This window comes from Anoplophora glabripennis, unplaced genomic scaffold (genome assembly GCF_000390285.2).
Source record: "Anoplophora glabripennis isolate ALB-LARVAE unplaced genomic scaffold, Agla_2.0 scaffold1205, whole genome shotgun sequence".
In the NCBI taxonomy this organism is placed as follows: Eukaryota; Metazoa; Arthropoda; class Insecta; order Coleoptera; family Cerambycidae; genus Anoplophora; species Anoplophora glabripennis.
In genome coordinates this window covers 1-69,730 of record NW_019417279.1, presented here as the reverse complement: position 1 = coordinate 69,730, position 69,730 = coordinate 1, and the positions used below count along the sequence as shown (strand labels likewise).

Genomic DNA, 69,730 nt, shown 5'->3' with positions numbered 1-69,730 from the left:
TATATTTAAATGCCTTTTGTAGTCAGAACAAGAAGGTAAAGTTTCCGTTTCATATTGATTGTTTTCATCTGATAATTTTTGAATGGTCTTGGCAATTTTAATTTTGTTTGTTAGTGAATTGTCTATATATCCTTCAGCGACATTGGTAGACTTCCAGCCACCGTGTCTCTTCAAATTTGTGATGTTTCCACCATTATCAGCAAATATCGTCGCTGAAGTTCGACGCATGCTATGGCCTGTGTAATTTTTAGGATTGGGTAAATTTAAAAATTCTGCAATTCTTAATCCGAGATTCCCAAAACTGTGGATACCAACGGGCTGAATCGAACATTTTCCTTTTTTGTAATTCACGAATAATCTGTTATGTGGAGTATGGGATGGCCGTAAAGATAAATATTGCCTATACAACAGCAGGTTTTCTTGCCCAATTACAACAAAATTTCTCTCAATATGTGTTTTAGAATCTGGTATTTTCACGAGCAACATATCTTCTTTGTCGTTTATTAGATCAATTGACATTTTTGTTAGTTCTTCCCGTCTACACGCACCGGCTAACCCAATAATTGTTGCTACCTGAAAATGAAGCAAATTAAGTTGATACTTTTATATCCTACAATCGTAATATTTTGTTAAAATTACCTTTAGCATTAGATATGTTTCATTATCTGCTTCTCTAATGAATTTGTTGATTTGCTCGCTGCTGAAGACTTCTGATTTCTTTGCTTTATAACCAACATTCTTCCTTTTAAGAAATGCGATTACCTTTGGGAAAGTGGCTATGTTTACATTTTTCTTCACTAAAATGGTACTTTTCAACATAGAGTACATGCTCCACAGGGTAGAGGATTTGACAGTTTCAGATTTTTGCGCCAAGTAAGCTAAAATTACATCCTCTGTAATAGTTTTGCATTTCTTCATATCCATCCATCTCGTGAACAAATCATAAACGTTTTCGTACCTGGACTTTGATTTTTCAGGCAATAATTGTGCTGTAGCAGCAGCTGCTGCATTGGAAATTTCGTAAGGCACATTTTCAAACTCACTATCGCTGTTGCTTTCCATAGTTTATTGCGACAATTGCGACCAAAAACCATGCAAACTTTCGAAAATTAAAATGTCAACTAATTTCACTTCAGATAGCTGTCAGTCGTTATTTCGTTGCTATGGTAATGTTCAACTGCATTTATCAAAATCATACCTTCCAAGATTTTCATATTCACAATGACAACAACGATGTGATTCTTCCCGGCCTAGTCCGGGAAGTGCGTACTTCTCGGACTAGGCCGAAAAAATGCTACTTTCTCAAAGAAAAAGCGTCCGGGAAGTAGCCACTTCCCGGACGGTTGCCGAAAAAGTAAATTGTAAAGTAGTAACGATTATTTTCAATTGGGGTGGTAATTAGGGGGTGATTTTTACGTTTTTTGTCGCCGAAAAAAATACCGACCAACTTTATTTTCGTCGTAACTCGCTTAGGTTTGATGCTAGGGACTTTTATAAAAAATAAAAATAAAGGTTTTTTTAAGCACTTTAAAAAAGGTCCCATGAGTATTCCCTGAAAAATGCATTGGTTTTTGGTTATTTCACGTTTAAACTTTCAATTTTGGCGTTTGACGAATAAGAACCAACCTTCAACAAGCTATCACTCCGCTTGTATTGGGTCTACAGACACCATAAACACACCATTCTTTTTGTTTTTTTATAAGCTACATTTTTTATAAGAATGATTTTTTTGATAAAACACTTACTTTTTGAGTTTTTCGCGAAAAACCATCTGAAAAAGTGTTTTTTTTTTGGTTAAAAAATTTACACTTTCACTCGTGAATAAGTCGAAAAGTATTGACTTTCAGAAAAAACTTTATAGAACAAAAGTTGCTTAGAATTAGTCATTCCTGGAGTTAATTTGAATTAAACAATTTTTACCCCCGAGAAAGGGTCTCGCTCAGGGTAATACAACCCCCGGTACAAGGTCAACTTTGAAGTAGAGGGTAAGTAGAACCTAAATCCAAATTTTTATGAAAATCGGTGATGTTTGGCAAAATTATACAGGAAAATTGTCATTGACTGGACTAAAACATTGGTATATTCCTTTCAGGCTTTAGATAAAGTGGAAAATGTCCTTTTAATAATTTATGTATTTACTCGACAAACAGTCGTCACTACACTGTAATTCCGAAAAATGTAATTAGCCATAACTATCTAAATTCTATTTATTGTGTTGTTTATTTTTGTTCACTCTGTTGGTCCTACTCCAAACCTACTATCTTTAGATTGGTCTAGATCTCATTGTCTTGTAATATCTCGTCGGAATAGCTTGCGTTGTACGCCAACCGTAATACGGTCTTGCTAATTAGTTTTTATTATTTACGTTCTGTATAATTTATTAAACCTTGGAGAAACTGGTCGTTGCTACTATATGCATTACGGCTAATAGTTTTATTTTCTAATTATTACCGCGAACGTTTAACCCGTTAATATCCAACCGAAGGCGAGTGCGTTTGTTTTGTTCCTGCAGTTTTATTAAATATATCATATTTGTAAACAAATCGTGAAAGTGTTGCAAACCAGATAACATGGGGCAAAGTGTATCGACGAACCATTCCAATATTCACTCCACAAGCTCAAATAAAAAGAAAGGTAACTTAAATTTTTAATGATATTGTATAGATGTAAATATTTAATATGTCTCGATATAAGTGCTTAAAAATATGGCCATCGCTGTTGGAAGAAGCACTAAATGTAGGTCATGCACGCAAATGTAACTGAGCGGAAATATACCACAACGCTTTATCTGTTCAACTTATTGCCAGGTAGTGTGTATCATTGTACTGATAGAATGATAGTAGCTGGATCTGCCAAGGATTATCCTGTTAAAAATAAAACTCAAACAAATGCGAATGCCGTTAACAAATGCATATTTGAAAAACATGACTCGAATAAACTTCCACTATTTTTCTGTTTATATTTTGCACATTGACTTAACGTACAGGCTACTTATTACAAAGGTGTTGTGTATTTAATTTCACGCTGGTATATACTTATCAATTTTATTATTGCGGTAAAATTCTAGGAAGGTCTGATATCGCACTTATTTGTTGTTTGCTTCTTGAGATAAACCTGGTGATCTGATAAGGCATCACGTGTCTTTTTTTGCTGCAAAGTACCAGACATAATACAAGTATTATGATAGAAAATATATTTCAATTTATTTTACTTGCTTTTGAAATATTAAAAAAATTCAATGGTTTTGAACACTTCCGTCGTGTTCGTTTTTCTTTTTATTTTACACCGGTTTGTTTACAACGGAAAAGGATAACTATGACAATTATTTGCGCTACAAATGTATAAGTAACACATAATGGGAATTTTTCAAGGAGTAGGAAAAGGTACTTTACTAATTAAAATATAAACAATCCATTTAGCACACCCTGTATTTAATTTTATGTACTAGTGTGTAAATTGAAATAAGGTAGCAATGTTATTTCTTAGTTATAAATTATCCAGATTAAAGTCATATACGCATTATTGAACAATTTAATTTTTATTGAATTATTATTAAGTACTGTCAGTCAGTCAGTCAATTTGTCAGTTTCACAATTTGAAAGGCCTTGGATCTTGGCGGTAAGAATCCACAAAGCATATAAAAATTTAATGACAGCAGCTGTCATCGCTGTCACAATTATTGTTCACAGAAGAGTAAATTATTTTCGTAATTCATTTTTTAATTTTCATTTATTTAATACACAGGGTGTTCCGGTACTTCATACAAAAAAGTCGAGTACAAATAGATGAGGTCAAAATAATATCAATTTTTCCTATAATTTTTTTCCATACGGGCCTTCGTTAACAAGTTACGGGCACTCAAAGTTATTTTTATTTACAGTCTCTAAACTATTAACTTCATCATGATTCATGATGCAAATTTGGTGATTAATAACACATGTGTACAGCTCGTTTTTGATGTTGTACGTGAAACTTCATTATACCCAGAACGCCAGGGACGGACTATGCCCAATGGTTAAGAACCCAAAATTTTTGCATAGAAGACGATCGCAATCTGCCTGTATCAAGAATTTGCCAACGATAATACCCCCTTGGTTCAACTCGGTAAAATTATCAGTTTAGGAAATATTTGTGATTTTATGTCACAGTGAACATCGAGTGGCGCCTCCACCATTTTTTGTTTTTAATTTTTAATTGGACATAATTACTATGTTAGAACCGTACATATTATTAAAATAAGAGCCTAGAAAATCTTACTGTCTGCTAATGTCATTTTCACTAACAAAATTTGATAAACACACACACATAACACAAAATAGGAAAACAAAACAAGAATAAGTTAAAGCTAAAAAAATAATTTAAAAGAAAAAAAAATATCAAAATACATTTTCAATATGGGCACCTTCCACCTCCATACACTTCTTAAATTTAGAAATGTTATTTGTTTCTACGCATTTCTGGGGTATGTCTAATATTATCACAATGGAAATTAATTCTATGTAGCAATTCATCCCTTGTCGGTACTACTACGTATACTAAACTTTTCAGGTATCCCACAGGAAGAAGTCCATCGGGTTAAAGTCTGGAGAACGTGGTGGCCATGAAATTTACCCTTCTCTCCCAATCCATTTATTATTAAACACAATGCATAAATAATTTCGTACATACATTATGGAAATGAGGAGGAGCCCCATCGTGCATGAACCAAACGTTTCTTCGGTGTCTAATGGAAAATGGTCTCATAGTGGCTACAATTTTTTTTGCAAAAACTTCAAATATCGATGTCCGTTCCTCAAAAATATATGGACCTATTACATTATTACCCACTATTGCTACCCATGCATACAAGAAATGCCATTCTTAATTCCCATAACTTACATTTATTGAATGAAGAGAATCCGCACGGTACTGTGCTATCAAAAGACCATTCATTGATAATGAATATATGGGCAGGATTAGTGGGTAATAATTTAATAGGTTTAAACATTTTTGAGAAAAGTCTAAATGGACATGTTGTTTGAAGTTGAATATTTAACTTACATTAACTTATTCTTGTTTTGTTTTTCTATTTTATGTGTAAAGTTTGTTTGTCAAATTTTGTTAGTGAAAATTACATTAGCAGATAGTAAGATTTTCTAGGATCTCATGTTAAAAATATATAGTTCTAACATAGTAATTATGTCCAATAAAAAATTCAAAACAAGAAATGGTGGAGGCGCTGCTCGATGTTCACCATGACATAAAATCACAAATATTTCTTATACTATTAATTTTACCGAGTTGAACCAAGAGGGTATTATGGTCGGTAAATTCTTTAGGAAAATTATTTTTGATACAGGCAGATTGCTATCATCATTTATGCAAGAATTTTGGGTTGTTAACCATTGGGCATAGTACGTCCCTGGCGTTCTGGGCGTAATCAAGTTTCACTTATAACATCAAAAAGAAGCTGTACGCATGTGTTATCGATCACCAAATTTGCATCATGCTGAAGTTAATAGTTTAGAGACTAAATAAAAATAACTATTTAACTTTCACTTTGAGGGCCCGTAACTTATTAACGAAGGCCCGTATGAAAAAAAAAATATATGAAGAACTGATATCATTTTGACCTTATCTATGTGTACTCGACTTTTTTGTATCAAGTACCGGGACACCCTGTGTATTGTCAATTAACTTCTATTCAATATTTTTTTAATAGGTACCAAGATTTGTATGCAATGTTTTGTGTAATAATTAGAGATCGGAAATGTTAGAGCGGCTCCAGTGTGGTACAGGGTTGGCTGTAGGCCGAGTTCTTTTATGTACATAACTAGCTTTTACCCGCGGCTTCGCTCTCATTGAAGCCATTAAATTGAATTAAATTGAAGCCATTATCAGAGATCAAGGGTAAAATCACGAATTAACCACAAAAATGACACCTAACCTGAAACAATAAATATAGAAAAACTTTCGTAAAAAATATTTTTTTTAATAAAAACTATCCTATGTTACTTCTAATACCTCCAAGAATATGTGTACAAAGTTTCATGATGATCGGTTAAGTGGTTAGTTTTCGCGTGAAAGCGTAACAAACAAACTTACATTCACATTTATAATATTAGTAGAGAAGTAGAGATGTTATTGAAACAAAAAGTGACACAACCGTTGCCTTCTTATAACCGCACTCATCATAAGAACGTTTACGTTAAGTATTTGTATATTAATTTGAAACAAAATGGGGCCGCGTCAATTTTTATACAATAAAAGCTTCACATGGAAGTTATTACCATAAAATATATAGGTATAGTGCCAGCAAAAGTTAACAAATTAATAATTTCATAAGGAAAGCGGTTGTAGAAAATATTTAACAGTTAAAGAGTTGGTTTTAGAGAGAATCAACTGACCCTCTTTTGTTTTGTATTAGGATTTTTAATAAGCATAATAAGTTTATAACAGTTATTTGAGGCCTCCGTATAGTAGAACGTCTGTAAGCTTTAGAAGCCTTCATTCACTGCAGCTCGTAGGCGGGCTAGTGTATGGCAGCTTTAGAGATGTTATCTTTGGCAACTTAAGAGCTTATTTAGGTAGGTAGAGCTGTGTGAGCTTTAAGCTCGTGTGGCTATTTTTTCTGAGAGAATATAACTCAGATCTGGAATGTTCATAATTTTATGCTTTATTGTTGACTTTTTGAGCATATTACAATATGTTTGACAGTAGATATAAGTTATGTACATTTGCATATAGAATAGATGGTAAACATTTTAATCGTGTGCCGCAAGCACTGGCCCGGCACCCGTCCAAGGTAGACGTTCGATCGCTAGTGGAGGCGTGTCTCCGCTGGTTTCCCTCTCATGTTCCGGTTTAATGCGGCTCCCTGTAGCCTAGCTGGTTTTCGCGTTGAACCATTTCAGCATGTGACATTCTTCTGGGTGGCCTATATTTCTTTAACGTATTTTTAGTCCGAATTTCGTAAAATTCGGAGAGTTTTTAGTCTCCGAAATTCGGATTTAAAACGGCTTGAACGAAAAGTGAGGTGAATTTCTCCATTTCTCGCGCCTAGGATCGTTTTGTGGCTGCTCGGAGAAGATTTGAGCGCGACGGCGGCGGCGGGATATTGGAAAGCGAGGTGAAAATTTCCTTCCCGTATTACGCTCCTTAAATCGCCGTACTGGGGCTCTGGGTCCGTTGGGCCATTCTGCTCGGTTTCAGCTACGGTCGATTTGGCATGTGGCGATTTTTTTCGACTTAGTGGTCCCGTATGGAAAGTGTGGTGAATTGTCTGAACTGATAATACGATATAACATTCAAAATGTTTTGACGTAGACAAAATTATTAGATGCATAATTATAACTTCCAAAAATAATATTTAAGATAAACAAATGGTGCAAGAATGGAATAAGTGACGTGTAACCTAGGCCGTTTTTATTTTGCACTAAAAGGTGATAAGTGACAGATCGATTGCTATTAAGCTCAAATATACCATTTTTACATCTGATTAAAAAAGTACATATTTTCCAGAGTATTCAATTCAATTATCTTATTACGGCAGGTTTCTATGCATGTCTTATTAGTCAATTAGGATAGAGTATTTTAATTTTTTGTATTTAGATGAATTTTGATTTCTTTGGCATAGGTGCATAGACATTTTCAATCTATTCAAACACCATTTGAATTCACATTACTCGAGAAATCTAAAATTTGTAAGTAGTGAATTGTATTGAAGTGATATGTGATTCTACTTTCTATAATTAGACCAATGAATTAGCATTTCGGTTTCTCCCATCGTATTTTGAACCAGCATCTCACAATCTGTGGAATATCTTAACATTTTAAATGACTCATGATTTACTTTACTTATCAACTTTAATTTTGTGGCTGTTTTATGGTAATGTACATCTGTAATTGTGGTAACAATGTATTTTTTTATTTATAGAACATCTAAATTTAGGAGGCACGTGGTAGTTAGTTGATCTTTACGAGTATTTTGTCTATAGAAACAATGAATAGCAAATTGTATTAAGTTATATTCATGAACAAACAACGAAAGAACCCTCCGATCGAATATTTTACTTTCTGCTTAGGAAAAAATAAAAAAAAAATGGTAAACCGTGTTCTGTGTGCCGAAGTCTTTGTAATGGTTAAATCGTTTCACTGTATCTATATAAAGGGTGACCTGAAAAAAGCTTGCAACATTTTACCAACGCATTTACATTTAAAAATAAGAGAAAAAAGTTGTATTCATCGGAAGCCCAGAAATGCCTTCTAGAGGGATACAGCCTCTTAAAGATGAGCCTCTGATTTTTTTTTAAACCTTATCAATTTTTCACATTTTGCGATTGTGAAACATTATTTGTGTAGGAATTTTTTTCTTATTTTCTAGCATACTATCGATGCTCGAAGTATATTGTACGATATTTGATATCCTTAAAGATAGATGAAATTTTTAACCATCTTTCGAATGAATTTGTATCTTTAAAAAAATACATTTTGCCTTTTGCAGCCTAAAATTTCTTTACAACTATGAATAACGAATGATTACCGGTTACTAAAATAGTATCAATTTATCAAAAACGTTGTATTTACATGTGTGGGATTTTGCAACACACTGTCGGAATTACCCTGAAATCAAAGATAAAATGTAATTCTCTGTTTATATTTAAAAATTGTATCACACCTGCAAAGTTGCATTTGCCTTATCTTATATCTATGAAATATAACAAAAACAGAAAAATAAAGTTAAGAAATATCTGTTTTATTAAAGATGCTACTTAAGATCAATTCATTTTTATACACGTGTATCAGTTCGAATTTTTCTTATATTTTTTTTTTTAGAAAAGTTTGTTCAATTTTCAATCACGTTTGAAATGGAAACGTGAATACATATTTTAGTTGCATTTGCATTTGAATATTTTTTCACAATATTTAAAAACTTAAACTAAACTTAAAGAATAATGAATTAATTTATCTTATCTTATAGGAATGCTTGTTCAACATATTTTGTTATTGTAGTCATTATAATTATTAATTGTTATTACATAGCTTATTTAGAAGTTTTTTTGTTCCTAATACATACCTAACACTTGGAAAAATCTATTTGATTGATTTCTTTTTGAAATGTATGTTTTTATACAGTGTGTTTCCAAAATACGCTTTCCCTTTGTATCATTTTAATCTTAAAAACTAATAAAACTAGAATCTAAAACTACCGGTTTTCGAATTATAGAACAAAAGTTTTTCTAATACGGTATAACTTTCATATTTCCAAAGATATTTCATGTCATCAGGGGTGTTAAGTCATTATTATTGTTCATACTACAGGTCCGCTTATTTAAAATTAATCGAAAAAGAAAGAAGACAAAACAATTATGTACTACTAAGGACATCTCAATGAATCAAGTAAAGTCGAGTGTAAAGTATCTTCAAATTCCAGAATTCTTATCAGTTCATAATATTTCCGGTAGATAGTATTTTCACAGTAATTATTTGTTAATTAATCAGAATAATAAATGTTTGCTCATTAGGTACATATTTCTATTTCCCATAACTTTATTAATACTTCTGACGCGACTTTTGAACAAAAATCTTTGGATATATTTTTGTTTAATTAAGTATATTAGCGTAGGAAACAGTTATAAATACATACACAGTGTTTGAGAACAACGTGTCATAATTTTATAGGCAATAAAAATGACAAAAAAAATAATTATAAGGCTGTAAACTATGGATCTATTGTCTTTTGTTCGCGACATACAAATACTTATATTATTATATTATATTTAATTAATTATGTCGATGTCTTTAAAATAAAATGGAAATATCTAATTGAAATTCAGTACGCATACGATTTGAGTTATATTAAATAGTATGGTTAGTTTTAAATAAATTATATAGGGCCTTAGGGCACAATTTGTTTGTGGTTACGATTTTTGTAGTCGTTCCTTGTAAATTTCGTTCTGTAGTTGACTTATAACACCACACATTTTAAGTTTCAGGTAGACCCCTTTCAGTAAGAAATATTAGAGGATTTCAGATGAGGCGCGTAAATACTCTTATTGGCTCAAACCGTATTTTTGTGGAAAATTATTTTTAATTATGACTTTAATTTGTACTTCTTAAATAATGTAAATATTTCAGCAACAGTTCTCGTGTTTGTAAAAATGCGATTTTTGTCTAAGAATTTACTTTAAGCTAATATTGATGATAGTATCAAGTAATATCTATATTTTCAAATTTTTTATCTTCTATCTCGGCGGATTTCGATCTGCCGAGGCAAGCATCACGGACGCAGGCTGGAATTTGGATGGGTGACCTAAGTCAGGCTCGGGGACGTGGCTGTGGCAGCCTACCAGAGACCTAGGTCGCCCAACATTTCCGCACGCGTGTGGTCCCCGATAAATGGTAATGAGAACAGGGCAAAGAAAATCTCTGTAACTCGAGACCATGCTATCATATATAAACTGTACGAGACTTTGTCACCAAGCCACCCGTGTAGTAAATAGGATGGTTTGAAGAAATGTACTCGAGTAATGAAGGAGGGTGTACAAGGGGCCTAATAAGGCCTAAGTGCCGCAGTGGAAAAACAATTCCACCACCCTCCGACATACATACATACATACATACATACATACATACATACATACATACATACATACATACATACATACATACATACATACATACATACATACATACATACATACATACATACATAACAGGCTGTATTGGGGACAAGTTGCAGCTATTGCACAATTTAAGTCAAACTCGAAGGAATTTCAGGGTCTCGATATTATATAAGTATCTCTCATATTCTAATTTCGTATTTAAAATAGAATTAATATTTTGTATTTGAATCTCGTTTTGTGCAATTAATTATATTTTTGTATAGAATTCAACACATTAGAGTCTTTAAAATATAATAAAAAAAAGATATGTCGACAACGTATTCAAAAAAGAAAAAGATATTAATTATTTCAAATTCACACTAATGTTGCAACTGCGAATATTTGTTTTGAAAGGTATGAGTCAAGTTTAAATTAGGTAAAAACTGACAACGTATTATTTAATTTATGATCTCATGAGGATAACAATAAGTTTAAGGCATAGAAGTATCACGTTCTTTAGGTAAATTTATCTTTTATTTTGGGAAGATTTATGAAACGTGCTATTGATTGACGTTATTCTAAACAATCAAATTTATCTGATTGTTTAGAATAACAGAATATATTATTCTACAACTACTTACTGTTTTATCCCATTTTTGTATACAGGGTCGGAAAGTCCCCATGGTTCATCGGCCTTTACGTGAGAGCGATAAAGTAAGTCATAGAAATCCGTGCGATAGAGAAAGATGGCTATAATGAAGGCGTCTAATAGTCACCGCCCATTTCGCCCTTTCACAAATAAGAAGTGGATCTTATTTGTGGAAGGTCGAAATGGGCGGTGACATTAGACGCCTTCATTATAGCCATCTTTCTCTATCGCACGGATTTCTATGACTTTCTTTATCGCTCTCACGTAACGGCCGATGAACCATGGGGACTTTCCGACCCTGTATGTATAACCTGCTACAAATGTGGCAAAAAACAGAAATCGCATTGTAAATTAGCATTTTTATTCTCAATGGTTAAATCTACAAATAAATAAAATGACACGTAGAGTGACTGAAAATATAATTTCTATGTATCTCCCTTTTGAAGATTTACATTTGTAGTAATTTTTTATTCATTCATAAATTGTCATTTGAAAACAGCCTATTCATAACTATTCGCTTCACAACATGATAAACAACTGTTATAATAAGACTTGGCATAGTAGCAAGATATTATGAATTAAGCTGACATTTTTAAGGTTACTATGTTATTTATAACTTAGTCGTTTCACTATAAATTTAAAAAATAAATGTATAAATGAATTTCAATAAAGCAGTAAATAACTAAAGAATTTAGTTGGATAAATATACAATTTTTTAATGTTATTTGTTTAATTAACCCTTAGTATATTTTTTTCAATACAAATATATCTTGATAAAAAAATATTTTTTACTTACTTCCTCTAATGCAAGTACAAATAAAATATAGTTCTAAACCATTTCAAGTAAGTTGGTTAGAATCTTTTATGGTCACGTATATTTGGAGGCTATTTGAGAAAAAAATATGAAATACTATTTTTTTTAACTAAAACTTTTCTCATTTTTGAAACAATAACGTTTGCTGTTGGGTGCCGTTAGTTTAACAGAAATAAACGGCAACAGTTTTTAAAAATAAGCTTTCTTTCCCTTAATTTTGAAAAATAGTAAAAATTTCAAATTTAATGTTTATTCGACTGTTGTATAAAAGGATACCGAGATATTTTAGTATTTTTGTAAATTGAAAATATTAAAATTGAAGCACCTGATGCAATAAGGGGATAGGCACCTAAGTCCATATTTTCGAAAACGACATCTGCAGATTTAGGTTTAAAAATAACATAGTTTTTTTAAAACATATATTTTGTTATTAGCTCTGGTATTTTTACTTTATTTTTAATCCTATTGAGTCAAGTCAAACAAAGTTCTTCGATACCAAAATTGTAGGTATGCAAAAGATACCTAACCTCATATATCGAATATCCCAAAATTCACGCAACACTAAAGAACAACGGATTTTCATTGTTGAGAAATATTTTAAAAATAATGAAGGCTTAGCAGTTATAGTTCGCAAAAGTTCTTACAAATAGTGATTTAACTTCATCGACTGTGAAGAGATTAATTAAAAAATTCAGGAAGACGGGATCCATTAGTGATCTTTAATACTCTGATCGTCCTTCCGTAAGTCGTTCAACACAAAACGTCGAAGCAGTTCGTGAGAGTGTTGCTGAGATTTGCATCTTCATGCTTACAAAGTTCATTTGACTCAAGAACTAAAGCGCATAGCGAAGAGAGTTCTTTGAATGGATTATGGAACAAGCGGATGCTGATTTTTCAAACAAAATGGTCTTCAGCGATGATGCTTATTTAATAATCCACGAGTGATTGTTGAGAAACAAATGTATCCACAACGTGCCACTGTCTGGTGCAGATTTTGAACTGGAGGCATCATCAGATCATTATTCTTCAAAAAATGCGGCTGGTCAGGGAATAACAGCTAAAGGTGCTCACTATCGCGACGTGATAATCCAGTTTTGTACATAAATTGCAAGATATGGATGTAGACGACATGTGATGTCGACAAGACAGTACCATAAGTGTTATAGCCCGAGAAACAATTCAATTACTGCATGAGGCATTTGCTGGTAGTGTAATTTCCCGTTTTGGTGGTCTGAATTGGCCGGCCAGGTCGTGCGATTTAATGCCGTTGGAGTTTATTCTTTGGGTTTTTTTTTTTGAAGTCTAAGGTTTGTATCAACGAAATTTTCAGCTGCATTTATGCAAACCGGCAATGGAAAATTTCGACCATTGAGTGCGCATGTGCTAGCAAAGCCGTGGAGACCATTTATCCGATATCCGATATTCCATACACAACCTTATATTGTATACCTTATGAATCAATAAAAATTTACAATTTTAAATTAAAAACTTCTTGCGTGAATTTTGGGACAGCTTTTTCTGATTAATGATTATATTGCCTGGAATAACTGCTCTCTTGTCTACATATCACAACTAGCCTTGATTTATATCAGCGACATCTAGTAGACAGATAGTAATTAATAAATTATTTAAATATAAAATAAAGATATGTCTCAATAAGGACGCTACTTGAAAAACCTGTCGTAAAGTAAAAAACAGGAAAGTAAGATCTTATCTATCGTAGCTATTTTTGCGTGGTGGTTTTTGTCAAGGGTAATGTTAGTGCAAGAGCAATAGAATATATTTAACATTTAATAATTTCAATATGCCAGGTATGTGTTTTTAGATATAGATAAAAATAGAAAAAGCAAAATAATTCATTGTGGACTTCAGATTTTGTAAATTGTTACTATTAAGTTTGATTTGAAGGGCAATAGATTACTACTATTTAATTTTAACAATTTGCAGAGTAATAATTAATAATTTACAGAACGAGGAAACTATTCAAAAAATGTGATATATTCCAGAATTGTATCAAAAAATATGTTGGTGATGAATAAAAAATAACTTTATTACGTTAAAATCATTAGAAATACAATGTTTAAGTACATATGTATAAAATAAGGCTGAAGTCACATGAAAAAAAATGTATACATATAAGTATATGAGACTTTTATTTAGGGGTTGTGATATTTTTTCGATTTCTGTAAATGCAACGACTTGGGTTGTTGTACTGTGTCAAAAAATAATATCTATGCCCCAGCACCAGGGCATCAAATTTCATTTAAATCGGACAAGCGTTTCAGAGTTGTGTGCCAATTTTAACGTCCTCTACGGCTAAACGAGGTAACTTTGACTAGAGATAAATTTAGTTAAACCGTGTTATTTTGACCGCAAGAACCTGTAGTAGTTTTATCTTTATATGTGGAATATCAGGATACCCTCTATTTATAATTAAATAATTAAAAGGAGCACTTAACGTATTCCTGAAATAAATATGATGAAGATCTAATTTAGAATGTTTCATAAAATGTAAACAATACATTAGCTAACACACAAATAATAATTAGCCACTAGATTGTGGATATTTGATATAACTAACCTTGTTCTATTCTCAATTGTTACGAAATTTTAAAGATTATTGTAAAGATCGAGTTTTGCAATGTACAAATATTCAATTTTCTCCCTCTTCCATTGTAAATTGTAAGAATTGGAAATGTATCAATCAATCGTGGCATTGACATAATTTCATTGTTTGTGTTGGACTGTCCAGTAACCAACTCAATGTCCCTAGTATGGAAATAATGGGAGTATGTATTAATAATTCACTCAAATTATCTACTGTCATGCGGCACATACGTATATCATACGTTTTTATATATATGTATTGTAATTGGAAAAAAACATGGAAATGTAAAGAATGAAAAAAATTACTTTGCTTAAATTATCCTTAAACTCCCAACTGGTGAAGACAAATTTGGTTTTTGGCAAAACAAACTTCAAAGACAAGCTATTAATTAATTAATAACCAATGATATTGTAGAAGACAATTACTCTGCGGACTACAACCCGTCCAGTATTGTTTTTGACATTGTCCTTCGAAAATTTCACATTTTATGAAAGTTTTGTATTTTTATCTTTCTTAGAAACACAGAAGGGTATAATTTCTTTTAAAAATTTACGTTATTTAATTATTGCAATATGTCAGGTATGTGTTTTCTTCATTAACAATATTTTAATTCAATACCTTAATTTTTTTAGGTAATTAATTACTTTACAAGTGAGATAATATGTTTGTATACAGTACAAAACCAATTACAGGGTGTGGTTTTAAAAAAGAAAACATAAAAAGAGTATTCAAAAAGACAAAACAGTTACTACATGTAACAATTAAAATCGTACTTACTTTTCAAATTTTTTAGAGTAGATATTTTAGCGAAAACTTCAAAGTATTTGTTCGTAGAGAAGGAAGATAAAATGTCTTTAAGTTTCGTGTTCCGATACATACAGGGTGTTAAAAAAAGAGTGTAAAATATTTAAGAAGGTAATAGTATGAACCAAAATAAGCAGAAAAATCTCAATAAACATGGGTCCGCAAAGTAACGGTTGCGGAGATATGGAATGTTTTATGTTTTTTAGCCCCTTTTTTTATTTTGCAAAAACGTTGTGTATTTTCTTATAATAGTTGGTTGATGTTTAGTGAAATAAACAGTACGTATTTGACAGTTGTTCTCAGTGCACAAGTTTTCTTTCACTATGGCTGGTTACTCTAACGCAGAATTAACACACATGCATTTCATGTATGGTCATGCTAATGGGAACGCCACCAAAGCGCGACGTCTTTATGTTGACGCTTATCCAAATCGCCAGATTCCTTCACAACGCATGTTTGGAAGAATTCACCAAAGATTGCGTGATACCGGTTCCTTGAGCAAACAGTGCCATTTATCCGGAAGACCAAGGTCGGTATCCACTCCTAGAGCAGAAGAAGAAATTCTAGTACTGGTAGAGCAGAATCCAGGTACGAGTGTGGGGAGAATATCAGCCGAGGTAGGAATTAGTGGTCCTCTTGTTTGGAGAATCCTTCTCGAGCAACTGCTTTATCCATACCATGTGCAACGAGTACAGGCCTTAAATCCAATAAATGATCATCAAGCACGTTTGGTTTTTTGCCGCTGGTTTCTACGTCATGATGCTGCAGACCCTCGTTTTCTTGCAAACATTCTTTTTACTGATGAGGCCGGGTTCACAAGAAATGAAGTGTTTAATTTTCACAATACGCATATTTGGGCCGACGAAAATCCTCATGCTCTAATAGAATCTGGACATCAGGCACGTTTTTCATTAAACATTTGGATGGGTATTGTAGGTGACAGGTTTCTAGGTCCTGTTGTTTTACCAAACCAATTAACAGGCGCTGCTTACCTCAACTTTCTGCAGAACACACTGTATGAGTTTTTGGAAGACATTCCTTTGAATCAGAGGCAACAAATGTGGTTCCAGCATGATGGTGCTCCAGCTCATTTTTCCATGGCCGTTAGAGAGCATTTACATCAAACTTTTCCACATAGATGGGTAGGAAGGGCCGGACCTGTTTTATGGCCTCTAAGATCGCCTGATCTGAACCCTCTAGATTTCTTTGTTTGGGGATATTTGAAGACATTAGTCTATGGTACTCCTGTAAATAACCTGGAAGAGCTGCAGCTACGGATATTAATCCTTTTGATTACAAAAGTGTCAAGAAATCTAAACCAAGGAGGGTGTTTTCGAAAGAGTTCGAATATCGTTGAGACGAAGATGTCGTGCCTGCTTGGAAATGGACGGAGGGCACTTTGAACATCTTCTGTAACTTTGTTTTTTGTTTGTTAAAAGCTTCCTTTGTCGGTTTATTCCTAATAAAATAAAATGTTTGAAAAACGAATAGTGGTCCATATCTCCGCAACCGTTACTTTGCGGACCCATGTTTATTAAGACTTTTCTGCTTATTTTGGTTCATACTATTACCTCCTGAAATATTTTACACCCTTTTTTTAACACCCTGTATACATGAATATTTAACATATGTAATATATTTGAACAATTGACGTTATTTATGTATTTATGTATTTATGTAGCAATAGGAACAAAGCTTCCGCGTCTTAGATATACTAAGAAATGAAAATCTACCCAACAGTTGTTCTTGCGGAATGAATGAATAGGTGGGTCGAGAGATATAATGGGTTTTATGAAATCCTTGGTTTATTATTTTCTTTTTAGTGCATTTGTTTTTAAAATATTTTTTTTACTTTTCATTTATTAGAATTGAATTATAGAGTAATTTATGTAGATTGATATCGTCCCTATTATCTCGTAGAGGCGTATGTGTATATCCATTTCTTGGATTAGACGCCTCTACGTGATAAGAGGGACGATATGGTCAAAACCTCTTGAAACTCTAATTGAAAACACTAAATTTTTATAAGTAGACAACGCAGTATTCTCAATATGAATACTGAAAGTTAATTCTATTCAAGACTTTTCCATTCAGATTATAATTGAAAAGCGTGACATTATTTTTCTTGGATAAGACAAATATTACATTTGGGAACATTCAACCGCAATATATTCAGATCATACCCGTCATTGACAGCATCTAAACTGTTTAATAACATTACACCCCGACATTCATCATCAGCAACAGAGAACGGGTTACATTAACGTTGGCAACAATGCCATTAATAGATAAATTAAAGAGCAAGAGACCCAAGACAGATCCTTGAGGAACATCAAATGTTGCTTCAAATTTAACAGACTTGAAATATTTATAACGAAGAAAAATTAAAAAAAAAACAGGCGATTTCATTCACCTATTAGTTTTCTAATTAAGGTAAAATAAATTTTTTAACATCAATTTATTTTTTGTATATAAAACACAAGACAAATTTTCAAAATATCGTTATATTATTTGAGTGCGTTCTGTCATTTTAATATATTGTTTTCACAATAAATACACCTAAAATTCTAAAAATAAGTTATCCACCTATAAAATAAATAAACGTTACGAGTTCTATTTCAACCGCGACCTTCAGTTGCGTAATAGCAAAAATATCAGATATTAATTATTACGAGTGCGTTTATTGTAGAACCGCTTGCGTTTGCGGTACTTTATCAGGACATTGTGGTTAAAGAAAAGCTTGTCCAAAAAGATTAAGTCTAGAGTTATTTTTATGGAATTATTTTTACCTAATCTCTTAAAAAAAACAATGAGAAACTCTTATGTTTGTTAATAATTGATTTAAATCAAATTTACCAAATAAATATTTAGCTAAGACTGGCCACATTGACCAAAATGAACACGTTTAGCCACATAACATATTTCTGCATTTTACGGATTGCTTGTTCAAGTTGGTTCTGTTACAAAAATGGAATTAATACATATTTAATTAGCAATACAATAAATATAAAATTGTAGGTATATAAAATAATAAAACATTAAAAATATCCGTTACTGGAATGAAATATAGCATATTCCATTTGATATTTATTAAATATATTTTGTATTTATCTGGTTTTTTAAAAAAGCTTTAGCTAGGCAAATAGCCCAGAGAAATTTGACCTCTACAAAATTCCTTTGAAGCAGAAGTTTTACACAGGCGTTCTTTGCGGTGACATTGACTGAACAGTAATAAACTTAAATAAAGTTAACATGAAGTGAATTTAATTATCTACAAAATTGGTCTCTTTTTTTTCCCAAAACCTCGCCCTTTTCGAGATATTCAACGTCAAAGTTTCAAAAGATTTTTGGCAAATGTCGCGCGCCCAATACATTGGACAGCGATAAACTTAACATAAAAGATCTAGATACTGCAATTATGTACAAAATTAAATAAAAGATTTAGAGAATTCAATTATCTACAAATTTGGTCACTTGCATTTTTTCCAAAACCTCGCCCTTTTCGAGATATTCAAGGTCCAAATTTCAAAAGGCGAATATCTCGCCCTAATGCATTGGGCAGCGATAAAGGTAACATGAAAGATAGAATTCAATTATGTACAAAATAGGTGTCTTGCATTTTTTCCCCAAAACCTCGCCTTTTTCGAGATATTCAACGTCAGTTTCAAAAGGTTTTTCGCGACTATCTCGCGCCCAAAGCATTGGATAGCATTAAAGTTAACATAAAAGATGTAGATAATTCAATTATGTGCAGGGCGATTCACTATATTTTGACCCCCCCCCCCTTAACTTTTTGTTTTAAGAGTTTTATGAATTTTTCGAAAATGATAGTAGAAAAACAAATGAAGTCCAAACAAAATGGCCGCGGATGTTAACTTTGTTAAGTTAAATGGAACACCCTGTATATTTTTACATATTTGGATAGAACGTCCCCTGTAGAGCATAGCCATATAGGGTTTGTTTGGTCCATCTCTAACAATAAGCAATATAGTTTTAAAAAACGAAAAGCGAGACGAAAAGGTTTCCTCCTTTTTCGTATAATTTAAAATTATTTTCATAAAAAATAACCCTCGATTTGATCTTTTCGGCTCAATAAGTCAATAAAGAAGAAAAAAAACATATTTTTTAGGTTTACTTTGTTTATTTTTTCTTGTGTACGAAACATATAAACTACTGGAATGTGAAAAATTCGATTCCAGCAAATAAATGCGCATAAATTACAGCTCAAACTTGGGGTCCCGTAAACCGATTAGAAATAGTAAAATAGTGAATAATTTTTACCTTAGTCGGTAGTGTGATACAAAATCGATCGGTTGAAAATTCGTGTGGGATTCACGAAGCCCGCCCACAATTAATAAAATGGTCCTGAATCGCATTCAATTAAATACACGGGCGGATGGATACATTATGTTGCCATCGACGGACACAAAAAGAAGTCAATTCCTACGCGCATGTTATTTGTTGCGTTCTTGCGGATAAAATTATGGGAACAGACGTTTCAATTTCGTAATGTCGTTGCCGGCAAACGGCTATTATCCCGGTTTTCTGCAGTCCGGGGCCCGGATTCTCCGGAACTCGATCAGACGGCGGGCGCTTGAACGAGGTTAGGTGTATTTAGGCGACGTTCACGTGCCTGGTACTATTTCCCCGAGCAACAAATGGAATGCTTTCGGCTATTTAATTAGTACCAATCGTGGCGTTAATTTATTTATCGGTACGGTCGTTCGGGATGCTGTGCCTTAAAAATGAACTTTGACATTTCGACGCCCTGTCCCAGCTATGGGTATTGTGATAGGGTCCTGTGTCCCCGACGAGGAGGCAGATAACAACAATCGATTTCATCATGTTGTATACGGTAAAGACACTGATTTTATTTTAGCTGCAGTACATTAACTTGTAACTACCATGTTATTTAAAGTACCTACAAACTAGGTTATATTTTTTAATAGTGAAAATGTGTGCATATTCTTATTATGTGCCTACTACAGAGCACACTGTGACTTTTGTAATTAGAGTTGAATTAAATTGCAATTTAAATGCCTTGTCAAAGGACAAATTTTGTTTGGATTTAATGATATACCAGTCATTTGCTACAAACAGATATTTAGGGTATTTTATGATGAACTCTACAGGATGGTCCAATTTGGACACTTGGGTGGTTTTCTCCTTTCTTAAGAGATAAAAAATGTGCCGGGCTCAATTTTCGAGAAAAATTTTGAACAATTTCTATACGTAACTTATCAGTGCAAATTGTATGTTATTTATGTTGCTTAAGTTGTTTGTTTTTCTATTAAATTATTCTCATTTCAACTTTTTTCCTGATCGTCAAGTTTTACGTTTAAATCCGTAGTCAACTTTTGAATTTACGATGATTTTAAATAACACAACTACAGTACGTATTATTAGTAGTTATTCGTGTTTTTGAGAACTTAATAAGAGTAAGATAACTTTTCGAATTAAATTCCCCATAAAATAATGTAATAATTTTTTAAGTCCGCCAAAAAATTCGGGACTAAAAATTCTGTCACATTTTAATGGTGTAATCCGTTATCAACCCTTTAAAATGCTTTAAAATAACTCACATGAAATCTGGAATCGGTAAGTCTTTCACAATTGCACTGATTTTTATCGTGGTAGATTTCATAATAATACATTGGAATCTTATCATTTTTTTTTTAATTTCAAATTTGCAACCTGGAATTTTTTTTAATTTTTTAACCTTAGTTGCAAAATGAAATATACGACGCACGAGCGTGATATAGTTATGTATTATTACATATTCCGAAAGCTTATGAAAAGAGCTTCAAGTTAAAAAAAAATCGTCAAGATTCGTTAAAAAACAACGGAGTTACAGACTGTTACATATATTATTTTCAAACGAATTTCCCTTATTTAACGGTTGGACTATGAATATTATCGTCATTTTCTTCGGACTCGCTGTCGTTCGCTTCCCCCAATCTTCCGCCACGCCACGGCTCGCCGAAAATCAAGCGACCTACTGACTTTTGACAATATTTCTTATGCGCTTAACATACTTCCACAAATAAAATATTTTTACCTGGGAAAGTACTCGGGTTGCCGGTTATGACAGTATTTTTTTTTGCCGCTACCTTGTTTAACAATCGGCAGTCAACTTTGACAGTCTGTTGTTTTTCAACGAATCTGGACGATTTTTTTTTTAACTTGAAGCTCCTCTCATAAGCTTTCCGAATATGTATATATGTATATAACTATATCACTTTCGTGCGTCATATATTTCATTTTGCAAATAAGGTTAAAAAATAAAAAAAATTCTAGGTTGCAAATTTGAAATTAAAAAAAAATGATAGATTCCAATTATTATGAAATCTATCATGAAAAAAATCAGTGCAATTGTGGAAGACTTACCGATTCCAGATTTCGTATGAGTTATTAGACCACAGTGATAAGGAATGAGAGGTTGCGATGCCAAAACGTTCTGGTAATAATAAAGTAGTTTATAAACGCCTCCCAATATGAGGCCTCGATTAAAGGAAAGTTACGAATTTTGAATCGCGAACGCTCATTATAATTGTCGAAATAGTTAATCTTAAATTTTTTTGTCAGGGTCGTCTAATTTGGGTGGGGGGGGGGGGGGGGTCGTCGGCTAAAATTTGTCCCAATTTTTTCGAAATTTTCAAATTCAGATGCCAACAGATGATAGACCCTCATTTTCTCGTCATTATATCATTATACATTGTAATAAACAATGTGAAATGTTCTTAGAAAAGTTTGTTATTGTTGGGATTTTTTTACATGTTGCCATTTTCAAATTTAAACAGTAAAAATTGATAGATCTGAGTTTTTTTTATTAAAAATAGTAATGTTGTTTTATATCGAAAAAGGAAATCGTTTTCGAGAAAAATCAGTTTAAATATGTCACACTTTCCAAGGTGTGCTTTCCTAAGCATTTAAATCCGTTTTTCTTGGAAATGGAGCATTTTATCGAAAAAAATAAAGAGTAAGTACCTTTTTTGTAGAGAAAATGAAGGTCTATCATATGTTGGCTTTTGAATTTGAAAGCAAAAAAATTGGGGCAAATATTAGTCGACGACCCCCCCAATTGAGATGCCTCTGATAAAAATTTTTGAAAAATTTTATGATTTTATTAAAAAAAATGATTTTTTGAGGCCCCGTTTAGGGGGGCGTAGCTCCCTTAGAAAGCATTTCTCGACCCATGTTTATGTGCTTATTTTTGGCAATAGAATCAAGTGGTAAATTATTGGACACTAATTATGAGACACCCTGTATAATTTTAATAAATAAATGTTAATATGTATTCTTGTTTTATATTCGCTGTCAGTCATTGTTTTCAAATTTATTGACGTGCATAGATCCTTTCTTATTGTCAGTAACTAGGCATTTTTGTTTATAAACATTTATTAACAAAGTTTGATTAAGGAAATAATTATATTTATCTTCCACTTTAATACTAATGATTATATGGTATTCTAAAATTTTAAATTTAAAAAATTATGCGTAAAATAAACAGTTACTTTACAATTGAATGTATATGAATCGCAATATTTTGTTGGAATCTTCCTATATCAATAATTAATTCGTGTTAATTATTGTTCTTTTTGCTGGACACAAATTACTGTTTATAATCGTTACGTAAATTTAATAATTATTATTACAATATTGTTTTACCTGGTCTTGCGTAAATTTTATCATGAATAAGTACGTATTTTTTTTTTTTTTTTGTAAAACGTAAATAGTTTAACCTGGTTGGTGAAGTGAAGAAGATATCGCAATATTTTGGTGATATTTTTAGAATCTATAATACGCTAAAGCTAAAAAAAAATGTATTTTAAAAATATGCTGTTAAAATAAATGTCAGCCTACGTGAAATACAAGAATATCACCTGATACCTATGTTTGGATACTTATGAAAAATTTTTATAATACTATCAACATTTTTAGTAACGATGAGTTATGCTAAATTACTTCGAGGAATTTTATTCCAAAGAGGTTTTCAGAAAAAAATCAAGTCATTTGCATTTATTTTTGTATTATTACATTTAAAATAAAATTGATTGCCGAATTAATCAGCCCTGATTAAAATTTAATGTTATTTTATCTCTTAAATTTAAATTCTCTAAATTACTCGCTTTTCTTCACATTTACCCTCTCTATCTCTGACATTTTCCGATTTAGCATTTTTAATTTATCTGATTTCAAACACTCTGTAGAGACAAAAGCTAATCACATATTTTTTAAAATAAAATAGTTCAGAAGGCTTTGAAAATATTTGTAAATAGTCTGATTGTTACAATATCTTAAAAATTGTGAGATATACAGGCTTGGGAGTTTCAAGTGATAGGCGTAGTAACAGGTTAAGAATATATACCGGGTGTCCGGCCTCACGGTGGGCGTCTATGTTATTTTAACATTCAAGAGTCAAACCGAAAAATGCAAATTTTTGTTTTTATTTATTATATTTTTTATTGAAAATCACAAGAGGCGGGCGTTTTAAACTTAATTCAACGTTTGTTTTTGTTTTAATCGCCGTATTGGATTTTCGTATATTTCGAAATGTTTTGATTTACTTTTTCGTTTTTATTGGAATACTAAATTATCCATATCCATAAAGAAAAATATCCAACTACTATTCCAATTGAAATTTTGATTTATTTCAATTATAATTAACACTTTTAAAAGTTAAAGAACTAAAATTATAATTTTCACATGAAGAAACTTATTGATTAATAATTTTGGGGCGTATTTGGCGTTTTTTCGTGTAAAAATTGCGATTTTGATTTTCATAACTTCGATATTGTCAGTGAAAATTTAACTGCACTCTCACAATTTTAGTTGGAGCAACAGTTGGATATTTTGTGTCCAAAGCAATATTTGTAAATGTGAATAATTTGGTATTTCGGCAAAAACAAAAAAGCAAATTATATCATATACCTCGACACTGTTTTCAAAAAGACGAGTTGAATGCAAAAATGGGCAAAGGGCAGTATATCGCTCATACGGAAACCGAAAATATAGGGTTAATACCATTTTGAATTCTTCACAAAAAAACTTGTTAATTTAATAACTTAACTGCAAACCGTTTTAAATTTTCTTGCTAATAACATGTTTTATGTTTTTAATAAACGAACATGCACACTCAACATTAGTTTAAAATAATATCCAGATCATTGTAACTTTACTGGGGTTATACCACAAATTTAGTCAGTAACTACTATACCTCAATAACTTCAGTTGTGTTTCGTTTATTACAAAGAATAATAATAATTCATGTACTCGTTGAACTTTTTTTTCTGCCGTTCAGTAAGATTAAAATTGATTTTGAGCTTTATTTTTTAACTTTTTATTTCAGGCTCATTTGATTGAACAGTTTCATATCGAAAAACAAATTTAAAGTCAAGGGAAAACCTTGACATCTGTTTTCCTTCTGCTTTTGCCAAAATAACTTTTCTTTCGTGTTTATGTATTTGAGGGGACGCGAAGTTAAATTTAAAATCACGATTCTTTGAAAAATGTGACGTATACGAGTATTTAAAAATAATTTCTGATGACGCTCGATTGAAATTCCATTGTCAAGTAGGATTTTGAATTAATTCATGACATCTCTTCATGACTCATGAAGTTAAAAAGTGTAATGAATTAAATTTGTTGTCTAATAAATTCATAAAATTATTCACGAAGTGGTTCCAACTTCGTCAATTTTTGTGAGAATCTCGGAAGTGTCAACAAATAGATATCGTGATCACTTCCAAAAAGTGAAACTGAAAATAAAACAGTTGGATTATAGTTTCGAGAGTTGTGAGGTTAATACACTTGACAAAAATTCATTTTTTCCCAAAATTTGCTGACGTTTCGACTATATATTTAGTCATTCTCAAGGTTATGCTACTATGGAAACAATCTGGTGTTAGTAAAAATAAAGTAATACGTTTTCATCACATAATTCATCACTTCGTATATACAGGATGGGCCATTAGTGTGAGAAAGTAAAATAACTCGCTTGCTATTCATAAAACAGAAAAAAAAGTTGTACAGAAACAAAAAACCTAAAGGACAAAATTAATTTGAAACGCACAGGGCGATGAGTAAAAACAAGACACGCCAAATATTACATTTTTTAAATGGAACACCCTGTATATTTTTAAACATATGGATTTCGGAGAAAGTTCTGTATAAAGCAATATAAACAGTTTAACATTTTAGTGCGTGGTTGCCAATTTATGTAGAATTTTGAATTCGAATTTTGGAAAAAAACATGACCTCGAAGAAGTTGTATTAACTTTCAACTACTAACACTTGGAGCAAAAATATTTGACAGACTTACAGGCACATGTTAGGCAAATACTCCTATTTTAGCTAATATGGATATTTTATACTGGACATTTTTTATAATACGATCATTTTAAGAAAGTTCAAACTTGATTTTTAAAAATTTTTCAATTGGAACACCTTGTATTTTATTGTTCTATTTTATTCACATATCAGTCCACTTCAACTTTTATTGAGTATGATCTACACCTAAAGTTGTTAGTTTTTTAAGATATAGCAACATTTCTGGAAAAACTTATTATTTTCGGTCGCACGAAATGGTTTTGGAAGAAACTGTCACATTGTGTCAACTTATCAGTTCATAATTTATCATTCCATTTTGAGTTAACTTTATTAGTTAATATTTATTTGTGGTATTCTAGAAAATAATAAAAATTAAGTTTTTTCGAAAATGTTGCTATATCTTAAAAACTAACAACTATAAGTTGTACTAAATTTAATAACCTAAACTTTGTTACTTTTATCTCCAGCACTTTTTATTGTTTTTACGAATTATTTCAATAAAATTAGGCACGTTGTAAATAACTTAATTCATCGTATGTGTATATCCATATCGAAAAATGAAGTAACATGTGGTATATCTTATCATAGTAAACAGTCATTAAGAATTGGCAGGTACAATGACTTAAAGATCAAACTGAAATTACAGTCAACCTACAAAATCAGTGACTACTAGCACTTTGTTAAGTATTGTAATATGGGTCGCAAGATAACGTAGACATTTAAAAAATATTTTTTTATACCCAAACCGCTCATTAAATCAAAATTCTATAAGAGGTCCAAAAACTTCCAAATGGTATCACCTATCAAATAAAAAATAGTTGTCGTTATTGTCCGAAAAAGGAAAAAGTTATGAATGATTATTATCACCGTACACCAATTTTTTTTTTTTTTCAAAAACACTAACACCAACATTTTTAGATTGAAAGCAAAAGTCCACACCCCAAAAATAATTAAAATCGATTAATACATATTCGAGTTATATACAAAATTCAAAAAAATTTCACGAATTTGAGGCCTAAATCTGACGTTATTCTGAGACACCCTGTATTTGTTTCTTACTTTTCTTTTTGTATGTATAAATAGACCACCCTGACTGATCAGGTAGATTTTTAGGAATGACATATTGAACTTTCAAAAATATTGATCTGGAAAATATATAAAGCGATTCATTTTAATAATGTGAAAAAATCTTCGAGTGAAATACTGGTCACTAAGCCTTTGTTTAATTTTGACAAATTGAAATTTCAGATTTATATACGAGGTTCTTTAGTTGTATCACTTTTGAAAATTTTTAAATTTGATTTTGGTGTAGAATAAATGCACAAAATTTTAATTTAATTTAATATTGTGTAATTTTTTCAGCGATAACGTAACTAAGTACATATTTATTTTATGAAAATTGTTTGGAATGTGTGACAGTTCAAAGCACACGTGTTAAATTTCTCAAAAACTGCTGTATTTATCAAAATTAAACAAGAACAAAAAATGTAGATGAAATAGTGATAGTCACCACACAAAACTTCTCCTTAAGCAACATTAAATATAAATGTAAATAAAACTGTAAATTAGTGTCCTGTTGTCCTAATTTAAATATGAATAAGATATCTTTAAAACACTTTTACAGTCCGGTCAAAATAGACATTTCAAATAACGAAAATTCCGACAGAGCTAAATTTTGGTGAAGACCTTGGGTACACCATTAGAAATAAAGTGTCAAAAGTCCCCATCGATCCCATGTTTGCTAAAAAAGTTATTCGGGGTCAAAGGTCAAAATGTGAGGTTTTTTCGAATTTTTTCGAAAGCGGTAAGTTTTATCAAAAAAGTAGCCCAGACAAAAATTATAGATCTTAAAATTATCTACAAAAATGGTCCTTATACTTTTATATCTAAGAATCACCATTCCTGAGATATCGCGATTCCAGTACTTGAAGGAGTCACGTTCTACATGGTATGCAGACATTTCCACACCACCTGTGAGATAGTGTTCTTTGGCGCGTTTTTTTTTAACGTGGTTTTCTCGGTAGGCCTACTCCACGAACTGTTATGACGGAATTTTCAGGGACACTACTCTTTTAACTGTATGATGATTATTGATATTGATATTGGTTATTGACTTTAACTGTAGTTCTGATTTCTTTTGATATTTTAATCTGATTCATACTCTTCAAAGTCGACTTCAACAGCCATGTCCTCTTTGATTTCTCCTTCTTCCTCTTCTTCTTGCTGGATGTTCATAAATTGTTCAAATGAAGATGAATCAGCTGTCTCTTCATCAAAATCACATGAATCTTCGCCTGTGGTATTCAATTGGACATTTGAGCAAGACTGGCTTTGGCAATTAGTACACGCTGGAGGACACAGTAGCCCTACTCTTCTACAGCCACATTTAGCACTACAACCTTTTTTGCAATTGCAAAAAATAGTGTTTAGGAATTTTTTTGGAGCAGGTGGGAGTAAAGTTTGAATCGGTTCCAAAGTATTATCGGTTAATTTCTAACCCCAGTCTTCTGGGTTCAGATGATGCCTAGCCATGTCTGAACTTGATATTATACTCGATACAAGTGTTGATTAGCAGAAGCCGATGTTGGAGGAAGACAAGATAGTTGTACTTGTTTCTTGTTTCGTGTATTTTTTACAATAAATTTTTTTGGAGCTCCATAAACAGCAAGGAGAAAGCGAATTTCTTTTGTGATTATTGTTTGAGGTGAAGAATCAATGTCTGTAAATACTTTAGCGCAGTCAATCAAATCTTTTTTTTTTCAAATAGTTTTAATACCGATGTTTTACCCCTTCTGAACATTGCTGATGAAGTATCGCAGCCGGTTATCACATGTAAAAATAAGATACGGTTTTGGCATTTTGGATAAGCAGATAAACTTTTTGAAGAATATATTTCTGTTCGCTGTTGAGCCTTTCCAGGTTTTAAAAAGTATATAATTTTATCAATTGGAGTGCTTGCAGTGAGTAGTATTAATAAGTCAACATCTTCACCAACTACAATAGTTGTATTTGTTGCATTAAATTGTTCTATTGCTGTTTCAATTATAAGGACATCTGCGTCATTTTGGCTCAGGGACTGAGTTTCTTTTGAGTGTATATTCTCAGAATAGTATAGTTTATACATACAAGAGACACATATAGGCATTTTTACTTGTATTAAGTGCCTGACTATGTATATACATGGCATATATGTGCATATCATGTAGAACGTGACTCCTTCAACTTTTATAATCGCGATATCTCAGGAATGTTGATTCTTAGAAAAAAGTATAAGAACCATTTTTGTAGATAATTTTAAGATTTACTTTTTTGATAAAACTTACCGTTTTCGAAAAATATCCAAAATACCTCAAATTTTAACCTTTGACCCCGAATAACTTTTTTAGCACACATGGGATCGATGGGGACTTTTGACACTTTATTTCTAATGGTGTACCCAAGGTCTCCACCAAAATTTAGCACTGTCGGAATTTCCGTTACTTGACCACTATTTTTATAACTAATTTGACCGAACTATTATATCACAAAAATTTGTCTACTAAGGGTGTGCCTCCCTTAGTGCGTTAGTAAAGGGATATTCCTTAGATAAAGTATACTACGAGTACTTACACATCATATTTAAAAACAGTGAATTGAAGTTTTACTTCTAATCGTTAAGCTGACCAATTTACATGGGCAATGTCATTACAGTATAGATTATTTTATGTTCAGGGTTGAATGCCAAGGACTAGAGAAAACACTTCACATCGTAATATGTAATATATTCAATATTTTTTATCCGCCACGACCGTAATTTAGTAACTATTAAATCTAATTTGTAATGTGTGAAATTAAAAATTCTAATAATATATGTAATATATGTTTAGAAACATACAATTTTACTATGTCTTTATATGTATTAGAAAATTTTTATAATGACGTAGATTCATTTTTCTTTAATTAACAAATGCGCAATAGATTTATATTGTTAAATTAAATCTAAAATTAGCATAAACAATGTTTTACGGAATATAGTTTTAAATATTTAAATTTGTTTTTTTTTTAAACTATAATGCGTTCATTAATTTCATAGCTAATGATTTTGTTTTTTCTTTATTCGTCAATTACAGATTTCCTAACTTAACTACATAGAATGAATATAAGACAGGGGTGTGAAAATTGTTTAAATAATTCTTTATACACTGTTAAGTATGTTTATTATTATTGTATTTGTAAACATAACAACATGTATAGTTTGTGTTATGACAAATTTAAATAAGTACTTTAAAACTAACAAAGCTATTATTGATCAATAACAGTAATTGCGTGAAATGAAATAATTTATCCATACAAATATGAGATTAAAGTGAATTAATATGAAGAGAACTAATTCATTTCATGGTCATGTTATTGATGTGGATTACCAAAAAAATTCAATTACATTAGATTAATAATTGTAGTGTAATATGTGTTGAATGTGCTGTTAGCATTTAATTAATTCACATGAATTTTAGTTTCAAATAAAATTAGAAACTGACATATATTTTGTAGTAATCGTAATAATAATAATATAAGTATAAGTATTTTATTAGATAAACCAAATGACCATCAACTGAAGTGCTTCATCCAGTATTACAATACTGTAAATAAGAGAGTACAATAAAGATACTTAAAAAAATACATATGTTGTTATTAACAAAAGAAACATAGTGTAACTGTCTAAATGTTAACAATTTTTGGTCACTTAGTTCATTCATTATTCCCCAAATGTTGGACCACTAGTAGGTATATATACACTACAAGAAGTAGATAATTTTATAGATATATGTAACTGTTTTCATGGAAATTCCTTCATTTTTATAAGTTAGACTATGAAAATGTTTTTCCCCGGCAGTGCTTGTTCTTTTTAATTAAATTTGCGTGCTTGTTGAAGTTGAGTTTTTGGTCAAAAATACCTAACTGAGTGGTTATCGAGTAGGACAGTTTGGACTGATATTGTCATGAAAAATGAAGTGCGATTTGGTTGGATTGATTTTAATATACCATTTTTTGCACCAGTTTTGTATCAAGTTGAGGGGCAGCTGAAGCTTTTGCGTAGTTAGATTTAGGGTAAAATTATGACTTATCAAAGTGATATCAGCCTATTCAAGAGTGTATAGATTAGCATTCAGTTGAATGTTGTTTAATTCGGACATATGTCGTAACAGTAAATATTATTTAAAAATGGGCAAAGTAGATAGCCTTGTGGTAGATCCTGCTGTGGAGAGAATTTTCGAGAGGATTTTTGATTAATTTTAATTTGAAATTTCTTTATGTCAGTATTCTTTGAGTAAATCAACTTAGGACATGTAAAACGGATAAGCTTATAATGTAGACCTGCCTGCCAGACTGTATCAAAACTTTATATCTAGAAATGCAGCAGCACTGTGAAGTTTAATTATTCTAGAAGTTATTGTTATTGTATGTAGATAAATAGTTGATATTCTTGTTCACTGAAACCAAACTCATAATTAGTCGATTGTCGAATGGCATCTTGTAAACATTTAAGAATAATTTTTAGAATTTACTGATGTAATTATATGATTTTGTAACATAATATTTTGTTTCAGGAATTAAATGTCCAGTATGCAGTAAATTTGTAATTCCTGATGACATAGAATGTCACTTGGTAATGTGCCTCACGAAACCTCGGCTTTCCTACAACGGTGAGTATATCGATGTAGTAAGAAAAGTGAGTACCTACTTACATTCAAATTAGTATTACAGAAACACTTTTGGATGAATCAAACCATAGGTAGTACATAAAAAAATGTTAGTTTTTCTTAATGAACGTCAATTTCTTCATGCACTATTTTTCCTTGTAATTTTCTAATGTCTGATTAAAATCAAACTTAATATGATGTTGTTACATAAGCAACTGCATAATTTGGTGTTGTTTCAGTAAATTTTTATATGTCCCATATAGGTATGGAGAAGTAACTTATTTATGCACTGGTACTGGTAAAATGATATTAGAAAAATCATAGTTTTGAAAACTAACCAATAAAGCTCTATATACGGAAAAGGGTTCGAGATTGGACTGTGGTTTAATGGAAAAATTTGAGTATTTTTTAAAGTATTCCCTGCAGTTAGAGTTTGATTTATTCAAAACAGAACATATTTATCTTTTTTAGTTTCGTAGTTAGAAAAAAATAATGTTATGGACCAAAGTGATAGGAAAATTTGATGTGATTTTAGAACTATACTTGGAAAAACAATTGAATCTTACAAGCAACACTTTTTTTGAGAGAATATCATGCACAATATATTTTAACATATTCGAATAGAATGTTTCCTTATCATTATAACGGAAGTCACCAATATTAATGATTCGTTTACAATGAACAATGACAAGATATTACATCTATGCTCTAGGTCTAGAATTAATGCCATCTTTGGTTAGTTGAATAAAATATTTCGAAAAATTACACCAATCACCATTGTTATAATTTTACCGAAATTTAATTGCTAACTTGAAGGAACCAAAATTACTTTTCCAAATAAAATTACTGGTTTGTAATCATTTATGGTTTTGTATAAATATTTTAATATGAATAGGCAACATTAATTTTTTGATGTGACAAAGGTGTTAATTCTTCGAAACTGTGAAAATTATTACTTAAATGGCAGTTTATGAATGAATTATGATTATGAATTCAAATTCTTTGTTCAAATACAAGAGACAAGCTTTCAGCTAAATATAATTTTTCTTTGATAGCCATGTTTTCAAGATTTTAAGACTGGCATATCTTAAACATATTATTAGTCCAGTTGGGTAATTTATTATTGATCTGAATTGATTATAGACTACCTAACTGGACTGATATATTTGGGCGCATTATGCAGACAATATAAAGATTTACATTCTTCTGGATACACGAGTGTTGCAGATTTTAATCTAGAAATTGCATCTATCCCATTGATGTAAGAAGAGGGAGATAAGACATGTACTACTGCATCTCGTAATAATTTCCCACTCCCCTCACCCACCACCACACTATATTTTGTTGGATCTTGGATCGCTTTGCCGCCCAAGTTATGCTACAAGTTTGCTTTAAAATAATAATTCCCTTTGTTCTGCCTATATCTTCCAATCTCTGGTCTGTGTGTACGTTCTATCAGAAACAGTATCCCTATGATAGTGACAGACTACAGTCAGTTAGTTTATTGATTTATCAAACATATCGGGAATTTTTAGCTAGACATCATTTATATAATTTTAAGGTACATTTTTCCATATACGTATAAAACTTCAATTTAAAATTGTTCTCTTGGAGATATAACATTCTACATGTTGTGTTTGTTTATTGGTAAATAGGGATACTTTTTCAAATAATATTATAAATTCATATTTTAATTTGTGAAGGAAGTTTTTGCCTAGTTCTGCATCTTCGATTTTAAGTTCCACAATAAATTGATTATATATAATTTATCCGTACATTATATTTGTAGAGTATGTAAGTCATGAATTCTTGTCTTAATTTTCATAGGTCTTCCTCAGCATCAATCATTTCCTGGTATATTTCTCAATCTCATCCCATACCTGTGGAATTGTAATAGGTGTTCCATCGGTACTTTCAATCACTTAACCCGATCCGTCCTGTTCTTCAACTATTTATAAATTTTAGAACATCAGTACCTAATCATCAAATTGAAATAAAATCATTATAGTTATTATTTTATATTCTCAAAGTATTATATTTAGTATCTTTATCCTTCATACTTACTAGTAATTTATTCAATTCTATTTTCTTTTACAGAAGACGTATTGACTGATGATAAAGGGGAAGAATGTGTAATATGCTTAGAAGAATTAAGTCAGGGGGATGTCATAGCTCGCCTTCCTTGCCTCTGTATATACCACAAGACGTAAGTTTTTCTATTTTTGAAACATCTATAGTTACCTATATGTTTTATAATAACTGAAATTCTTTTGATCACCTTATTGAAATTCTTTTCCTTTTTTGACATCTTATATTTGTTTTTAATTTACTTGGATATTTTGCCAATCGAAAAGAAAAAGTTAAAAAATAAACTAAAAGGAACTGCTTCAAAACGGCATGTCAACAAGCTTAACATGAAATTTCACATTGAGAAAGTAGATTTTTAATTCATTTATAACATTCTGTTACTCTCCCTTTTCTCTCCTCACAGCCGGCCTATTCTTTGAAAATACTTTTGAATTTTTTACTTTTCATTTTACAAATGTAGAAAAGCATAGAATAATTCTGTTTTATAAAAAAATGTACTTTACATAAATGTTATGCGTTTTAAGAAGCTTCAGCTATTCATTTTCACTGCAGATTACCAACTGTTTTTTAAATATTAATTTTGAAAACAGAAAATAGCCAGAAAAGTGAAAAGTTGGAAAATACTTATAAAAAACAGGCCCCAGGTGTTTTGACCCTTGATTCCGAATCTAGAATCAAAATTTAACCCCATAACCTGTTATTTGAGTGATTTTGATTGTAGTCTTAGAATTTCTGTTATCCTCTCTTGTAAAATTTTTGTATATGTAAGTAATTGATTTGGCTTATTTAAATTTTTTTTATTAGATGCATTTTCAATTCAAACTTGAAATAATTACATAGTATTAGTGTATCAAATTTAAATAAAATCTTACAGGGCGTTTCACAAGGAGAAGGTAAGGTAGTCGGATTTTTGTAATTTTTGATATTTATGGTACGTGTAGTTTGGACCTTGAATAAGGATTTTTTGAAGTAGTTCGACGCAACGTTCATAAATTACCGAGATAATCGATTTTGAAGTTTTACCTGACAGCTAAATCCACTAGATGTGACACATTCTCCAACTGGGAGCGTGGTCTAATTGGTAGCGATCGGGACTGACAGTCACGAGATCGCTGGTTCGAGTCCATCGCGTGACATATTTTTTTTTCTCAAAAGCACCATAGGTTTTTTATTATTTTTTTCATCTCGAAAATTATGAACAAACGAAATATTATAATAAATACTTATGTATATGTAGGAATATTCTTCAAATATTTCATTAAAATGCACGATTGGTTGATAAACAATATTTATTATGAATTAACAATAAAGTTTCTTAAAAAAAACAAACGAGGTCAGTAGGTTTTTTATTTTATTTTTAGTATTTGATATTTTACGCAGTGTGGCATAAGTCAGAATGATAGTTATCATAGAAACATGGGAAGCGGAAATTTTTTAAGCATCTAGTATGTCGTGTAAATGTTATGTTTTTACAGGCGCATTTTGTTTTCAAAATATCGACGTCGAAGTAAATTTCGTTAACATTTTGAAAGATTGTTCTTTCATCACACAGTTTCGATGCTTCTCTATCCTTTGTGGAATTTACCGAAACTTTTTACGCCCGAGTAGGTGTGTTTTGTAAGCGGTTTTTTTAAACATAGTGGACGACCCACACAACCTAGCTCAAAATGTTAATTAAACACTTGAAGAATAATCCTACATACAGTTCTCATAATATTTCGTTTGTTCATAATTTTCGAGACCAGAAAAATAAAAAGAAAGGAAGCTAGATGATTTCTGCATCCCATTTTTTCATGATAGCTATCATAAATATAAAATAAAAGAATATCCTACCTGACCTCGTTTGTTTTTTTTTTTAATGAAATCTTATTGTTAATTCATAATAAATATTGTTTATCAACCAATTGTGCATTTTAATGAAATATTTGAAGAATATTCCTACATATACATAAGTATTTATTATAATATTTCGTTTGTTCATAATTTTCGAGATGAAAAAAATAATAAAAACCATATGGTGCGTTTTGAAAAAAAATGTCACGTGACGGACTCGAACCAGTGATCTCATGACAGTCAGTCCCTAACGCTACCAATTGGACTAAGCTTCCAGTTGAAGAATGTGTCACATTTAGTGGATTTAGCTGTCAGGTAAAATTTCAAAATCGATTATCTCGGTAATTTATGAACGTTGCGTCGAACTACTTCTGAAAATTCTTATTCAAGGTCCAAACTACACGTACCCTAAATATCAAAAATTACAAAAATCCGACTACCTTACCTTCTCCTTGTCAGTTAAAAAAGCATATTTTTTTGTTAATTTTGATGCCCTCTGATGAAGCAACTTAGAATAGGAGTAAGTCGCAGGAAACTGATAGTTCCATATACTCCGAATATTGGAACACCCTGTATATGCTTCCAGTTATTTGATATTATTTATTTAAATAATATATCATACTATAATGTTACAACCTTATAGCCTAATAATGTGTCTTATTTTCATGAAATGGGTAGCTTATGTGCACAAAAAACTCAATAAATTTACAGCTTGGTGTTTCTTTGAGATCAAATGCTGTGTTCTATTAAAATTTCCAGTATGAGATCTCTGGCTAGCCAGTAGAGGTTTTTCACTAACAGTTTTATATACTTAATTACAATTTTTTTATGTAAGCTTTAATTCAGTATTGTATTTTTCAGATGTATAGATCAATGGTTTGAAGTAAATCGATCTTGTCCAGAGCATCCTGGTGATTAGCATAATTCCTAGGAGTATTGTGTATATATGTAAATATTTTATTGAAACGAACTCTAAAACAATTTTAATACTGGAGTTGTGTATATTCTAGGGATTTAAAGTGAAATAGTTACCTAATATTAATACCGTTTATAAGAAGTTTTACATACACTAGTTTTTATTTGATTTTCTGCAAGATTTTAAAGAAATACATACATAACGCATAAGTATTTATAAAGATCAGCGCTGTAACTAAGTTGACATATCAATTTGGTTAGAGTTCAACATAATTAGCTTTTCTAGAAGTTTGTACAAGATAACTTATTTGATACTGAGAACCGTTGAATGGATATTCCCTTAAAATGCTTTCGTTATTCCAAATTTTATTTTCATAGCTGAAATTTCGTTTCATTCTAGGTTTTGATCTGAATATATTTTATAATGGAAAGAAATCGTTTTTAAAAATATATATTTTTGATACTTTCATACGGCAACTACAATTCCTGATTTGTTGTTGAATCATTTTCTGTCTGACGGGAAATTGTGTTAAAACTGATATTGTTAAAACCAAGTCGACGTTAAAGGTCTTCGTATTGGTGCGGGGCAGGGAAAATGGAGTTCTTACTGCCGTACGGGGCAATCGATACTAAATACTTCGTGTTTTATATGTGGTTTAATTCAAAGTCATTTGATATACAAAAACTAGTTTTTAGGCAGCATTTTCTTAGAAGTAGCAATATTTTTTAACATCACATGTGTATTTATTTACGTTTTTCTATTCGGTTGTGTTTATTATTTAGTTGTTTACGCAGATATAACGAACGACTTTGATTTAAAATAGAATACATCTGTCGGTTTAAAATGTAACTGCTATTAAATCGGGGTGGAGTTAACTCGATATAGCTAACATATGCCTAATTAATGATTGCTTTAAAGCATCAGATTACTTTCAGACACAAAATGTAAACATACATACTAATTTGTCCGTTTATATAGGGGTGTTGAATAAGTTCTCGCTGTTTTCTCGTGAAAATGCATAAAAAGATAATTAGTAAAAAACATGTCACTGAAAAGTATTGTTCATCGATAGCCACTACTTTTTCCCATTTTTCTGGCAGCATTTTAATTCCATGTCCGAAAAACGACACGTCTTTTGAGGCTATCCAATAGTCGACCAATTTTTTGGCATCTTCATAAAACTGCTACTTAGCTAGGCCATGTGCGATTGATCAGAACAAGTGATAATCGGAAAGGGCAATATCCGATGTAGGTTTTCACTGGTTCATGTGGCCAAGCCTTGTCCAAGCATAATCACTTTGTCGAGCCTCTGCTCGTATAGTGGCCATTTTTCTTTCAATGCTCGTCTCAAACGCATCAATTGTAATAAACTATACTCAGCAGATCTCGTCAAATGTAGAGCAGAAACGTGAGATCATCGATATTCGGTTTCGCCGATGATGTGGACGGATGGCCGGGCTAGCCCCACAATTTTCCATGCTTAAGATTATCATATCTGTTTTTCATCGCCAGTTATGATATGACGCAAAAAACCTTTGAATCATTCTTAACGCTTTCAAACGTTTTGAAACTGTTGTGTAATCACCTCCGAATGTTTCTGTAAGTTCAGCTAATGTCTGATATAAGTCTTCTTGAAGTAATGCCGCCAATTCTTCAAACTGTTTTGGTGCGCCAGAGAGATGGCCACTTTTTGGAAAAGTGTGGTACGGACATGTACGTTGGACATGTCGACGAAATGTCCGGACATGTCGGGAAAAGTACTTTTGACCTTGAATCTAATAAGGCACCTACGAGTGACGTCATGTTTTCACAGGTCACTGTTTGAGGGTACACTGTGTCTTATTAAATGTTATTTATTATATTTTTGATTAATTTTTCATTACAATATAAAACATAAAATTATGTAAAATTATTTGTCCACCCTACTGGAAATCTTAAAAATTGTTTACGAGCAGAAGTTACATTTATAATGATTTTTACTCAATTCAGAAAAATATAACCAAACTGTTGATTTTGGCGTCATACTTCATTTATAAACTATTTGTGTATTAAATATTAAATTAAGAATCAACTGATTATTATTTACTAATGGTTAACTTTGCCCAAAATAATAAAATATGGACAAATAAAAGACGTTATATTTTTAAAATGTCAGTTTCAGTTAAAGTTACCAACAAAGTTACCAAAAAATGGCTAAATATCTTTAATTTTACATGTACCAACTTCAAAAATTTTTTTAAGGGTATTATGAATGCAACAAATAATTACGCGCATGCGCATACAACTTTTCAATCTTGAAAAGTGTCCTCAGGACATGTCCACTTTTCACGACATCTCCGACATGTCCAGCTGACAAGTCCGTGCCACATCTAATTATTTTTAACATCGAAATCATTATTTTTTATTCTCTGCAAGTTTGCGACAGAGCATGGTTGCCGTAAGTCTCAACAAGAATTCTGCCTGCTTCTACTGAAGATTTCTTTTGAATAAAGAGTAGTGCAACAAAATTCCCTCTAAATTCTCTTTTTTTGCCACGAAATTCGACATGCCCAACACTATGAAAAAATGAGAAAAAAGAAAGTAGTTTTACTAGAACGCTAGCAGTTCTAGTAATGCCATCTGTTTGGAAAACAGCGAAACTTTACTCAACGTCCCGATATTTTGATACCCCTCCACTCGCAAGAGTTATATTTTTCATTTTTTATAACATAAAAATAAAATAATAACTATTACAGTTAATAAGAATTTACATTTAATAAAGCACATTGAGAAATAAAACATCGAACAAAGTCTATAATTAATGTCTTACACGTTTGCTACACCCGATTTATGTTTATTTTTTTGTAAATGTTATATTTTTCACTTCACCAGAATACCACTGATATTACAATATTTATTTTTATGTTTTTATAATTCTTCCTTTCTGCCTTGAACTTACACCACAGCAGACTGTATATAGGACACTTGCCGGATTTGTGAGACAAAACGATTGAATGCACACAATTTTAGGGACCAAATTTAATTAACTGCAGTAGAGCATTATTCTGTTTTTATGTTATACGAGGCAAATTATCTATGATTTAAAAAGACAAAATGTGTCGTACTGTTGAAAATTAAAACAACATTCGTATAATTCGCTAAGACCAAGTGTGTAAAAAAAGATAAAATCAACCAAAGACATTTTGTTGAAGTTTAAAGTGATTATATATAAGGTGCTAATTGTGAACTATTTTTAAATTTAAGTTCTATGTTACCTATATTTTATTGAATAACTATTGACTTTAAAATATTTTAGTGAATTCAGTTACGTTTTATATTTGTTGCAACGGAAAACTTCTGAATAGAAGTGCCATATTTTGAGTATAACTTAAATATCTAAGGTGTAGCCTGGTAGTTAAATAAAATAAACTTTCCATATTCGTTTTATTTCATTTCCTAACCAAATAACAGCAATAAAAAAATACTGTAATTTCAGCATATATAAAAATATTTTAAATTTATTCTTCAAAATTGAGAATAATAGAAAGGTCTTCAAAACTGAGAATAGAAAGGTGACCCAAAACCAACGGCTGGCTGCAATTGCAGGAAAAGGAAAAGAGCAAATATGAAACGGTAAGTAGGCACCTGTACGGCATGATTTTATAAGTATCCAGTGTTGTAAACTATACGATAATTATCGTTTTTGTACTAACATTTTGTCCACTGTATGGTATAGTCTTTCCGAAGTCAGTTGAACGTGTATCAAAACGCCTAGCAATAAAATTTAACAAGTTTCATAGGTGTCGCTAAAAAAAAGTTTTCTGCTAAAGGTAAAAAATTATAATTTGTACATAATGTGTAGAAAATTTCTATTATATGTTCATTTGGCCAACAACATATTTTAATTATTTATGTCCTCAAACATTATTATATTGATGGTAAATTTTGGTTATGGCATATCAAAAAACATTTACATTTCCATTAAAATATATTACTGCTGGGCAAGAAACAACGGGAAGATATGAACATATCCTTGCCAGGGAAGGTTGTTAGTTTAGGTTAGAAAAGTTATTAAATAAAAATAATCAACAATAAAATAATTCCCCATTGCTGAACTGCACTGCAAGACAACTTGTTAATAACTGAAATTTATGGCCGGTCGCCCAGTGCGGCTGTGTTTGTGCGCCGTTTGCTCGCACGCGCATTCAACTGGGTGAATACATTTCTACCACCATGTTTAGTTCAACCAGACTTGTATGTGGGTATGGCTAAATAAATATGGGAACAAGTGTTCAAATATTTCAATCCGAATTACTGCCTAGCAACCGAACCTTATCCTAGCTCTTTGGTCTTCAATTGAGATCGGGAAGATTATACATACCAATTTGTACGATAATTTAAAACAGCCTGCAACGCACCAGTTGACAAAATAGTTCTAATTTATTACTATTAGGCTATTACAAAATCATGACACATTGCCAGAATATATCACCGCAGAATTAGATGTGTTTTATCATGAAATTACCGGTTTTCTAAAGTAAGTTTGATAAAGACTAAAACTAGAAATTGTTTGATGATATACAATAAATCGATTTTTACTGTCTTCGCAAATTATAAATTTAGTTGAAAGCAGTTCACAACACAGTAATTATTTAACTTAAAATTCCGTCTTGGTAGGTTTACCACCATAGGAGCTATGATTTTTCTCAATTTCAAAAATACTTTTTTTACATACGAGTGTTTTCTGAACAACCTTACCACTAAAAAAGTTTAATGGTATCTTTTACCTTTCAGAAGATAAGTATAGAAAAAATACAGATTCGATCAAGTCTGTTACTTACTTTGTCAGGTTACCATTGAATTGAAGACACTTTCAATGTTTATATTCATGACACTCTTATATCACTGTAGTTATCAGAATGCGTTCTGGTATTTTTAAAGTACAATGGTTTTTTGAGTTATATCTGATTGCCGCCTGTTAAAGACATACATTGCATCTTTGAACTGTCGTTGTTCTCGGGCTAAGCTCTGTGAGGGCGAATCCGCTATCAGAACCCCTAGACCCGCCCTGATCATTTTGGTTCTTAGTCAGTTCTCAAAACTGTTACAGACAGAACTGCACCTTGGACAATGATGTTCCTTCAAGTCGTTCTGTAGTGGCTTTTGTAATCGGTCGTATCCAATGCCTCCAGGTGTTTGGCCATTATTCACTGTGAGCATTGCTAGTTGTGACTGCAAAAGCTTAGCTATGAAAACTCAGTCTGAAAGGTTGTAACTGGTGGCAACCATGTATACAGGGGGTGCCATTTAACACTCCTGCTGCCAATATCTCCGAAATGAAGAAATTTATTTTAGTTCCGGAAACTGGGGTTGTTAGATCCCTGTTATAGCTTCAAATTGCAGTTAGAACTGTTATTTCAAATCTTTCTGTATAGAAGGCGTGGCGATACCCCAGTTTCCGGAACTAAAATAAATTCTTCATTTCGGAGATATTGGCAGTGGGAGTGTTAAATGGCACACCCTGTATAGGCCATAGCACAATAAACAAAAAAAACATACTTTAAATACCAGCATGGGTTCTGAACGCATTAAATCCACAGTTCCTTAGTTTGCTGTCTTTTTCTGTCACAATATTGCATTTATGAAGATGACTGTCGGCTACTTTAAAGTGACCACTACCACGACATTTTAATTTCTTGTTTCCAACCAAAAATTAATATGTTATGATGACAGTAACCCAAGTCATCTTCATAAGTGAATTATTTGGATAAAGTAACAAAATATTTGCATCAAAACGTTACCTTAGAAAAAATTAATAAATAAATCATTGATAAATCGTTTTATTGTTTAAAGTTACGAGGAGAAATATTTTGAAAGCTGTTTTCTTAATAATTCAATTAATTTGATCCTAAAGATTTCAAATTCCACAACCTCTTTGTAATTTAATCTCCTGTGATGGTTTTCAAAATCCTCTACGACATTAATTTCTTTCTCCATCCTGTATAATTATGTGAAATAAAAGACATCGTTTACTGTTTTTCATAATATTATATATTTGGTATCAAAATAAACATAAAAAATTGAGAAAATGCACTAGACCAGTCAATATTAAATAAAATACTGACAAAAATTTAAGATAAATACTTGAAAAGTTATGCACCACTATAAATAAATTATAACTTATTTATATGCGTAGGTATAATGTGTGAAATAATATACATTTCTTCTGATACAAGTACTTAAAACAGGATTCATAAGTCGGCAAGTTTTTGTGTTAAACTTGATAGGTAACATAATATCGAACAAAATAGAGTCGATAGCACTAAAACAGATATTGATATTTGAAATTTGCAGATCAATTACATCAAATTAAACATGTTTCATCAAATATTTGTGTGTGAAAAAGAAATTTAGGACTTCAATTGTCTTTAAAACATTTTTTAATAAGAGAAAATACACACGTAAGAGTAGAACCGACTAGATTTTGTTCTACATTATGTTTCGTCTAAGACTGACTATTGGTTTACATTGCAATTATTATGTACGCGTATATAAGGAAATTCAAGATTTCTTATTTTCACATGATCTGGTACAGAATAAAATTATCTTAGATTAATTATACATAATAGAGTGTAGGATTTTTGCGGCACCACCAAGGTATAGAAGAAGGGTATCATTAAAACACCAAAAAAAAAAGGTTGCTAAGCGAAAATTGAAACGAAGACTACACCTATGCTCAAAAATCCTACACTCTATTGTAATCTTCAAAATGTAGAATATATTTTAACAAGACGGCTTTCCAAATTTTAAACATATTTAAAATAAGGAAGTTTGAATAAAAAGGAAAAAATTCCAAATAAATATAGACATTTCTAAATTTCACCTTTTCTCGTGTTATATCAGAGATTCTTTGCACTTATTTATTAACTAAAAATTTTTGTTCTTGTTTTATTTCACCACTCAACAAACTGGTTCTTTTTGCATTAAAAAGTAGTGAATTACGATATAGCTACACGGAGCGTTGCGTTTTGATTGGGCTTGGCCACACAGCATGTGTACGATATTTATGTTCTTGGTGGTAGATACATGAAATAAAATTTTATTGGCTATTTTTTATACAGGGTGTCCCGGAATTAATGCAACAAAATTTTGTCACAGATTCTTAAAACAAATTTAGGGTACCAGTATTTTTTATTTTTGCCAAGTGGCCCCCTCTTTCAGAGTTAGAGCCCCCTGAAATCCGCCCCTAAGAATAATCTTTTTTTATATCTCAGAATCCTGTTGTACGAGAATTACTAAATTTGGTACCTCGGGGTTTTATGACATGTGGAATCTGATGGTGCTAAGCTTTTTGGAGGAGAACCCCTTTAAGACAATTTTACTTGGACCCCCTTGTCTTTAGAGCCATAAAAATTTGATCGCATTTCTTAAAAATTATCAGTCCATTAGAAAGCCATTAAATTTAGAAGCTTTTATGTCCCTTGACACTTTTTTCGTAAAATGTGATCAAATGTATGTCGTGATTTGCCAGTTTCGTCAAAAACATTGTGTTTTACAAAAAAAATATCGAGACAAAAAAGTTTCTAAATTCAATGGCTTTCTAGCTAATTAATAATTTTTAAGAAATTCAAATTTTTTTGATTCCAAAGACAAAGTGACCCACAAAAAAGCATCTATGACCAAATTTTGTTGCATTAATTTCGGGACACCCTGTATTATCCATCAAAACGTTAGGGTCACATGGTAGGCTGTGCGTAGCTATGTTGGTTTCCTACATACAGAGTGTCCAAGAAATAAGTACTAAAATTTGAACCACATACTTATTTCACAACTCAACTTTTGTGCAATATATGTTATGTTACACATTGTATGCATTTTATGTGGTTCTGCTCTTTCAAAGCAACAGTAGCTATTTTCAATACAAAGCACTGCCATAGCGCTTTGTGTGGTCATAATATTGATTGCTTTAACATGTATAATGAATGTAGCAAACCTAGCAAAACAATTTCTTTATTTAGATAAAAGACCCCGCAACTATCCCGGTCAAATGGTACGAAACTTTGTCGAATGATAGTCCTCAATGTGTCGATCAGAAAAGTCCATAGGACCTAGGTCTGAAAAACTACTGTTTTGAAACTACAGCCTTCTGAAGTTATCGAATCCATCAAGTCAAGTTTTCTGAAGGTGCTTCAGTTATTTTCTAAAAACTAAGATGTCACTCAAACAGTATGTGTCGCTATCGCTGTTCTTCAGTAGGTGCTTCACCGATTTTCTGAAGACTGAAGGATGATACAGCTATTTTGACCATGGATTCGCATTCAGCACACGAAAATACATCAAGAAACAGCCAGCTTGGTCACTTTATAAATATTATTTGCTTTTACTCGCCCGTAAATCATTGGACTTGATGGTCATCGAGTACATGGATTCGATAACTTCAAAAGGCTGTAACTTCAGAACAGTAGTTTTTCTGACCTAGGTCCCATGGACTTTTTTAATCGACACATTGAGGACTATCATTCGGCAAAGTTTCGTACCATTCGATCGGGACCGGTTTTCCGTAAAGACAGTTGCGGGGTCCTTTGTATTAATTGGGAAAAGTAACAAATCCATCCATTTATTGGACTGAATATAGTCGGAGAGTTTTATAAATGATATATGCACTTTTTTTTACTTAAATACAACTCGTGTGCTTTTATGTTTGGTGCTGAATGATTGATCGCCTACTCAAAGAATATCAATGTTCCAATACAAAATGTATTGTATTTCCGTATTTTGCTTAAATCGATAAATAATAAACATTGCGATAAAAAATTTGCTCGTTAAAATTACGAATTTATTTTCACAAAACTCCGAACATTTCTTAATAAATGATCGGTATAGTAAAGTTGATAATGCCTTTCTCAATTTTAAATAAAAGCATTTCTACTGGGGGCAGTGATTCAACTAAAAACGTTTTACTAAGGCAGCATGAGTACTTGTTAAGTACTCATTAATCTGATTTTGAAAACCTGCAATTAAAAGTATTGTTGTACGTAAGTTTGAGAAAATCTGACGTATCACCAAATATTTTAGGAATGTTCCCAATTATATCTAATTCCATATTCTTGACACTTTAATATCATAAATATAGTCTTATTTAAAAACCAGGTATTTTTTTAAAAAGTTCGCTTTAAACCTAAGTATCAAAAAGCACATGAACTTGATATCACAATTTTGTAGTTGCTGGTAGGATTGCACCGATACATCGGTATTAATATACCAATTGACATGCTTCCATTTAGCAATCATTTTGTAAAGGAGGCGTTAACAAATTGATCTTTCTTGTTAATCGATCTATACTCGGATTAACGTCATTTGTAGAAAGTAGTTAATTCTTCCTCGGTAATTTTTATGGTGTGAAAAGTTCTATTACTGTCTCTATATGCATACACTTCATGTTTTTAAAATAGAAAAAAAACTTAACAGAATAGATTGCATGATCTTTCATTAACAAAAAAAAAAAATCTATTTTTAACACCAAAAGCTGTAAAGGTGTAGCCCAAAATTTTCTAAATACATTTTTCCAAGTGTTTTTGGAGTAGAGTGCTTTTTTCTTTTACTATTTTTACTGAAAGTATACAATACATATACAATATAAGTATACAAATTATAAGACTGATTGTACTAGTCCGTGAGCAAATCGTACTTTTCAAGTTTGTACTTTGTTTTACCACAATATGAAAAAAAACAGACGTGGGAAAAAACAAGCATTTCTTTAGCATTTATAATTAAAATACAGCAATGGAACTAGATCAGCGGTTCTTAACCATTTGTTTCCTTTCAATATTTATTTGTATAGTTGAGGTGAATTTGGAAAACTTTATTTAAAAATTGCATGAAATTTATAACAAATGTCTAAACATTGAGTTGTTAGGGCACACGTTGAAAGACCATTTTACTCTATTTCAGGTGTTAAAATATGAACTTCTATTAATTTCTTTCAGTGATTAGACGAACTGAATGAATCGTCAAAAGTTAATATCGTCGTTAACAATGCCGCCCAAGTGACATTTTTCCTAAATTCAGGTTTCCCAGAAAACACCTAGATAGCGCGCATCTCCATTGTCTAATACCGTTCAATTAGACTTTTAATCAGCAGTGTTGGGTTTCCACCCATTTTAAAAATACCGCCTATTTAAAATTCGTTGACAATACTGCTGATGTTGACTTTGATTTATCTAGTTTGAGCATTTATTGTTTAAGTGTGTACGTTGTTAATTGCACCTACCCCTTAATTGTTCTTATTTCAAATAAACATAAAAACCGCCTATAACACAGTTGCATTCATTTTTAATCAACTAATACCGCCTAAGTAACAGAAAACAATAAAAACCCGTATTTTTGAAGAGTTTGCAATTGAAGTAATAATTTGTTGGTTATTTTGATACAAAAAATCCAAAATTAGATCAGGTTTTCATTAATCACAGTTACGAAGCAGTTTTTGGTCTCCTGAAAAGTTGATATTATTGTACTTAGGCGGTACTGTTTCTTCAACAACGATATACTATTCCTCATTGCCCATTATTCTGACTCAGCTCCCGATTTTTGCCATCATGTACAATTTACTCACGGACTTTAAACTCATCCACAAGTTGACTGATTAATCACATAATCACATCTCAGAAATGTTTTACTAAATATATTTCAATATCTCTTTTTAGCACTTGAGTATTTATGAGTAAATTCCAATCAAATTTGCCATATTTAATACCAAATGAGACACTAGACAGAGTGTTTAGAAATTTGGATAGGATCTTTGAATGGTAAGTATAATGTATTAAGAATAAGCATTTTCAACAATTTGACAAGTCAAAATCGTTAAAATTTATTTAGAACCGCTGAAATCGTTCCCAACTTACATACTACATAAAAAGAGGCAAATTTTTTTCTAACTGTTTCTTAGGTTTTAGTTTTTGTGAAAAGACAGTTGTGCGTGTTAGTAAGTGCGAATTAATATATTAAAATGTCCCATCATTAACTAAACATGGTTGTAATATATGGAGTTGCTGATGAAAATGTACAGCAATTTCCAAATCGGCATGCACCGGTACCAGCTATGTTTTTAATTGTAGTGCAACAAGTACCTGTAATGAAGCTTATTTCACTAGCAATGGGACATTTTATTTCCTCGATAGCCAAAGCTGGACTATAGAACATTTATTGCAAATACTGCCGGAATTATTCCTGGAATCAGTGGTTCCAAAAATGTTTCTCCATATTATCGTGGCAAGTAAATATTTAAAATATAAGTACATAATTGCAAAAAATATTTCTACCTATCGAATTTTTGCGACCTAATTTTAATTTATGTACTCTTCAAATATCCTTTCCAAGTTTGTAAACATCCCGTAAGGGGCGAGCAATTAGAAATTTCTCATTTGGGAATGTTCACTAATGAAATAAAGGTAGATAACAAAGGACATGTCTCTAATTTTTAAATTCACACAGATTTATCAAAGTCAGATGTAAGTAATAGCAGGCGCTTTTAAAAGATTATAGATTCTAATAGATACCCACAAATGGAGAGATATGATCGGCCAACACACAAATTAATCAATAGTCAAATCTTTTGAATTTGGATACACCTCGCTGTAGGAGTATTTTAAGTTAAAACGGTTCCTAAAGTGTGAGGTTGCTAAAGGTTTTACAATATATATTATCATAAATTTATTACATATATTTAAAAAAATGATAAATAAAAAAAGAGAAATAAGCACTAAAATTTTAATTGTTCATAAGTACTGTAGGACAGAGAATGGGTTGCAACTTCAAAAAGTTCGGGAACCACTGGTCTAAAATATTCCGTGAAAATCGACAAAGACTTTATATATCAGTAAATAAGAAAGAGATCTTGTTCCTTAAGAGGTTATATCGCTGAAAAATTTTTTTTTTTTTCATTTTTTTATTGGCTTAAAATACGCTAAAACATTCCTAGATTCATAATCAAAAACTTTTTTGCATGAACAAGACTCAGAAGTATCCGTAAAATTAATTTTTCAGAAGCAATTCCGAAGCGTAAAAGTAGCAGATTTCACTTCTATCGTCGATGCAGCATTTTTGAATTTCATGTTTAAAAACACCTATACCGATCATCGAGAAAATATTTCAAAGGTGAACTATAGACGTCATCACAAGCAAAAAAAAAGGTTATTATACACGGCTGGAAAATCTACATGGTCCATATTATTATGATTTCCAAAAGTTTTCCCGAAACCATGTTTTTGAAATCGGAGAGCAGCAGAACTCAGAGTTTTCATCCGATCCACTTGAAAATTGAACTGTAACTTCATCGTGTGATTATCTAGTGAAGTACACACGATTTTTACAATTTATCATTTGAATTCAGAGTTGTGTATGCTCACGATCAGTTATCCTGAGATGCTTACGTACCTCACCAAATTGGATTTTTTTTATAAACAATCGGTCGAATTTTTGGCGAAAATTCGATTTTTTTGCTTAATCGATTGGTGTATGGTTGTTCATGATTGTTATAAAAGAATTATGGAAAAAAATTCTTGAAAAAAACTTTTTTTTCGGGCTCCAGTGATATAACCCCTTAACGAACCAGGTATATCACAGACCGGGTCTGTAGTATGCCTGTAACAGATGTGACCAACGCTGTACCATTTCATTGGAAATATCGCTTCGTCTGTGGGTACCTATTATTTTAACATTAATACATGTCCCAAGATGTACTATTATTTAATCTGTACTACCTATTAAAAACGGTAAAAACAAAAGCAAATGCCTTAAAATATTTGATTTATTTGGGAAGGTTTTGATATGAAGAGTTTATTAAGGCGTTAGTCTGGGATCTTTTTTTAAAAAATAGATTTTCTAAAAGTTTAGGTTGGAAAAATGTGACAAGAGTAGTGGTGCAAAGGAGGGATTCAGTGTTTGCTCGCCTATCGTGTCAAGGTCATTTCAGTTTAAGTTTTGGAATAGTTTAGTGTGAAATTTCGTGTAGAAAAGTCGCAAGATAACGCTCCATAAACAGTTCTACTGTTGTGAAAGTGCGCACACTCCACGTGGTAGTGGGGGAAGCAACCAGCGGAGGACTCTGGTTGCAGCTTACTTTCGATCGTTTCGGGCGACTTTCAAGGGAATTTTTAGCATATTTCCTATCACCCAGGCAAAAATCCGAGATATACAAATTGGAGATTTTGCCGTCTACTTTCAGATGCCGTTTTCAGAATTCAAATCAGACCATTTTTGATAAATCGCCACGCTGTGCAAAAAAGACCTTAATTTGTTTATAATGCAATTGTGCAAAAACTATGCATCGGACAGATACCATCTTGCGCACAATTAAACTACATATTATCTGCCATTTTCCGCAAGATTGTTTTTCCAGCTTTAAAGGACCCCGCACAAAATATATGGAAAATGGTCTTTCAGTAAATCTTGCTGAACAAAAGTCTCAATGACACCAGGATCAAAAAAACCTCACTCAAGGCTTGAAATATAGGAAAAAAGGTATTTCGTTGAATCTTGCTAAACACAGGTCAACATTTGATCCACAATGAAACACCCAAAGCGGTCTGGTTCTTATAGGGTTTTTGGGGTCGCTGATTACGATGAGTAGGTCAGTTAACCCTTTGAGTCATACATGATTCTACAGCACATTTTTGTCTGAATTTTTTTACTCGGGGGTTTTCAAGGTCTCTGATCGCGAATATGAAGTTAGATTTTCATAGTTTCGAAATCCAAGATGGCGGATCCAATATGGTGACCTCGGAAACATATTTGTGAATTTTTCCAGATTTTTTTGATGATCAGTTCACTACTTGGCCTACAAAATGACCTTGGCATGACCTTAAATGACCCTTGGGAGTCGTTGAGGGGTAAAACGAACTACGGTTTCGTGATTAGGAACCTCGGAAACATGTTATGAATTTTTCCAGATTTTTTCGACGTTTATTTCTCTACTTGACCTTCAAATGACCTTGAAATGACCTTGAACTACATTTTTTTATATATTTCAAGCCGCACAGTGGCCATAGGTGAGGTTTTTTGATTTTGGTGTCATTGAAACTTTTGTCCAGCAAACTGAAACCTACCTCTGCAAAATTTCAGCAAGATCTACCGAAAGACCATTTTCCATATATTTTGTGCGGACCCCGCATTTGATGGAGTTGTGAATTTTTGAAAAAAGGTTTTTCCGGAACTTCTCTGTAAAAAATGAACCGAACGGGTCGCACAAAAACCCATTTTATAGGATTTTTTATTCTTTACAAAAGTCCTATTGAGAGTAAGACGATTCCATAATTATTTTTCGAGATATTATAAAAAAAAACAAAAAATGTCATTTTTTGTAGTTTATATTGTTTAAAAAAAAATTGTTCACAACTTTGGTGGGGAAACCACTTGGGTTTTCATTTACTAAGTATTTTTCAAAAGGAAATACATGAAAATTGCTGAATTATATAAGTGTAAAAACAGCGTCTTTTTCACTCTATTGGTTGGCCTAACAGGGCTGCGTCTAGGCGGACGTACCAAAGAGATTTACCATGAAAAAAAAAGACAAAAAAAATTGAAAAGAAAAGAAAAAGAAACGAAAAAACGAAAGAAAAGAAACAAAAAAAGAAAGAAAAGAAACAAAAAAAACGATAGAAATGAAAAGACAAAAAACAAGAACAAATTTGTAATTTATGTGTAAAAAGACTGATTTAAAAATAAATTTTACTGAAAAAAAAAATTCCTGAAAAAAGTCATTGAGATCCCAGACCAACACCTTACATAAAATTTTTAAAACCTTCCGAGAAGAGTTTTCTTGGGGATATTCAACAAATAATAATTTTTCCACCCTAACACATATTCGAACCTAGTGACAAACTATTCGCTCATCATATCATGAATCGTACAGTGCCAACAGCAAAACCGTTAGCCCTGCCTGAAGTTCCCTTGTAGCTGTCGCCTTTTTTATGGTACATACAAATCAGATATTTCTTCAAAGGTTACCGTTAAACGTAAACAATTTTGAAAATGTGAATCGTTCAATCAAAATTTTCAAATGACTAGAAAACAAATCATTGTTATTAAAAAACCAAATTGCAAACCTTACAAAACGCTGTATCGTATAATAAAACAATATGCGAATAATTCCTAATACTAGAGTATAACATACGAATAACTTTTTGCAAAAGAAATTTTGCATTTATGGTTTGAACTTTGTTCTAGGTTATATATTATACATATAAAATAAAATTATAATTACAGTCACACATTTGTATACAAATTATATATAAAATAGATTTGGCTTACTTATTTTTATACCGCTAAATATTTGCTTCATCTGAATATGCTTAGCGAGGAATTTAGAAGATCTTGTAAATAACAATATAATATACCGGCTTGCGCCATTACGTCGACGGTCCCCGTCGCTAAACTATCTTTCTGCTTCCCGCTGTCCGCTTTTGTCCCAGGACGAAGTAAGGTCGGCCCAAACACTGTGGCCAAATTGTGCAGGGACATTTTATTTTCACTCTCGTGTTTGTAAACCCTATAAGAAATATTTAAGTTCCGAATTAGGTAAAATAGAGATATCAATTACATCACATTTCAGTCAACAAGTTATTTCTTCCCGATGTTAGCGTGTCATTTCTGTTGGCACCAAGAGTACGAGGAACACCCAAAAATAACCGAACATCACGCAGGAGCGCAAATGGCACGTACAATGTATTTCCTTGTCGTGATGATACGACGAAAAACAGCTGGATCGTTTGTCGGTTGTCTCACATATGACACACTGATGAGGACTAATAAGTCCTGAACTGGTCTGTGCCTGGTGGGTTAAACTGACGAACAACCCTAGCTGTTGCACTAGGTGCTGCGAGTATAATTCAATGCTGGTAGTTGCATATAGCCCTCGGAGCATTGTTTCTCGCAACACTGACAATTAAAACATTGTGTTACGCCCTCTGTGGGTGGCATTCGTGCAACAAGTACCTACAGTACAGCAGGTCGCTTCCTCCTGTAGCCATTTGAATTGCACAGTTGGAAGTCAGCACGACAGATGGAGCCATTTGCGTTTCCGCGTACAAAGGAACGATTTGCAACGAATATATTCAACAGAAAGTATTATAGATAAAACAACCGCAGATAACATCCTATTTTTGCACTCCTTCAGTGGCTGTGATACAACATCGGTACTCTTCAATCAAAGGAAAATAAAATGTGCCAAGCTAGAACTCGTCCGGGTATTTAAAAACCCAAATGTTGACTCAGAAAGCATTGCTAAAGCTGGAGAGCGCTTCCTCCTTGCGTTGTACGGTTACAGTGGTGTAAAAAGTGTCGTTAAACACCTACAGATATACATGCTTTACGAAGTCAGAAGAGTGGCGCAAGTGACAAATTTCGTCCGGTTACTTTGGGTCCCCATCGTAGATACCAAAATCAAGTGACATTAAATTTATTACATTTTACCGTAAAACTAAAACTGCGGTTTTCGAAAATCGCTATCGTTTTTTATTTGCACTGATAAAATACTTACTTTATTAAGTGATCCAGTATGCACTTGATCGTTTCACTGTTCTGCTGCGGAAGCTTGGCGAAACAACATTTAAGTAACTCGGTTCGACGAATCAAATTTCCATTACTCTGATTAAACGCCTCCAACAATTCTGGGTACAGCTGGTCCGTAAATAAGGCTTCTGGTAGTTCTCTTAAGTATAATTTTAGAATACCCGTAACAGAATGTATATCTACTTCTTTCAGTAACTGTTCAGCTTCATAAGAATCTGAAATTAAGAAAATCGATGATAATTATGCAATTTTCATTATTAGATATAGAATGTATAGAAAGTAAAAACAAATTGTGCCAATATCTCCAAGAGCAATTAATAATCAGTTATTACGTTATACATCACGTGTGTTTTTAGAGCGACTTCTTTGAGGTTAGGATTTCGAACTAACAATAATTGCGACTCAAAATAAAACACCACTAAAAAATTAGAGGACGAGGACTTCTGACCAGTTGCCTCAATCGTTTAGAGCAATACATCGGTATTTCTTAGAAATGACGACAAATATCAAATATGTGTTGATGTGTGGTGATATAACCTATAAAGCGTATGTCATATATCATACTGGCCTGGGTGGAAATAGTTTAAATAACTAGATAGATTTCACAGGGTCTAAGGACACTTACAGTGTAAGATAATTCAATAAACAAAGAAATCGAAATAAAAAGTTTAGATAAATTTGGAATGAATACACTGAAGATGAATTTTTAGACACAAAACGTCTGAATCTGATTCGGACTGAGGCAGTACAGTATTGGGGGTCATGAAGGCTTGCAAAAAAATGTAATAAAATTTCTAGGGTCGTATTTAAAAAAATTAGGTCGATGATGGTCCTGGAGAGACGAAACGTTACATATAAAAATTGATTATGCCATTCGATAGAGGGAAAAAAGTGGACATGAGAAAGTGTTCGTCTTTTTTCAATGTCACCTCAAACAAGGTTGAAATGAAACAAAAACGGATTTCCAAAATGTCATTTTTTTTTCAAATATTTCGAAAACTAATCATGTTAGCTTTGATTTTTTAGAGGCATAATGTTGGTCTCCTGATTACGCAACTTCGCCCCCATTTAAGCTAGTTTGTATCTCTTATTTCGAGATCCCTGTAGTGAGAAGGGAATTTGTAACAGCCTGTATAGTTATTTTTAATAGTTGTTAAATACAGCCAGTGAAATGGTATTCTACATGACATTTTTTGGGTTAAATTTTAACCATTTCTGTTAAGTTTAGACGTTAAAAAGTTCATTTTAAAGGTTCCTAAATTGGTGCCGTTAAACTAGTTTTTTTTTTATAAATTGAAATCTGAAGAGATAAATAGCATTCAATGGATTTATTCACATGGTACTTCTTGAAATTGACGAGAATAATAGACAAATGTAACTTTACTTTGAAAAATTCATATAATTATCAAAATGAGGTTAGATAATCCGAATTTCTATTCGATACTTTTTGAATTTTTGACATTCTTGAGGCACGAATGTTTTTCTTCCATTCCGACATATTATTATTTTACAATTCACAAAAATGGTAAATTGGTAGGTAAGGTAAACGATCTATTTTTAAAAAGTTAGGTTAAATATCAATACTTTGTCTTCTTCGTGAAATTGTTTGAGTGCATTTGAACTACAATTTCCGAATAACCATGATCGCTTTAATGGACACGCTATAATTTTAACTGTTAACTAGTTTGTTAAAAAGAACTTTACAGAATAGAGGAAAACATTAAAATCCAGAATTTTAACCATCCATCAAATTTAACCCAGCCGCTTACAGAATAGACCCTATTGCCACCTAAAATTTACGACCCTTTTCTCGGAAACTAAAAGGTTTGGCAAACTGACAAGTACATTTTTGTTTAGAATTAAAACATAAATGTCGGCAAAATTCTTTATAAAAATATTAACTTTGGCATTTACCTGAAATATTCCGTATAATAAAGCGACAGGTAAATAATATCTACTTACTTGTTTCAAAGGACTTTTTAAGCTTAGAGATATCAAGGGCGGAACCAGAGACACGGTATATGCCCACTTCAGACATTCCCCTCCTTTCTACTTCACGAATACATGCCGTCACAATAAACGGTACATTTCTCTTCTGCCGTCTAAAAATCCACAATCAGAATTGAAATTTAAAAAAATATAAGCAAACTCCACTTACTTGCAGACGGCTTGTATTTTTTCACCGAATAAGGCACCTATTTTTCCTGTAGGCACTCTACGTAAGCTAACTTCACATGGAATGTATTTTAAACCCATCCTCAATGTACAACCATTGATCGAGAGGTTCTTCTCTACCATTTGTTGACTTAGCCACTTCCTGCTTAATTTCTGAGTATGCTTTCCGAATAATGTAGCCGACGTTGCGTTATCCCTGTACACTAACACCCGGAGATTTTCGCACCCTTCTAAATCGATAACGAAATTTTCGTTCCACTGCGGATTGCTCGAATTACAAATTATTTTTGTCTTGGCTTTTTGGAAGAAATGACCATAAAAGTCCACTTCAATGCACACAAATAGATCTAAAAATAACCAAAGCTATAAAAAGCCTCATTTTACACATATATTTTTTTTAAATATGTTACTGTATTAAGAAAGAACAAAAACGGATTTTGAATTAAAAAGTGACATACATTGCAATTCCTGAAGAGCTTTAGAGAGAGAACACATCGATAATACTCACCACAAGGGAACTCCAAACCACATAAATCAAATATGTGCACATGTAGATCTCCCACAAGTAAACTTTCATCATTGCCGCTCCGTAAAAGGTAAGAACCCATATTAGTCTTCAAAAATTGCCTGCAGGCGGTTATCCACGTCTGCAATTCCAGCATGTTAAATGGAGGTGTTGGCAATTTGCCAGTCCTTTCGGTTTTTTGCAAGGTCAGAATTGCCTCGATCCACTGAGTTCTCTCAAAGTCGGACGATAGGAAGAACATATACGTCCTACCTGTGGCTTTGTTCTTTATTCTATAAACTAAATTCGGCGATACAAGTACTAATTGACTCTCTAGTTCTATCAGTCTTTTTCTATATTTGTCAGAGCCTCTAGACAACTTTGATCGGTTCTAAAACAAACGTATATTATCAAATTTATGCTAGCCGAACTGTATTGGTGTAAATTCGAACTAATAAAGACACTATACAGAGAGATTGTGTTTAGGTCCAAAATCTTGAGTTTTTTTTAAGCGTTCCTATGTTAGATTTTGAAAACTATAACAGATAGAAGAAATGAAGTTTTATATTGGCATATGAAGCCTACAAGCAAGCCCTGGGTTCCAATTCAAATGTTCAACCATGCGGCGGAGCCGAAAACCGCTTCAACGACCGAGACATTTCAGGGCCAGAATACGTTCCTGGGTGATTTTGGAGAAGATCGAGAAGTCGTACCTGCACAAGAAACTTCAATAATCACTCCTATTTCCAGCCAACCTTGACAAACCATTACGTTTGAGGAGAGCGACAGATTCCCAAGAGTCAACATTCCAAAGATGGCCCAGGTTTTAAAGAATTCCCGTTAGAGAGGTGATCGAACGTCGACTTTGACCACTTGCAGTTATATAACCAGGGACAAGTACCTGGCCAGTAGGTGTGACGTACGATATGGTCAGTATTACAGATATCTGTATGTTACCTACTACTATTATTGTTACTGTATCGTTATACTGGGTGTTAAATATACTGTTGTTAATAAAAAGTTCTACCAAATTACCTAGGCACTAATTTCAGCGTTGCGAACGACACAAAACCATGGGCCCCTAGCCAACTCTCATATATATCCTCCTTCCATTCTACGTATACCTAACAGCATTAGATGCAAGAAAGTCTCAAAAATTTTATGTTTTTTTTCCATATTCATCAGTTATACTGTGTGCCGCAGAGCACCTCAAATTTGGCGCCATTTTGTACTATTTATGAATAAACGCTTTATTTTAGTATTTTACAGCGATGTTACCCCTAAACCCAAAACATTAAAATTTTTCTAGCACATATATACGAGGTCTGTCCCAAAAGTATCTGACCTTCCTTCATATTTGTGTCATCGGGCTGGTGGCATCTTTCGAAGTAGTCCCCATTTGATTGAAGAATACATTCCCAACGGCCTTTCCACTTTTGGAAGCAGTCCTGGAACTCGTTTTTGGGTATCGCGTTTAGAGCGTTCGTCCTATTAGTTCTGACTGTTTTTTTGTCGGCAAATCGGTATCCTTTGAGCGGCATTTAATTTTGGGAACAGCCAAAAGTTGCAAGGAACTACGTCAGGACTGTACGAAGGCTGACGAATATTGCTGCACGAGGTTCACCGCTTGACCAAAGTTGATGCCGTTTTATTCTAATTGCGTCACTCAATCTTTTCATAACTTCGAGATAATATTCTTTGTTGATTGTCTGATGTTTAGGAGCATATTCGTGGTGCACAATACCCTCGTAATAAAAAAAAACAATCAGCAACGACTTGATATTGCTCCGACTTTGGCGCGCTTTTTTCGGTCGTAGCTCCGACGACAGTTTTCACTGTGAAGACTGTCATTTGTTTCGGGATTGTAACCATAAACCCACGATTCATCACCGGTTATAAATTTTTTAAGCAAATTTTTATCATTATTGACTATTTCCAAATTGTTCTGAGCGATTTCAAGGCGAAGGGTTTTCTACTCCACCGTTAGCAATTTCAGAATGCAAATTTTCAATTAAAATATTCCAAACACTAGTTTTTGGTATCCCAAGATCACATTTCAGTTCCCGCACAGCCAATCGACGATCTTCATTGATCGCAAGTCGCACATGTCCGATTATCCGATGCTTTTGTCGTCGTAGACCGCCCAGAGCCTGGGTTAGTATCGTCCTCAAATGCCGTCTTCTTCATTTCGATGGTCTCCGCACAGCTCTTTTCGAGTTTAAAGCAAAATTTAATGCAAATTCGTTACTCCGATCTTTCCGTCATTTTTTACAGTAGCAAAATGCGACAAACGTAAAAAACTCTTTGTAAACAAACACGCACTGCACGAGAACTAAGCTGTCCCGATTAGAACTGTGGCACCTAGGAAGTTCAGAGGGCATTAAAATTCTTAGGTGCAAAGATTTGAAGGGAGGTCGGATACTTTTGGGACAGGCCTCGTATTATTAGAAAGCTACAGAAACACTATTTTCACCCTTACATTTTCAGTATAGCACCCATAAGGTAAAAGAAGATAATTTCTTGAACTCGAAATGTTAAAGTTAAAATCCACATTGAAATTATGTTGCGTTACTGTTGCTATAATAAAGTTTCCACCAATATCAAAGCCTTGAAATTAAAAAACTAATCAGATTCCAAAAAAACTTTTGTTTTTTTTTTAATTCTAAACTAACCTTATCTTCATGCGCTTTTTCGTCCTGCCTCAACTGGTCTCGTACGTTAGAAGCTTGAGATTTTAAAGCGACAATGTTCAATGGAGCGACTTCGTGAAGATTAGCAGTTGTTTCTTCCAAAATTAATATGTCTTCAACAGGAATGAACCATTTTAGTTCAAACGTATACTTTTCATTTCGCCCCGATGACTAAAAAAAAATATTTAGTTTTTACTTTATACTTCAAATATTTTAGAATAGTACCTTGTATTTCGCACAGGCTATTACGTCATTGAACAGAAACAAGTGTCTTAACTTTCTGTGACCATCCACATACTCCACGATAAACGAGTTCTTTACTAACCTTCGTTGCGCTCTGTCGCTGGCCTAAAATTATAGGTTAGGTTATGTGTTATATGTAAAAATTTTTCTCCGCAGGTACTCACCGGAAATAGCGATTTCGTTTGTATCATATTAAACTGATCGAGGAAATTCTGCGTCAAATTCAGAGCTTCCGTTAAACTATGGTGATCAGGATGTGACTGAGGAACACACTTGAGAAGATCGTGTAGAACTAGTGCGTTTTTCTGCACCCTCGCGACGGGCTTGTGCAAGAGATCCTCTAGGCTAGTTGGCTGACCCGAAAGCTGTTTGCATGTAATATTCTTGGTTATGTGATTAAACTGGGAATTAGCCGCGCTACACTTGTGCACCGTATCTAACGCTTGACCATAATTGCTTAAAAAAGCTCCGTATAGTGATAAGTTGGACGCCTAAAAGTATAATAGAATAAAATTGTGAAGGATTCAGAGACAAATCGAGGTATTACCATTATTTTAAAGCTCTCCCCGATTTTGTTATCCCATTTCTGAGAATGCCTCTTTAATGCCTCTAAGAAGTTGGCGTGTAAATTGTATAATTCGGGTATTTTATAAAAAATTGTGTTTAGTTCCGCTTCACTGACGATGGGCTGTGATGTACCTATAGTCGCTTGTATCGCCTTCATATACTGAAATTGATAATATATACATTTATAAATATATGGGACGTTTCACATAAAATCGATCACGGCTCTCGCCAAAATAAATGGTTTTGGGCATACAAAAATTAATTCTTCCAAGTACTTTGCGATGTTATGTGGCAGAATTCGAATATCTAATATGACGGCCTGCAAGTGTAAAAAAAATTAGGATTTATCCAATAAACTCTCTCCAAAATCCGTCTCAAAATAACCTTAATGGGGACTTAGATATCGCTGTTCATGTACAGGTTCGGAAAGTTCCCATGGTACATCGGCCGTTACGTGAGAGCGATAAAGTAAGTCATAGAAATCCGTGCGATAGACAAGGATGGTTACATTGAAGACTTTTCATAATCTGAATAGTCAGTCCCACTTCTAACCTGAACGGGCCGTGACTATTCAGATTATGAAACGTCTTCACTATAGCCATCCTTGTCTATGGCACGGATTTCTTTACTTTGTCGCTCTCATGTAAAGGCAGATGACCATGTGGATTTTCCTGCCCTGTATGTTAAGTTATATTCAGAAGATTCAAGATGGCAGTTTTTATATAACTGCTTAGCAAGTCATAAACCACAGAACTCTTATTCAAATGTAGTTCAGTGGTCAATTTCACAAACAATACAAGTCATACTAGTCATTTCCTATGTTTTCGAAGTTGCTGAGTCATAAATTGAAGTCACTTCAATAGAATCGTACCACTTTCCAATCATAACCTCAAAAGATATTGAAAAATCACGACTTTTTATTCATACCGTGAATTAAATCATTTGAGACGAGTTGTTTCTAATGTTTTTGGGGTTGCTAAATCGTAATTTAAATTCGGTTCAATAGTATCTTGCCATGTTCTGATCCTAACCTCCAAAAAAATTTTAATCCTCGTAATGCTCCACATTTTCAATCTAAACCCCAAAAACACTTTTCCAAATCATGCAACAATTTAACCATGATTCCCTGCATTATCGATATTCTCGAGTAGTATTGAAAGATATCAGCTTCCATACCACTATGTCAGTCTCTTCATGTTTTTGTCTACAAGCAATGCCACGGATATTCAACGAACGATGATCCTCAATACTCTCGAAGATAGTCATTTTTAAGAAATGGGATTTTTTGCCATTATTTGCGTTTTATTACTTTTTTATTTTGTTTCCTGGGTACAAATGTCACTGATAAATCGGGACTGAAAAATTCGAAATATCCATGGGATTTGAACTCATGATCCCTTGAATGGCCTTGTTTTAGAGTAAACTGCCTTACCAACAGAGCCAAGGACCGCTATGACCTCGAAAACATAGAAAATTAAGATTTAAGTAGTATGAAGGAAAAATCGCAATATTTAATTTTTTTTTATCCAAGGATCAGAACGTGATATGGTTATTATCGAAACGACTTTAAATTATGATTTGGCAACCCCGGAAATATAAGAATTGACGAGTCTCTTAGGATTGATCGTGGTATTAATAAAAAGTCTTGATTTTTCATTTTTTTAAAAGGTTAATAGAATAGAAGTGTTTATTTTAAAATAAATCAAAAAAGAAATAAGATAATAACATGACATCGTATTATCGAGTCGATTTAAAATTACAATTCAGCTACTTTAAAAACATAAGAATGGACTAGTTCCGAGAGACATATCGCTCTCTTCTTCAGAAGTTACTCTGAAACTCAGTTTCTTATCTTATGAAGAAGATTACTCTGAAACTTTCAGAGTAACTTCTGAAGAAGAGAGCGATATATCTCTCGAAACGTCAAGAGTTGTAAATCGACGACGTGGCAACCTGCCCGAAAATCATTCAACCATTAACAACAGCCACGGAAGCCTACAAACAAAAATAAGACTCGACTAGCCTCGTAATTTTTCAATTTTTTTTTTTTTTTTGAGGAAAGTGATACGATACTATCGAACTGACTTCAATTTATGAATCAATGACTTCAAACACATAGAAAATGATTAGTTTGACTGTCTTGTCTGTGAAATCGATCATTGAACTGTTTGAATAAATAGAAGTCCCCATTATCTCCAAATTTTGACGAGCGCCGCGATCGATTCTATGTAAAACGACCCATATACAAATTTACAGACATTAAAAATTATAAATTTTTTAATTGCAAATTTATTTTAACCAACTGTTAAGACATTTGAATAAAAGATTCCATCACTTGTTTGGAAGAAAAAATAATTATTAGAACTGTGAATTAATTTTGATGGATTTACAATAGGTGAAAAAAAAAATTGTATAGCACTTTTTTGTGTCTTATATTTCAATATATCTTATACTAAGTAACATCGTCCTTATTTACTGGAAACGCTGATTAAATAATTTAGTAAGTCAATTCATCTACAATTAACATTAAATAAAATCTCACAAGGAAATATTGTTACATTACATATAATTTTGAAAACTATTATTTTTTTGTATAAAACTTATTTTTAAATATCAATAATTAAAATAATTGTCTGATACATCTCAATGAAGTAAAATTTTTTAATTCCAGTAAAGATAATAATTACGATAAGTTGCACTTACCTTTAATAACACACTCAGCCAGTCCACGTAGTTGCTTTCACTGTCGATTATGTTACAGAGTATACTTTTATACATTCTGTCCGGATCCCCTTTTATATCACCATCCTAAAATTACATTTAACTGAAAATAAGCACCTGCCTATTAGGTGGAAACCCATTTTACCTGACTAAACTTTCTTCTCGAAGCAGGCGTCATTGATTCCAAGGAACTGGAGCTCGCATACGAACTATTGTCATTGTGCCTAACCAGTTCCGCAATTTCTTCATGTTCGTCCTCACTACTACTGTGACTGTTGCCATTTTTCTTGGTAGACCTTAAATAAACGAAAAACAGGCTGTACTTAACATTTCAGATATTAAAACTATTTTATTGGATGGGATACAGTTTCCAATTTTCTGTTGCGGAACTGCAAATATTTTTAAATTCAAATCTAATCATTTCTTGATGAAAATACTGTCAAAAAACTATTTTTGTTGTAACCGAGCTTAAGGTCGACATTTTATAAAGAAGAATTCACACTTTTAGTAAAAATTTCTTTAATCGGTAACTTATATTCGTAGGACATTTGCCAGCCTATTATTGTACAAAGTTATTTGTAAATTACATTTTTATTATTATTATGACTATTTCAGTGTAACACTTAATTTAAAGATGTCATATTGCATCACATTTTTATATATTACAGAAAGTCGGTGCAGATACCACTCAAAAATGTTAATGTCAGTGCAACCCTGGCGAACAAAAAGATCCTAGGGCGACTTCTGTGAATATCACTATCTTTTCGACAGTATCCAAACTATATAGTCCAACCAAATTACACTTAGAGAAAAAGAAAATGTTACCTGGACTTTTATAAGTGGAAATGGTAAAAGGGCTTATAATAAACCTAAAAAAAAATAAATCCGCAAAAATAATTAAATTTTGACGAAACCACAAATTTTTTTATACAAAAAAATCAAGAAGTTTCCGAGATATTCATTTTTTCCGATCTGAAACACTTTTTTTTCAAAGACAAATTCTATATACAAAAATCGTCGTACAGAGTTCTGCCGCTGATAATTTTTTTCGTTTTGACATATATTTTTTGTTGAAATAAAAAAATCTGTAATCACGTTCAAAAACATTCTCAAAAATGCAAAAAAATAAGGAATTACTTACAACAATGAATTTTTCAGTAATTGTTTAAATTAAAAAAAATTTAAATACTGATTACACCATTCAAATCTATGGAAAATATTTAAAAAAACTGTGTCTCATTGTTTGACCCAAAACTTTATTTTAGTAGAATTTTTCTTTGAAAAAAAGTGTTTCAGACCGAAAAAATGAATATCTCGGAAACTTCTTGATTTTTTTATCTAAAAAAATTTGTGGATATTTAAGACACAGAAAGGTACACTTTCACCAAGTTTCATCAAAATTAAATTATTTTTGCGGAAATGAGAAATAAAAAACGAAAAATGAGAAAAAAACCTGTTTTTCGCATTTTTCTCGGAAATTATGAGGTTGGCTTAAAAAGTGACCTCTACAAAAGTTATAGATATTTGCATGATCTACAACTTTTGTATTGGATACCTTTTTGTTTGACGTCAACTTTTGCCATGATACAATTTTTCACAACTTTTCAACCCCCCAAATCAACCCTCCGCCACCCCTGCTCACGCATTTATTTATTTTTTTTTTACCATTTCCACTTATAAAAGTCCAGATAACAATTTTCTTTCTTTTTTGCCCTCTAAATGAGTTATTTCGATCGGTCTAATAGAAATGTTGTAATGTTAGGATTTCTTTAATTTTTCGTTGTGATAGACCACAGAAATCATAGCCACCTATGTAGACATCGGAAAATGTACCTTTTCTGTTCTGTCGAAAGTTTTGTAACAAAGGCAATAACATTTTTAACTGTGTGCTCAAAAATTATTCTTCAAAAACACAAAAGAAAAATTTTACTTAAGAACATTTCAGGGAAAACTACAGAATATTGAGTATTTTCATGAGAATTTTTGAGAATAATGAAAATTTTTATATTTGGAAGTTAATTCCCATTTGTGCAGTAAATAAATTTTTTCGTACAAATGAAATTAAATTACCTCCATTTTTTTTAAAATAATTTAGACAAAAGTTAAAAGAATTATAAAGGTGTTAGTCTTAAGTGGAACATCCTGTACAAAGAATGATATTTTAAAAATGTTTTAAGTAAGCCATTTGCAGGTTGAAATATTCAAAGTATCAACTTGAATTAAAACATCTTATTAGAAAAAAATACTAAATCAAATACAGTAGAACCCCGTTGTCTAGGAATTTGTGGTGACACGTTATTTTGTGTTTTTGTTCTGTGAAGACAGTATAACATCAAGTGTTGTGGCTAATGCTTCTAATCTACAGATGTTGCAAATATTCTATTAGCGTATTTTGAGTAAGTCAACATTTTAAACTTACGTAAAATAGGTCAGAAAATAAAGAAAAACAGAAAAAGTTAAATACGGACCAAAATGACTGATTGTACTAGGTACTTAAAATAAATGTATCCGAATTGCATTTTCACTGATTTTGTGCATATTTACCTATGTATTGCTCCGTTTCCTATGTAAAAAATAAATGTTTTGATTATCCGTGTTTTTCAATTTATCCGTGCCACGCTCAGTCTCGTAGATCACGGATAATCGGGGTTCTACTGTACATGACATATGTTACTTATATTTTCGAAATTAGAAAAACTAGCAGATTAAAAAAAAAATACAGCCTTGAAAGGATCACAACTTTTATAGTAAACAACATCTAAAATAAATGAGTTATCAGTGTGATTGCTTTGGGTGTCCTGTACTAATATAACTTGGACAACTTCTTGATCAACTTCATGGATAAGAAATTGGCGATATAATATAACTTTTAGAACATTATTTAGAACCTACGAATTTAAATATACCAACCCAGTAGGAGAAAAACACAAGAAACACATCAGAGATCTTAACATAACCTCAGTGAAGGAACCTGATATTATGTGACATTTGCATAGTTAGTTATTTATGCACATTCTTATAATGATTTCCCCAAGTGGTTTCCTCTACGAACGAATTAGGTGTCCTTATCTCATGAATATATAATTAGGCAAACTGATAACAATCAAAGTCTGCAGATGTTTAAATACTATTGTTTCCTATTTGGTGCGTGAAAGACTGGGCACTACACCTTTAATTTAATAAGGCCTTGGTTGTTAAAAAACTTCAGTAATAAGTTATAAAACACTTTAAAAAAATGAATTGAGAAATATGTAAAATATCTATTGATAAATAATTGACATTTTTGAGGTTTCTTATGTGGTTGATCATTTTGAGATAAATTACTAAAGTTTTTTTTATACGACTGCCTTGCAAAAGGGGGTTTTGCGCACGGAAAACACGCTCTGAAAACGGTATTTTGCACACGTCGTGTGCTAAACATTTTGCACACGGTTATGTCCTCTTTGCACACGCGTCTCCAGATTGTGATTTTTGTTTGATGTTGTCACCCAAATTATGCAATGTTTCAAGTTAGCCGAGTTTCATAGCAACCGTCACGGCTCCTTTATTTTGTTGATTAGATACTTCAAAAATTGTTGAATTCCCGAAGTTTGGGTGTGAAAATGTGTGATTCTGAACAGATTTTACAGAAAGCAAGCGAAATAAGTTCGGAACTGCTGCCCACAAAATCCAGAAGCAGGTATGAAGCTGAGTTAAGCCGATTTATGGACTGGCGACTAGCCAAAAATGTCCAAACTTTCTCAGAAAACGCAGTAATGGTGTATTTTGAAGAACTATCTATGAAATATAAATCTTCGACGTTGTCGACGATTTTTTCGATGCTCAAGTCAACATTAAGTGCCAATCACAACATAGATCTTGGAAGCTATAAAAAGTTGCAAGCGCTAATCAAACGAAAATCGGAAAACTACGTCCCAAAGAAGTCCCTATTCCTCACAGAAGATGATTTTTACCGGTTTTTGACGAAAGCATCAGACGACAAATATTTACTTATCAAGGCGGTGGTGACAGTTGGACTATCTGGGGCATGTCGAAGGGAGGAATTATGTTATCTCAAAATAGAAGACACCAAAGATTTCGGCAGTGCTATGCTGATTAAATTGAAGAATACAAAAACAAAGATACCAAGGTGTTTTACAATTACAGGAAACCTTTACACTATCTTAAAAAAGTACTGTGCTCTTCGTCCTCCTCATCTGAAGACAGGCAGGTTTTTTTAAACTATCAAAACGGAAAATGTTCAAGCCAAAACGTTGGCATTAACAAAATTGGAAACATGGTTAGGGAAATCGCCAAGTTTTTGATGCTAGAGAATCCAGAAAGTTACACGGGACATTGTTTTCTGCGTTCATCGGCCACAATTTTAGTCAATTCTGGCTCAAAGCTGATTGCCCTCAAACGCCATAGAGGGTGGAAATCCAGTACAGTTGCCGAAGGCTACGTTGATGACTGTTTGAGAAATAAAGTGGAAGTTTCGAAAAAGATATAGTCTTCAGTGTCTTCTGCTGCCACAAAACCAGGACAACAATCGTCTACTGGAATACAACAAGAAAACAATGGATGCACGCTGAAAAACTGCACTAAAAACACGACACCAAAAATATTCTCTATTACCGAAAACAAGGTGCACAATAATACTGCTTTTCCCAGTGTAACCTTGAAGGAATGTTCAAATGTTACCAGAAATATTAAATATTAGTTTCTTTTGTTAATGCGTTAGCAATTTTCTTAATAAAAACGAGTTAAATTAAAAGTTGTATTTAATTTATTTTGTTAATGCGTTGGCAATTTTAGTAATAAAAACGATTTAAATTAAAATTTGATTTTTGTGGTCTCTGTTTGCAGTCGTATAAAAAGTATCGTAAAAAACTCGTTTGAAAACCTCTTTGCACACTCGCTCGACTTATCGACCAATATGTCTCGCTCGTGTACAAAGAGTCGTTTTCAAACCTTGTTGTTTAATATTACTATAACATTATAAATATGAATCATGTGAAAAATGTCACTAAGAAGGACTGTTCTAATTTTTGTTTCCGATTCTAATTCATAGTTATTGTTTTATGTTATAAAATGTAATATACTTGCAAATTTTCATTTACTTTTAAACGTTTTCAGGAATTTTAATTTGAACACCCTGTATCTCGGAAACTAAATATTTTCTGACCTATTTTTATGCAGACTTTTGCCAGATAAAATAATGTAATAATAAAGCACCATAAATTCACTGAATATTACGCACAAAAACTGCCCTAGGTTATTAACAAATTCACGTTTACTTACTGAATGAAGTACTCAATATTGACGTAATTGGAGGTTCCCGGTGACTGTGGTTCCTGTAAAATTGGTGTCGAGACCCTTTTAGCATCTAAAGGTAATGTGCTGGAAGAACTAAATACATTTTCTATGCTGGAATGATTACTTTTAACCAAATTGTACTCCTCCTCAGGCGCAACCATATCATAGTAAGGTTCATCGACTGTCGCAAGAAATTCAGAAGAAGATGAAACCGAATCACTGTTACTTCTTCTAGTCTTGTTTTTAAGTGAATCAGGTCTAGTAGGTAATCTGAAAATATTATAGAATAATTTGTTTGTTAATATTATTAAAATACCGATAAAGGCTTACTTTGGAGGAGTTTTAACAGTTGGAGAATTCCCTTGCTTGAGTCCGTTAACTTCAATGACAGTGACGAATGTAGGATCGGGATCCGGGGCAGAAGGTTCAATTTTTTCAGCGTCACAAGAAGATTTCATTAATTGTTTTGAAATTTCACTAACGCACATGTTTGCTGAGAAACTTTCAGTTTCTTCTGAGTTCAATGGAATGCTTGTTGTATCATTACTATCCCTCTGCAAAAATACAAAACGTCATGTCTCACATTAGATAAATTTCTGTTAGAACATTAAACATGTATGTGATTAATGAAAGGTCCACAAAAAAATAATACAGGGTAATATAACAAATGAATTGTAAATATTCTGGTGCTCAAAAACCACAATACTAAATGTAATTTTATAAATTGCAATGAATTTATTTTATTAAATACAGTACACTCACGATTATGATAAAATTGTTTATCACAAGTTGTGTTCACCCAAGGGGAGTGATATTATGACTTATATTTTAATTTATTTGTGATATGTAAAATTTATTCAATTTTTTTAAATTTTATTAGCAAAATAAGTCGTCTTCATTTCATTTCTTTTTCTAGATCTGTGCTTACTAATTAAAATTACTCAAACATTATTTCATATAAGGCTGAGAACACAAATTGAACTTCATAGCAAAAACTGATACTAAATCTTTTATATTATGTTTCATGTCATCTATCATAACTCTTTTCGAAATGATATCAACTGAACAAACAGTAACCCATAAAAATTTAGGAAATACCAGTGGAATAATTAACCATACTTTTCATGGAACTTAATGTAAAATAATGTAACCTCATTATTACATAAAAAGCTCTCTCTATTAATCATTTATTTATTAATTAGGTACATTCTAAAAATATAAACAAAATTAACTGGCCACACCTACTTTTAGAAGTTAAAAAGTGTTGATAAAATGATTTGAGAGTACATTTATGGCTTGAAAGCAATAAATATTAGACTTTTATTAAAGAGTTAACAGAATATTTACTTTAGATATGGTATCTACAATGACATCACCAGCTTCATCAATTTCTTCACATTTTTCTTTTGCTAATTTTTTCTTATGTTGCTCCACATCACATAACAATCTCTCTAGGTATTCCACATAAAATTCTTCTTTTTCTAACTCTTCTTTCAGCAACGCCACTTTCTGTTTATGTTTAGCCAAGTTAGCTCTAACATCCTCCTCCCAAGCACCAGGCAAGGGGCTCTCAGGAAATCTCTGCAGCCAAACCTGCTGAAAATCACCGAATACACTCATCTCTTAGATTTTTTTTTCACATTATTTAATCCACAACTATTCAAATTTATTTGGGTGTTTCATATAATGCAAAAAAGCAACAAACATTTTTTTTATGTACCATCTACTTTCACTGACAAATATTAATACAAATGACAATTGACAGAAAAAAGAAAATATACATATACATATTTTTTGCGTGGTCTATGGTCAGAACCAAGGATGAAAGATATTAAGGTTTGTTCATTACGCCATTGGTCGCATTCAGGAAATCAGGTCAATGACAAATCGAAGAGTAATAGTGTACTGAACACACATGAAAATAACGATAAATAGTGGAGCAAGTGTCATCGAATGTCAATTCGTCAATTCTTTTACCATTTTCTATATTCGATATAACCACAACTATGCGATTATTTGTACTGAACTACAATTTTGATGAAATTTACATTGTCTGTTTGTTGTGTTATTCTCGTTATTCAAGTTTAGTTTGAATCTTCTAATCAATTATCAATTAATCTTATTTTAACATGGGATATGTTAATTAAACATTTCCTAAAAAGTTTTCATTTTGTAAAAGTCGAAGATCGAAAACATTTATATATTAACGTCAACTTATGCATTGTTCAGATAATCGTTAAAACACAGCGTCTTTGACACGATACGTTAAATTCAAATGCAGAGAACCTCGCTCGCCACTTGCTACTAGCGGGTTACGAACGTCGCCAAAAATAACGGTACGGGTTATGCAGCAACAGCAAATGTTCTGGATTTATTAAACACTTCGAAAAATCATCTTGTTCTTTTGACAACTGTGGAACAGCGCCAAAGTAGCAAACAGTGATATCGCAACACATCTCTAAATTCTTGTAGGATCTTACTGTAGTGTCAGTTCCTAGCGGGCAGCCGACCAGAGCACACGTGTTTTGTGAAAGTGTAGTGCAAGGAGCAAATTCTACCTGCCTTTATTAAGGCTACCTGGAAAGAATCCCTTTCTTTCCTTTTAATCACCGACCTAATCCCCGGCTTAAGCATAGACGCCGTCGGCATCTTTGTTACAGCACCTGTGCCGGGGTTATGCCCAG

General features: G+C 32.3%; 2 protein-coding genes across 3 annotated transcripts in view; one reads left to right on the top strand and one right to left on the bottom strand.

Annotated features, from left to right (window-relative positions):
• Positions 1–38,214, top strand: part of LOC108916102 (E3 ubiquitin-protein ligase ZNRF1-like) — a 47,968-nt gene extending 9,754 nt beyond the window's left edge. The window contains exons 2-5 of one of the 2 annotated variants that reach the window (XM_018722303.1): positions 2,566–2,634; positions 31,376–31,471; positions 33,566–33,674; positions 36,251–38,214. In XM_018722303.1, the coding sequence (XP_018577819.1) occupies positions 2,566–2,634; positions 31,376–31,471; positions 33,566–33,674; positions 36,251–36,308 (332 nt within the window). In that variant the 3' untranslated portion in view covers positions 36,309–38,214. The remainder of the gene's footprint in view (positions 1–2,565; positions 2,635–31,375; positions 31,472–33,565; positions 33,675–36,250) is intronic. The other variant, XM_018722302.1, reaches the window with a different exon arrangement.
• Positions 38,215–50,955: 12,741 nt separating this feature from the next.
• On the bottom strand, positions 50,956–68,772 carry LOC108916103 (active breakpoint cluster region-related protein). The gene is made up of 14 exons (XM_018722304.2): positions 68,418–68,772; positions 67,377–67,600; positions 67,032–67,316; positions 61,897–62,047; positions 61,734–61,838; positions 59,011–59,190; positions 58,628–58,954; positions 58,446–58,568; positions 58,203–58,391; positions 55,534–55,921; positions 55,009–55,372; positions 54,813–54,952; positions 52,819–53,065; positions 50,956–51,828 (listed from the first exon to the last, which is right to left on the bottom strand). The coding sequence occupies exons 1-14, from the start codon at positions 68,664–68,666 to the stop codon at positions 51,618–51,620; spliced, it is 3,183 nt and encodes a 1,060-aa protein (XP_018577820.1). The 5' UTR covers positions 68,667–68,772; the 3' UTR covers positions 50,956–51,617.
• Between the last annotated feature and the right edge of the window lie 958 nt (positions 68,773–69,730).

What these genes read in the sequence shown, in the direction of transcription:
- LOC108916103 (XM_018722304.2), bottom strand. Translation starts at nt 68,666, where the DNA reads ATGAGTGTATTCGGTGATTTTCAGCAGGTTTGGCTGCAGAGATTTCCT. An exon ending in GGCTGAGTGTGTTATTAAAG is followed by an intron (nt 59,191 to 61,733) that starts GTAAGTGCAACT and finishes TATCAATTTCAG; the next exon opens with TATATGAAGGCGATACAAGC. An exon ending in ATACTGGATCACTTAATAAA is followed by an intron (nt 51,829 to 52,818) that starts GTAAGTATTTTA and finishes TATTTCTTATAG; the next exon opens with GGTTTACAAACACGAGAGTG.